Below are 72,089 nucleotides of genomic sequence, written 5' to 3' on the forward strand. Positions count from 1 at the left end.
TCCAGAAAAATGGAGAAGGGTGTTTCGAGATCCGCTGACACCCCCCTCCCTCCTCTAAAAAAAAATTCGAACATTATTTATTTCAGAAACATATTGACTCAACACAAGGAGGAAATAAACAAAACGCTAATTGAAGACATTTGTAATTAAAATTTAAATGCATGTGCATTTTTAAATTACAAATGTTTATATCATACATGAAATTACTAAGTCTAGTTGAATTTTAAAGATTCAACACAGTTTCAATATTAAAGAATGTAAGTTTATAATAGATTGTAATCTTATTTCTATTAGGCCTTGTAACATAATGTATGAATCTGTTATGTAGAATAACATCGGAGATGTTCCTGCTTGTACACAAAATTTAATGATTGGCCGGTGCTCTATTTTTTAGCGTTTGTCATCCCTTTTCGGCGATATACATGTACATGTAACGGTCAAAAATTCTTCAATTTCACTGAAACTTTCACAAACTGACTTTCGAAAGTTATTGTGATGTCGTATAAAATATCGTGCATTTTTATGGTACATTTGCGTAAAATGCGCTGAAAAGGAAAATGCGTAAAAAATCAAAAAAAAATCACGTGCATGAAGATATCTTTTCGTAATAATTAAGCTGTATATTTTACGGTGCATCTAACAAAACCAAATCTTTACATATTTCTTAGAAAATACGTCGTTTAAATCTGAAAAGCTTCGCTGGTATCGTGCGAATAGTCCGCTCACAATCGAACTTGTCCGCGAACTTTTCTTACAACCCTCTTATAATAAATGTATTAGTGCCAATTAACTTCCAACAATGATTTTAGGTGTTTTATACTTCCCGGTACTTTTCTGGCGTGGGTCTAGTTTGAGGGGGGTACCCCTAATGAAAAAAAGTTATATAGTAAATTTACCATAAAAGTGACTGAGAACACCGCCCACCTTCCCGGCAAACACAAATTTTCTCTCAGAAGTCCGCCCCCTCTTCCCGAGGAAAAATGTTTGGATTCGCACATGCATTGCATTGCGTCGAAAGTTAAATGATGGCGAGTGTCGTGAAATTATTTACCCAACTAGATAATACATGTAGGATCTCAAGTGATAGTTACCTGTGTTTCTATGAAAGCCAGCATCTTTATTTCATTCTGTCTCTATAAAATGGGACAATTTAATAATTCTAGCCCTTCAAAACTGACATGATTTGTATTTAACATGTTACCCACAATGAATTTCACATATTAACTTACTTAAATATAACAATCCAAGTAAGAAATATTGGACATATATAAATAATTTTTAAAAGTCACAATCGAATATCATACCTCTATCTTTGCTACAGCTTCTTTGTATAAGGTCAGGTCTCTTTTTGCGAGGCTTGCTTTTTAATCCAACGATACGAGTATACCAGTTTTACACTGGATGTGGTTATAGATACTAAAAATACATCATGTCTGCATGATATTTACTTTTTGGGAGTTGATTTTAATCAACTCTCCTATGCAAATACTCTGGCAAACCGAAACTGAAACAGTGTTTGGGCTTAAGCACAAATCATCACCGCTGACAAGAGTTAGTTCTTGAAAATAATCGATAAATTCGATGTAATGTACGCTGAAGCATTTTTTTAAAGGAAACTTATTTATAAATATCTTGAAATTAGTCGGAGTTTGAATAGTACGAACAATTTAGAAGTTTTTTGCAATCGTATGTATTCCTACGCCAGAGTTCAATATAGTCTCGTTCAACAACGGCTGTCTCCGTACATGTCCGACAAGCAGAGAGTCTATTCAGTTAGAGGTCGCATCATCAAGTTATCACGTGACCTGGTATCTCTTACTTGTCGGAGATTAACGGAGACAGCCGAGCATCTGGTTGAACGAGACTAGAGTGCATTATTGGTTAATTGGATTCATACAATTTTTGAAATATTCCAAGTATACCGATACATAGTTTGATGAAATCAATTCTATTTTGAAATATTACACAACATGATTCAATTAAAAGGTTTTCTCGAAATTCCTGTCGAAAAAGTCCGAGAATTCATACTATAAAAATGTGCGTAATTCAAATACAGATTATAAACTACTGGCCAAGCAAAATATATCGTTGATTTTAAGAAAAATAATAATCGATAAAATCAACTTCCGTCAGTACTTCAGTACTTTGATTATCTTATATTATCATGAGATATCTACCATCAATTCCACATGGACTTTTCCCAAAATTTCTGTGGGCCGTTTTTTCTGTATCAGTTTGATAGAATTAATATATTAAAAATGTTTCTTAAAGGAACGCATTGATCAGGACATGGATATGTAGATATATTTAATTTGTTCAACACTTAATTTATTAAGTGTGTATTATTTAGATATCAACAAATCGTGATCATTGTTAATGTTTGCGTTTATCTTAGTACCTCAGCCTAGTTATCTTTGATGCCAGCAAAGAGCCCACTCCGAATTTCACCCTTAAACAAAATAATTAACTCAATAGAAATACAACTAAAAGTTGATTAGGAAATTTTCGTATTCTTTACGTAGAAAAATATAAGTACATCGTCCAAATTTCATTTTGAATATCAGTTGATTAGTCTTTATAAACCTCTTCATATCATGTACTGGTGAGCTCAATCTCCCAAATTCGGCATCTGATCTATGCCCTCAACCTTGGAAGAAAAAGAAAAGTTAACTATGAAATTCAACAGCATTTTGTCAAAGTAAATGTAGTGTCAGAAAAATTTGAACACACGTATCAATAGTGTAAGGAATGCTTAAGGTAGAATGACACATCATCACAAAATGGCTTACCTTTGATCGAAACGACATTTCGTTTTATTAAAAAGGTTTTCATCGGCGGTATCATGTAACTTACTCCATAGCCGAGTGGAGAAAGTGTCGGTCCTATGACCTGTACATCTCGAGGTCGTATCCCGAAGCTTAGAAATTCCTTTTTTATCCCAAACTGTAAAAGATCTGTTGCGAACAACAACAATTGAGTTGTCCTATAGGAGAGATGGATTTCCCGGGAAAAATCACTTTTGATAATCAAAGTTTTTTTGTTATTTTCTATCGTACATATTTCTAAATTTTTCGAATTTGCATTTTGAACCTGTCATATTGCTCTTGCAATTTTATTATTAATCTTCAAAGTTGGCCAAAACAGCATTCTCTTACTTAAATTGTAAATTTCTGCATGTTTTTGGTCTAGATATCCTTCAAGGCCAGCCTGTCCCTAAACATCTTATACAATTTAATAAGTTTTGTTGTAAATAAACGCATAATATTAAAGTACATGTATCGTATTATAGAAAGTAAACTGAAAATATTAAGATTTGAAGATAAAAAATTAAAGTAAAAAAGGCATCCATTACTCATACTGCTCGGACAACGACTGTTAAACTTTTTTCAATCACTATACCTTATTGAGAGCTAGAACCCAAGAGTTTACTGTGTATGGCCTATAATCAAGAAGTGGAACGGAAATCGCTATTTGTTTAGTCAGAAATCAATACCGGCATCATAGGTCAATTCGATTGAAATAGACAATTATTTGACATAAATGTACATGTAAATTACATGTATGTACAGTTTATTTATCATTACATGTATATTTTTCATAATTAAATAATGTACTGTAAATTTGAGAGACTTTTTCCAGGTGTGTTATTCCACTTTTATTAGAAATCCTGTGTTTTGTGTTGCTTTGATGCAATATGTCGTCTTCCGTACAGAGTGGATAAAAGTTAAAAAGGTTTTAAATTACTGGACGAATTACTATGATATGTTTAAAATTGTTGCTTTGTGGAAACCGCGGGATAGCGTTGTTCTATTTCCTTTCATATTAAGGAATATGTATTGACAACTATTGGCGCGAATCCAGAAGCAAAAGGGGTTGAAGTTGAGGGGAAATTTAAAAATGGTGGCATGCTAGCAAGAAGTACATCAAGTCACAGTCTTGAGTCCCCGTAAGTGAGAGAGAATTGTACGTATTATGCGTGATTTGCGATGTTGGAAGTACATTGTACATGTAGGCTTTGTTGTAACTTAAACGCGTATTGAAAAAAATATATAAGTGTCAGCTAAAGGCTTGCAGAATTATTTTCATAGGATTGTGGGCGGTTGCTTATAGACCCTAAGCCAGAAGATCCAGGGGGCGAAACCTTCTGAAGCTTCTTAATAACAATTATAGTTTTATTTTATAAAAAATAATTCTTATAAACTACTACGTTGTGTTAAAAAATATCATGCTAGTGTAGCAGTCTCATATTTTATGATTTAATTACAAGTACATGTATATTACATATGCATCATTTCATTTTGATATTTTCATGATTTTTTTGAATGCATATATATTGGATTCTATAATTATTCTATTGATCTTAAAATACATTAGTGTGCATTCATTCATGACAACTTAATTTGTAGAAAGGTCCAGAGTTGCCTTTAGGGCAGTAATTATATTTTGGTCAAAGTTAAGTTGTGTCTTTTAATCTCATTGGTGTTTTTGTTTGTTTCTTGTTTGTCTATTGGTTGGTCGATTTCCCTCCAAAAGTTCTTTGGGTTTTAGTTTAATCTTTGTCAAGAGTTTGAAGAGAGCGGACTGTAATAAAGGTGTACAGACGTTTTTGACAAATTACATCTCTTCTTGGTAAGTTAATCTAATATTACTAATATTAATATCATTTATAATATTTCTACTAAATGTCAGATCAGTATTTAATCATGTTTATAATTCTTTTGCACTTTCTCTGATTGAATGAATAGTGAGAGAGAGACTTTTGAAATAATAAGTTAAAGTTAAAATAGTTATAACAACTGAAGTCTCCCTAGATGTGTTTTAATTAAAACTACTTTTATGATAGTGTAATAGTTGTATAATTAATTACAGAATGCACATATACCTTGCAACCATTGAGTCGTATTGAACTTGGTTCAACTTGTACATGGGGCCTTTTCCCATAGAATGGTATGTGTATGTTCATATGCTTAGAATATCAGATTAATGTATTATATGCATTACATAATTATAGCAATGGTTTTATAACGGAAATGTAAATGCATGTAAATTGATGTAAAGGAGATACTATGTAAATTGTAGTTTACTTATATGACTTATCTCCCTTTATAAAGTTAAATTACTTCAATATATTGATTGTACATCAATAAGTAATTACTTGAAGTTCATGTGTTTTATGCCGTATATTCATACTTGTTATATTGTTTTTACAGGGTCAAATCAAATCTATTTATATAACTGGTGTTAATAAAAGCCCGTTATTCGAACCCTAACAGGAGTGTTGATTTCTTCTTTACATCAACGGATAAACCTGTTACACTAGTGATTGGCTCGTCTCCAAAATCTAGTAAAGCTCTAATCCATCTCTTTACGATCTGCAAGAAGACAGTGCTGCCCTTAATTAGTCTAACATATGAATTATAGTAATCATATCGGTTTCATTTGCAATTATATTGAAATGAGAGAAAGAGGGGGTCGATGAAAAGATTTTATAGTCTTAAAAGTCAACTTGAAGATTAATCGTACAAAAATTAGCATTCATTTTAGATGCTATCCAAAGTATAGAAAAAGCAAACATTCGGACTCATTCAGCTAAATCTTAAGTAAAGAAAAGGTTCCCAAAGTTTCTTAAGTCCTCAAATTTTCTTAATTTTGCCGAAGAGTAGCAAGTATAATTTATGAAATGTTAAGGCAGTTTTGTTAAAATGATGATTATGATTTGTACATAAGAAAAATTACATTATCACGTTACTGTATGTGTGCTCCTATGCTAGCATTTTTTTATTTTAGAAATAAAATACAATCACAACCTTAATTTATAATGTCTAACTAATCGATCCATTAGATAAGGCATGCATGTGTGGCATGACCATGATCGTAATTTGTAATAAATAAATATCTGTTCATGAAAACTTTTGTGATTTACACATACAGCAGATAAAAAAATATTTAAAATAAGTTTTCGTTTATATCTAACGGTGTGTACAAGTACATGTATGTACAATTTTGAAAATATTTATTCATTTACTCATTTACTTTTTATTTATTTTTTTTTATCTATGTTTTTATCTATTTTTTATCATCTATAATTATTTACTTATTAATTGTTTGGTCTTTACATTCATTCTAATACTGTCTATGTAAGATCTAGATCTGTGTCATAAAAATTGCAGTGATTTTTAATTATCTTTTTAAAAATTTGGAGAGAGGAAGAAAGAGATGATTGAGGAGGTGGCGAAAAGTAAAATAAACTTTTTTTTAATAATTACTAAAGTAGTACTAGCCATAATTTAATAGTTCTAAATTAAATTCAAAGCCATATTAATTCATTCACTATTGGAGAGATTCTACACTACATGTATAATTTACACGGTTTCCTTCGTGCATACAATGAACTGAATAAACACCGATTCGGAAATTAATATGTTGAGCATCCAATAGGCCCATTAAACATTAATCATGTTATCATTGCAGATATGAGAAATATTGAACGATAACATGATCTACAGCAAGAATACTCTCTCTCTCTCTCTCTCTCTCATTTTTTTGGGGGTGATTTCAAATGGAAATACCCAAATAACCTAAGTACTCCTCCATCCATTAGATCCGCCACTGTATATATAGTACTCTGAAAAAATAATTGGAACGTTCAATATAAAGTAACAGTCTGAGGGCAACCTCTTTCTCCACTGTCCAAGTTTATTTTTCTTCGAACTTTTGTATATCATTATCTCTTGACTGACAAAAATTTGAATTTTTTCCGGGCTTAATAGATAAATACAATTTTGTTTGATATAATTTGTTTCTTTTTTTTTTTTTTGGCGGATGGGGGTGTTGTTTGGTCAATAGTTTGGGTATAAAGGTTCTCTAGAACTATATGTCTGTTCGGAATGGTTCATTCCAACGTTCTTGGCTTTGGTCTTACTCTTTCATTTCCGGACACTTAGGGAAGTTCAATCATGTCGAGGAGGGCAAACGAGGGTTCTCTTTTTGTAGGCAGACTCAGCAAGTCAACTAGAGTTCGGGATCTAGAAGATATATTTGAACCGTATGGACGAATGACAAGATGTGAAATTAAATATGGTAAATAAAAGATGTGTTCTTTGTTTCCACAATTTACAATTACAGTTTACTGTCTCAAAAATTGGGTCACGGTGTAAATATGGCGCCCAGAGAGGTCTGCGTGGTTGTTTTAATCGAACGTGTTTACCTTGTTATTTCAAATGCTTTTTGGGGTCTTTCATAATTTTTGTTGAATATGTATACTGAATTTTAGACAATATATTATCCATATTATTTTCGGTAAACGTGTGGCACATATGAGAAATTCAAGAACAGTAACTCTTGTACGTGTAATAACACCGACTGGTACATTGTACTAATATACACGTTGTTGTGAACTAGGTCTACCGAGTTTTAAGTCAAATAAAGGCTGTGAATATTATGAAGAAATCTGATGAGCACAAATTATAGTGACGTGTTATAAGCTCTATCACGCTGTAAATAACGGCATAATAAATTAATTTGTTTTAGTATTACATGTATTTAACAGGTTGGAACCAATCACCCTGATAGGCTATAACAGCCTGGTTTGAGATATAATATCCCAAATGAGATATAAAAATGCAAAAACTGAAAATTTTTAGTTTGGTAATTTTTTATGTAAATTTGCATTTGATTTATATCAAATGCAACAACTTTTGGAATACAAGTTCTCCTTTAAATCTTTAGTTTATAAGATTGGTTCCCAAGAAGTTTTGGATATACTGAGGGAATAATTTCTGTAATAGTTTAGTTAGTAAGTTACAGAAAATGTTAAAATTTATCTATTCTAATGCGGATTTACCATATTTTGAGAAAAATAAAAATTTCTATTTTTTGCACTTAAAAACTTGTATCCCATTTGGGATATTATATCCCAAACAGGCTATTATATCCTATTTGAGCGAATGGTCCAAACCTGTATAATTCTACATCTACTAAGTATGATTCCCTCAATTTGCTATGGAAATTGTTTGTAATTCACAGTTCACTAGAAACAGACAGGACTGAAATCTACATGATCCAGTTCTGACCAGTTTATTTATTGGTCGAAACCTTCAGGACCTAAGAAAAACATTCATTATTATGTTAAACTCAAATTATCATATAAGACGATTTGGCTATTTATTTTGTCTAGCACACAATTTACATTAACAATAATTTAGTTACTTTTATTTACTTTTTACAAGCAATTCATTAATTAAAATGAAGATGTAAATATAAACAATATTTATATTCTCTTTTTTATTCATGATTCATGTGGGTTATTGTCGCTGCCTTCATATCACACATCAATCACCAAAGATAGTATTGTTGAAATGTATATACACCACAAAAAAAAATTCTGTATTAAATACCACATCACTAATGAAGAATTAAATTTCCAACTTATTTAATCTCAATTTTTTTTGTAGGTGCTGAGATGGGTAAGTACCATTGTAAACAGGATTTACAACATGTTTTTAAATCATATTGAATTATTAATGATAAATACTTTAAAAGATATATTATGTAAATGGTGACAAATATGCAGTATTTTTTACTGAAACACAATGTGTGATTTTCTTTTAATTCAAATTTTTTTCTTGTTGTAGCTTATGCATTTATTGACTATGAAGATCACAGAGATGCTGAGGTAAGGAAGAATAGGATAAAATATCTTCTCAGATACATTTCCAACCCCTTAAACGGTTCCAATTTATTACTTAACTGATATGAAATATGATATGTTTCTTATTTTACTGGTTAAGGTTAGAGATATGAAATTACTTTTTCACATTAAAATGTTACTTTAAATTTTCTTGGTTATGTAAAAAGTTTTTTTTCTCAGTTAAGATCAAGACACTGGAAAGATATAAGTAACTGTAATTGAACAAGAGTAATATTGTTATTTTGTAGTGTGCATTTGTCCTTATTTAAGTGAAATGAAACAATTAGCCTTTGGGAATTTAAAAGTGTTTACCCCTCAGTCTTGAAACCACAATTAAAATTTGTTAAAATGTTTAGGCAATCAAAATTGTTGATTGTTTAACATAAGAAGTCCATGATATGCAGAGAGTTACCAATAGAGGAATTGTTTATATCAAGCACAGACATACAAAATTAGATTACAAATGAAATGGCAGTTAAGTGTTGTTAATGCGTATACATTGGGAGCACTGCATATGGTGTTGAAATATGATCCTATGTACATCTTGCAGCAAAAGCCGCCATGCCCAATCCAAACCATTCCACCATCTTCGTGACCCCAATCCAAACCCAGGTGGCCACGAATCCATTCCCTTCCATCCATGAGTCCAATCATCAAATCTCTGTAAAAACAAAAGCCAAATTCTGAATATTCTGAAACACAAATAGCTGCTGTCATGTGCTTCGACTTTCTCTTGCTGTCGACCATGACTGCTACCCTCCAGGGTCCATATTTTGACACACGGCCGCCATTGTTAGCCAATCCAATCCATGTTGCCAATATAACCTTTGCCATTGTAACCAAACTTTACCACAACTGACTACAGATTTCAATGGTATTAAAGGGTATACAGTTCAAAGTTAATGAGATTCATCTGCTTTATTTGTTTTTGTAATGTTATGGTCTTTATATATGTGTACTTTAGTATCATGAACTGCAAGTGGGTACATATTTGACTTTTCATATTTATTTTTATTTTATTTGTTCGTTTTTCTTTAGTACATTTGTTTTTGTCCTTATCTGTGTTTTAGTATTTATGCGTTATAACAATTTCAAATCACATAGAAAAATTATCTTTTACTAATGATTGCTCCCTAGTTGTACTTTGATTTTACATAAAGTATTAATTTCTTCTCTTTTCTTTATTAGGATGCAGTCCGCTATGAGAATGGCAGAGAAATATGTGGCTCTAGTATCATAGTGGAGAGGGCAAAAGGGGCACCCAGGCGCTCACTTGCTTCAAGAGGGGTCAGTAGTTAATTCTCTTTGATCATATATAGATATACATGTATATAGACTTGGTATATGCATTGTTTGTATTCAAATAGAGTTTAATCAGTGGATTTTTGTTTACGTTCAATTCATGATGGTGTGTTGTGCAGGGTTCTGGCTATGATGACTACAGATCTGGGCGGGGCTCCAGGGATTACCCTGACAGGTATGACAGGCGCAGCAGTGGTGGTCCTCGTGGTGGCCGCTACAGATCGCCCTCTCCCTCACGACGAAGGTCAGTGTACATTACCTCTTACTCCAAGCTGAATGCTATTACCTAAGACTTACTTTCCAAAAAAATTGATCATATATCAAAACCGACTTTTTAACAGTCAAGGTAAACAAAAAGTATGTCTTTAAAATAAACTGTTGACCTCTATATTATTTGTAACTTTTTTTCTCTTCTTTTGTATGTTAATGCTAGATCTAGATCACGCTCACGTGATAGAAGAAGGCGAAGTCGTAGCCGCTCCCATAGTAGCAGGAGAAGAAGGAGATCCAGTTCCATCAGTCCGCGTAGGTCCAGCAAGAGGTCGCGATCAAGGTCACCAAGCAAGTCCAGAAGTAGGTCAAGGTCACCACAAAGTAAATCAAGGAGTCGATCTCCCCCAAGAAACGGGCAGCTAAATGATGATAAATCTCCGTCACGGAGCCCTGTTGATGATTGAATCAAAACTCTTTAAATGTCTGACATTGTGATTTTCAGTTATGCATTTCATGCAGATTTAACCATTGATGGTATGTTTCAGAGCTGTAGCCAAACTGTTTTATACAACATTTTTTCATGATTTTTTTATTTTTGTTGACATTTGAGCAGAAAGATTGTCTTGAGACAAGTTAAAGTGATGGTATTTGAGTATTTTATTAGTTTAACGATCGGTAATGTTTCTACTAGGGTTTTTTTATGGGAGGGGGAAGACAGGGATTGCGATGTTGAATTTCATTTGATTTTAGTTACATTAAAAAATACTATTACTTTTGAAATGTTCTCACTTAGAATTAAAACATACGTAATCAAATGACATGTATATTTGAAGAAAAAAAAACGGTTGAATATAAAAGAACATGATTATTTCAGTTAGTCAAAGATTGTTTTTACTTCATTATGTAGGTATATATGTGTCTTGTTTTGTTTACCAACATGTTGTGCATTGTAAAGTTATTAATGAGATATGAAAAGTATTACTTTTAATGATGGTTGTACATTTGTGCCCACCAACCTTCTCAAATCGAAATAAAATGCAAATTTTCAATGTGTGTTATGTTTAAGGTTAACGAAATAGTTTCAAGATTGCTTTGGTGCCATCACAAGAGGCAAGGTAGATGACGAGAAGGATATTTGATGCAAGTTCTGGACACAGGACCATTCTGTATATTTAATTCTCCCCAAATATATGTTTAAAATAAAGGAAAATAATTTCCTGTTTTGTTTATCAACCCTCTCCCCGCAAATGGCAAAACGATTGATACTAGAGTTATAGGATATGCAGCCCACTTATCTCGGTTTTCAATAATCCGAAGTATTCTTTTCTTGAATTTGAGAACCTTTGAAAGCTGTTTATGTAAAGAAAACAAATTTCTTTTCTAAATAACTTGGATATTTAAATGACGAAATTGAATTACGTGTACTTTTGATCAATCTAGCATAATCTGTAAAGGTTTTATACCACCATCAAACGACCATCTTGGCTTCTTTTTATCCGTAGTATCGATGGTGGACCATTATTGAAATAAGAAAAATTTTATGCCCCCCGTACGGGTGACCTTTTATATTGTAGTACGCCAGTCCTGGTTTTTATAAGCGCATATCTTCTTGCACTGCTGCATGGCATTTAGTGAACTTTTGTATGAATTTAGGATACAATGTGTAATTTTTCTTGGAATTTCAGTAGTAAGCGCAACTCCTCTTAGCCGCTGCATGGAATTGCTTAAAACTTTACAGGGATTTAGGACACAATGTGTAGATGAGCATATACCGGTATTATTTTTTGCCCTTTCGACTTCAGAATGCAGGCCCAATGTTGAATATTGTAATGGAACAGTTTGTAAGAGCAAACTTATCTGACCGCTGCACGAAATTTACAATGAAACTTTGTAGGTATTTAGGACACACAGTGTAGATGTGCAAATACCAGGAAATTTCGTTATTATTTTTTTTTCGGAATGTTGGCCCTTTTGAATTTAGAATTTTGATAACGTTTTCAAATACAAGCATTATGTGTAGCATAGTATAAGTACAAGTAATGGTGGAGCGTGAAGTATGGGCTTGCTCACTTTTTCTTTCATTCAATCGGCATTTCATATAGTACAATGTAAATGTTATTTCGTCGTGCTAATCGTTGTTTCTAATCGACTAAACGTTTACTTCTTCATAGCTAAAATATTTTCCAAATAGCTAATAGTTATCCCGAGTGTCCACACATTTCAAGTAAATCATTCTCGCGATGATAAGTGGCTTGTGTTGGCATTGGCATTGCGGGCACTCATATACGGTATGACTTTGTAGATGTGTGTGTATCAAGTGTTGTATGACTGTTAAACCCCAAAAATGTGAAGTAAATTTACCCAGTTACTCGTTTTGATCGTGTTTCACTTATTTATAACTAGTATAGCATTTTATAATAGGCCTACGTTATTTACGACTGCAGCCTCGTGTCAGGGAAAAATATACAATGCAAATAAGTAAGATGGCAGAGCTAGATATATCTGGGTAAACCAATAAAAATGGTAATTATCCACTGCTCATGCCGCGTCTGATCTAGAAGGAGGGTCGTGGGACCGGGGGGGGGGGGGGGGGGGGGGGCTTACCAAGGAAAAAACGGACCCAAATCCAAGGGTACTTTTTCTCCAAGAGAATATAGTTAAATGAATATTGGCCCCCTCCAGCCCCCATCTCCGAATCCCCATGCGACAAACGAAATTATCCGGCTTCGGTTGTGTCCCGCGGAATAGTAATCAGACACTTGGTGAAAAAGTTACGGAGTATTGAGCAAATGTATAGACAAATTAAAACCTTATTATTATTTCCCAATAATCAATGTACTTGTAGGTATAGAAAACATAATTAATCAAGTGTGTGGAACGGATTAAGCTGTCACCATAGTATCAAAAAATCATGTGTCTCAAAACGCCCAGGCCCCAAAAACGTCTCGCACCGCATAGCTTGACTCTATCGCCAGCGGAAATGGCCGAGTAGTTACGATTGGATTGGAACGAGCCTATACGAAACCGAAAGTTGGGAATCCGGAACAAATATTTTTTTGACCAAAATGTTTGTGCCAGTAGAGATTGGCGAGACGTGTCCACTAAATGAGACAGAATGGATGAAAAGGAAAGCGCTGTTCAATTGTACAGATACAAGTGGCAATCCTCCAAAGGAATATCACTGTCTTACAAACAACTTGGAAGTTCCAGGGGAAGTGTGCATGGGTTCCGGATGGGTTCAACCGAGTAGGTACTATTAGAGACATAAATAACATGTTATTTATGTCTCTGGTACTATTTAGGGATTTTTTTCTTAAATTTGTTTTAGAAATAGATACTCTCGCTTTATCTTGTTGCAACTGACAATATTTATCAACTCAGTGACTCATCATTACAATTGAGTTGTAACGTTAGATTAAGCAGGTTGGGACCACTCTCCCAAATGGGATATAATAGCCCGTTTGGGATATAATAGCCCAAATGGGATATAAATTTTAAGTGCAAAAAAATATTTTTTTTTATTTTAAAATTTTTGAAATAATTCCGCATTAATGTGAATAAAATGCAACAACTTTTGGTTAAGAAGTTTTTCTATATTTCTATAGTTTGTAAGATTGATCCCCAAGAAGTTTTGGATAAACTGAGGGATAAATCTCAGTAATAGTACAGCTACAGAAAAAGTTGTTTACCAAAAGTTGTTGTATTTCATCTATTCTAATGCGGATTTATATCAAAAATTTCAAAATCAATTTTTTTAATTTTTTGCACTTAAAATTTATATCCCATTTGGGCTATTATATCCCAAACGGGCTATTATATCCCATTTGGGAGAGTGGTCCCAACCTGTTAAGAGGAGTAATTGAGTTGATAAAAGTGAAACTGAAAATGTGCAATGGTTTGCCTATTAACTGCTCAGTTCCATACAAAAAAATACCTTAAATTCCTATCATCTAGCTGCAGGACTGTAGCTCCCGGTCTGAAAAAATTCGGATGGACAACCTGGGAGCTACAGTGCCTCCCATAGTAAAAAACTGCAATTTACTGCGCATAAAAAAATGCGCTAGGTTTGGAATGATTGATCTCATTTACGATCACATTGTGTACAAAAACTTAATCCAAAAAAATTCCTCGGACATTTTACTAAAGATTTTGTCACATCACTTGCCTCTGATATTCTTTTAAACAACATCCCCAGCCCTGTAAATTAAGTGGTGCAAGTTTGTTTACATTTAAAAATGGCGACTCTCGATCACGACGTAAATTAAGATACTTCATTTTCTGAGGTCGGTTATCATGTTTAAGAGAAAGTCTGAGGCAAGTAAAGTAACGATATCAGTAGTAAATTTGCTGAAGAATTTAATGGTTCTAATTATTTTTACAGAGTTTGTGTGAAAATAAGGTTAATAAGTCCAAAACTAGTGCAATTTTTTGTGCGCCGTAAATTGCAGTGTTTTACTATGGGAGGCACTGTAGCTCCCAGGTCGTCCATCCGAATTTTTTCAGACCGGGAGCTACAGTCCTGCAGCTACCTACCATCATGATCATCTTGATCTATATTCAGTCCCAGGCCGCGGCCAGGTCTTGGTAGCATTCATGTCCAATACATATTTCATTTTCGATATCGTCGACATTGCGATGCATACAATATTGTTACGATACCGATTTTACATTGTCAACATTGCCAATATTTCTTTGCCGTTTACATCGTCGACATTGTCGACATCGCAACGTTGACGATGTTGAACCTATATCGAGTTTTCATCGTCAACATTGCCGATATTTCTTTGCTGTTAACATCGTCGACATTGTCGACATCGAAATTTCGACGATGTTGAACCAATATCGAATTTACATTGTCTACATCGCGAGTAGAAATATACAATGTAAGACATATAAAATATCACCATGTTGGTCATCATTGCGATACTGACAATGTCGACGATGTAAACAGGATATAAGAGGTACGATGTAGACACGATATCTACACGATGTCGAGCAACATTGCGATGTCGACGGTGTAAACAGGTTATAAGAGGTACGATGTAGACACGAAGTCTACACGTTGTTGATCAACACTGCAATGTCGACGGTGTAAACAGAAAAGGAGGCACACGATGTATACACGGTATCGACTCGATGTCGATCAACATTGCGATATCGACTATGTAAACAGGATATAAGAGGTACGATGTAAACACGATGTCGACCCGATATCGATCAACATTGCGATGTCGATGATGTAAACAGGAAACAAGACACTCGATGTGGACACAATGTCGACTCGATGTTGGTTAACATTGCGATATCGAAAGTGTACACAGAATATGAATGGTACGCTGCAAATGCAAATTTAATAATTATACTAATATGATATTAACACAATGTCTACTCGATATTGGCCAACATTGCAATGTCGTCAATATTGATAAAACATTGTGCATTGGACATACCTCCTCGATAGAGATTCCTTCTTCAACATGCTCAAGGGTTTGTTTTAAGAGCAAGCACTCCAAGCAGCCCTACTAAACAGATCGAGAGCTCTTTTATGTAGAATCGACAATTTATGTACTTGAAAATTGCGAGTTATGAGGAACAAATTTATGTACTTGAAAATTGCGAGTTATGAGGACCAAATTTTAATCATATCATATCTATACTCTGTCCTGAGTTTTTGATTCCACCACTTTTTGCTTGATATTTCGATAATCATATATGCCTTTGTGCTCAAACTACGTTCATCCACTAATAAGAAAAATGTCCAGATTATCTAACAGTAACCTAATTCCGCAAATTTGCAAACAAATGAAAATATTCTCATTTTTGCTCTATATTTTGCATTGGGAAGTATAGAGCGCAGGTCTGCTCAAGTGCGATTTTAACATATGTTTTTCTTCAAATAGTTATATATATTATACTAAAAAATGGTACTTGAGCAAGCCTGAGCTTGATGTTTCCCAGTCGAAAAACCATTGGAAAACACCCATATTTTGCTACAAAACGTCAATTTATCAAAATAATGCAATCATCATGACGTCATTTCTACATTATGAGGTCACTGCTGTGATAACCTTTAACACCTTTATTTCCAATATGATTTTAACTATCTTTTCACTTATTTTTTAAGCTCTTTCTAAAACTTTGATTTTGGGGGGCAAAAAATGCATAAAACCGCACATAGGCCATTGTTTTGGTTCCTGTGAACTTTTATGAGTGAAAAATGATAACTGTTTAATGAGGATGTCTTTGATATATTCCCTTTTATCGATTTCAACTGTTAAATTCTTTCAAAGGTATGTGTATTTTTATCAAAATCATCAAAAAGTGATTGAAGCAATAACTTGGGACAAACTATAGTTCTTTAAATGTAATAATACACAACTGTCTTGAAAAAATTAATACATGTATACAGAGAACATGAACAGTCATGTTTTCTTCAGTTAGGCCACACCAATATAATTTCTTGTTTGTCGGACCCCGCACTCTCGTTTTTTAATAAAACTACACAAATGATATACCGGTAATTAATAATAATTTAAATTTACAATTTCAGGAAATTCTGCACTGTTTTATTTTCTATTTCCGCTTTTATTTTTCGCATTTTAAATAGTCTTATTAAATTAATTTATCAGAAACAAGTAGAAGAAATATAATCGTCTGCACAAATTTATTAATGTACGGCCTAAAAATTTTGGCTACAAGTCATTTAGAAATAGAAATGTTTTTTAATTGTTCGCACACTCGTATCTTTTTTCACTGGCCTTACGTGTTGATAATAAAGTATAATACCCCTGGTATCAACAGATAAAACTTCTAGTTTCATGAATAAACATCTGAACATTTAAAAAAAAAAATCCTGTTATTTAATTCTATAGATAAGGCAATATCATCATAAAGTAGAACTTTACAATGTACAATGTCAATTCTTGCTGAAAAATATCAACAAAGGCAAGCTTTTGCCTCAGCTCTCATAGACAATGTATTAATCTTCATGTGTGTTATGTTTAATTCCAGACTACTGTCCAGTATTTAACCTAAACGCTAAAGGGTTTGATGCAGTACCTTGTGATCCGCAGAGAGGAATATGTTCATCTCAACAATTCCAATCTAGAGACGTGTTCAAATGTAAGGAAAGCATGATTTTTTGTTGTTTTGTTATGTTTTTAGCTTACCTTAGCCAAAGGATCAAGTAAGCTTTCCTGATCAAAGTTTATCTGTTGTCTATCATCGTTGTCTTGTTGTGGTAAACTTTTCACATTATTCAATTTTCTTCACCAAATCCATCAGACCAATTTTAACCAAACTTGGCACAAAGCATTATTTGGTGAAGGGGATTTACGTTTGTTCAAATGAATGCATGAAGGGCCATACCCTCTTTAAAGTGGAGATAAAATTTGTTGGTATTTTTCAAAAATCTCTTGGCCAGAAAAGCTGAAACTTGTGTAGAAGCATCCTCAGGTAGTGTAGAAACAAGTTTATTCAGATCCTTATCCCCTGGGGTATGCTTGGGCCACAATGATGGTGGGGGGGGTTGGTCAAATTTTTACATTCATGTAGAAGTATATAGAGAAATATGCTTTAAAATCTTCTCAATAACTATTTGGCCAGAAAATCTAAAACTTGTATGGAAGCATCCTCAGGTAGTGTAGATTCATGTTTGTTTAGTTCCCTATCCCTGAGGGTAAGGTGGGGCCACGGTGGGGGTTGGGGTGGAGGAGGGGGGGGGGGGGGGGGTTAGTCGACTTTTTGATATTCAATTTTGTTTAAACCAGGCTCTCTAGAAGGGGGTAGATGTTTTTATTTCTTATTCTCAAAAACTGATATGAAACTGAAACAACAAAAGTAGCTAAATGTTTAACTTAAGAATATGTGGAGAAAAAATTGGAAATTCTTTATAAACAAGGTATACTCTACTAAGTTGTCTATTTATTTTACTGGTGTATTTGATACTCATAAGACAACCTAAAGCTTTTTGTTCAATTATGGTAGCTGCAGGTCTGTAGCTCCTTATCTAAACAAAATTTAGATGGATGACCTTAGAGCTAAAGTTCCCTATGTATTAAAAAGGTTGCAATATACAGCACACTAAAAATTGAACTAGTATTGGAATGATTAACCTTATTTACACACAACATGCACAAATTCAGTTGAAATAATTATTACCATTAAATTCTTCAGACAATTTACCACACATGACATATTGTCACTTTACTTGCTTCTAATATTCTTTTAAACACCATCACCAGCCCCATAAAGTAAGGTAATGTTGTGTTTTTGAATTTAACATACTTCATTTTCCAAAGTCAGTGTGTTTTAGAGAAAGTCTGAGGCAAGTAAAAAGACGACTTCATTCAGTCATATTCAGACTGGGAGCTACAAACCTGCAGCTACAGTTTTGGCTATTTTTACTCAGATGAGGGATGTGGCCTAGGTACATGCAATTTCATACCCTTAATTTTAACGCTACCCTTTTATTCACATGTCTATTTCTACCTACTTCATCTCCCGCATCCAACTTCAATTCAAATAAAATTCTACCATGTTTCTATGAAATTTGTTTTTCTTTTGCAGCCATCCTGTAAGTCATTATAGATAAAATCTCTTGATGGTTTGAAATTATAGGGCATGACTTGAATCTAGAGCTACAAACAATTTTTTGGTACTTATTTTTTATGAAATATATCAAGATTAAACAAGATGCCAAGGAACCACATTTCTCTATCTCCCTGAAAAGAACTCTTTCTCACTGTGCATCATGTTCATTTTAAACTCTTCCATGCTTGGATCAATGGTTACCTGAAAAGTTACGAACTGTTGTCAGTGAGAGAAATCACCAGGCGAACGTGTGAATGATGTAAAGTCATCCTACATAAAACATTTGTGTGAGGCCTCAGGCTACTAGGCTTTTTGTAAGATATATAGTCAAAGCCACAATACTGACTGCTGCATACATGTCCCATTAAAACATGGGGCATGATTAAGACACGCAGAATTTCATTGATGTGAATTTCTGATGAAGTTTGAACTGTTTGATTATATTCAATCATAAAATGTTTATCTTTTCCCACCTTTAGATCCAGGCTGTCTGAACTTCACAAGACAACCACCAGAGTAAGTTTTTTTTCTCATAATTTTTTCCAGTGATACATGTACAATAAAATCAAGAGTGGTAATAAATACCAACAAAATGTATACTTCAAATAAAGAAAACATTCAGTAGCAGTAAAAATTCAAATTCAAATACAGGTATATTAGTATCGAATGTATATTTACAGTGTTTTAATTTACACCAGAGGATTGTTGATTTTTTATGTTATCCAGAAATAAAATTTATACCATAAGACACTTTTTTCATTCATTCAAAATGTGATTTTGGTAAAAGGTGTTCAGTGACCTTGAACCTTGCATACAGATCAAAGGCCAAGGTCATAGCAATCTTCTTTGTGAAATCCTTATTCAGGCCATTTAATTATAATATCCCTTTGGCCTGAACTGGCTCAAATATCACCCAATAGTTCCTTTGTGATAAGTGTGCAGTGACCATGTCAAAACTCAATGCAAGGTCACAACAGACTCCTGTTTAAGACTTGTAAGTCCTAGTCTGGACCACTTTGGTCCAATTTGACTTACTGTAGATTCCTAATTAAATGCGAGAAATTAATATCTGTGTAAAATTGCAAAAAGCAGCCCTCGCGGATTTTGAAATCTCGCTTTTATTTTTAAGACAGTTTTGTACTTTAGGAAATTATAACAAATAATTTGTGCCTGCGATTTTGTATTCTTACGATTGGATACAAAACAGTGGTATCGCGGAATAAAGTACTCACGTAATATAAGGAATTTACGGTATACTTACCAAATGACTGCATGTAGGTACATGTAGTAACTGTGCAGTAACCTTAAGCCACAAAACAGGACATAGCAATACCATTTGAATTTTTAAAAAATAATTTGTTTATGGTTTCTTTGAATACAGCGTTGTTCATAATGGTGGCATGAAGCTTGGGCCCAACTTCCTACCAATGATTGCGGGGGCAGGGGTCGCTGTGGCTACCTTAGTGGTCATCGGCATTTGTTGTGTCTGGTACTGTAGAAGGAGAAGTGGAGGATCAGGTACGCTTGTTAAGTTTGACCTGCTATTTATTACTTGATACTGTTGTTGGATAGGAAAACGGAAGCCCATGACCTTGTTCAGATATGGTACATGTATCATTGTGTACAAGTACGGTAAATGACGTTGTTTTGATTTTTACATCTTATAGACATGGTTAGCATCTTTTTTTTTTTAATAATTCAGTCGGTCATTTAATGATATCAAGGGATAAAAGCCACCCTGATAAAAGAAATTAAAGTAAAATGAAATCTACTGTTTGTTTTGATTATTACTTGCTCTAATGAATATATATAAAATACATGGTTACTGTCTTGAAATATAAGCTATACCGGTATTTGGGCGAGGGAAAGAAAACATGACAGAGGGCAAGGCTTACCAAGCCCTCTTCATGTTTTTCACCCGAACCCAAATATCACTTATATTTCAAGACAGTTATCATGTATTTAATACATATTCACAAGTCTGTTCAAGAAGTGTTTACTTTCTTATCCTCAAAAGTACAAGATGGCCGCACATCCCCCTTGAAAGCAAGAGGTTATATTGGGGGCATTGACCGAATATAGCTTTGGTTTATTTGGTTACTTTTTTTTGGTCAATGCAAAGGGTAGCTGCAGGATAAATAATCAAAGTCAGTTAATTTGCATGTTTAAATTCAACAACTATTGAAAAGATAAGCAGTATCTACTTTCATAATTCCTATTGAATTTGTCAAATAATCAGATGATCAAATGAATATTCAGTTCTATAATCAATAAGTGAACTCTAGTTATTTACATTTTCTCCAGAGTCATTTAACTGTAGAATTTTGATTGTAGAATTGCTGAAAATTATAGAAATATAAGTAAGAAGGAATCTTTCTTTGAACATTATGAGGTGATCATATACAATCAGACTTTAATTGATTTGATCACCCGGACCCTATTTGATCACCTTAAAATGCTCAAAGAATGTTTCCTTATTCCTTAAATTAAAGTTACTTTCAATGCCCCTGAAATTGAGAGGTGGATTTTGGTTTAGGGTGATAGTATTATATTTGTTTATCTAATACATGTGTATCTTTTTAATTATATCACTGTGTTTAAAAAAATCTTTTTGAAAATTTGTTTCAAAACTTGTTGTGGTTCTTGGAAGTCAAAGAGAACTATGTACCGGTAATTGTTTCTTGGTGGTTTTAAGTTGTTATTATGAAAGATGCAAATTAAAGTGTACTGGACCAGCATTGTGAGCAGTATGTTTACTTAATGATAATCTGTTTTCAGGGAAAAATAAAAAGGATGACATAGAGATGAGACAACCATTAGTAAAGAAATTTCCTGAAGGTAAAAAATGTAAATCTGGCCCATTTACTTATAGAACTAAAACCATAACAATGCATTGTTTTATTATGAAGTACAAAAATGTTTGCATTTAGTTTTGAAAATAGAAGAACTGTAACTAACTTGCATTATTCTTTTATTTTTGCTTCAATTTTTATATGTAAAAAGAAAAAAATGTATTTGTAAGTTCTTGAATATTCAGTTAGGGTTTTTCTTTTGATATGATGATACAAAATGATTTTTTTTTCAAACAGAACTTCTCAGAACTTGTCATTATTTGACAGCCAATGTCTTCTACCCAACCAAAGTCTACACAAAATGCATAGGTTTGTTTGAGGTGCATGGCATTTTGACATTTGTCGGTCCCCATGGATCCGGGAAGACTACTAGTGCAGTCAATCTCCTTAGCAAGAAGGAAGGAACACAAATCAATGGCAAAAAATGTGTGGTTGAAATCTGCGAGTCAGTTGAAGAAGTTGGGAGTAAAATGGTTGAAGGTTGTGTTACTTTTGTGCTACTGGATGATGTTTTAGATCAGTATGCCTATCAACCAGCACTGCTTAAGTCTCATAAAGAAAAATTCACAGATTTGAAAAAATTTATAGATGAAGGCAAGCTTCGATTGATATGCACTGTAACAGATACAACGTGGAAAAATTGTGCAAAAGAGATTGGTGACTGCCCACTGTTCCATAAAGACTTTGTAGTTGAGTTAACAGAAAAGGCACTAGATAAGCAAGAAAAATTAGAAATACTGAAAAAACATATTGCCTACAACAAGTTTAATGTCACTCAGAAGAAGAAGGAAGAGAATTTGAAAACAATAGACAAGCGACATGCAAATAATTCTTTAATTACTATCCATGAAAAGACACTGCAAAACTGGGCAAAGAAAGCTAAAGCAAAAGGAGGGATTGGCATTCCACTTCTCTTTGATATGATGTGTGTAAACAAACATTTGTTTGCATGTGCAGACACTCTTCTATCTGACAGCTTGGAAAATGTCTTGAAAATGCGAATTGATTTTGATGCTAAATCTTCAACAGGTTCCGACAGCAAGGATTATGTCTGTTTACTGCTTTTTGCAGCCTTTTTTGGCGGAAAAATTTCATTGGAAGATTTTAGAAAAAAAGGTGATAAAAGAAAGGAGGAAGTATATGTTAGTATTTGCAGTAAGAAAGGTTGTAGTATAAAAGAAGAGAATAAAATTGGAGAATTGTTGAGGTCAGATGAATTGAGCGGGTATTTTTACCCTCTGGGAGATGCCAATGTATTTCATCACAAAGTTTTGACTCCTTTGCTTTTATCGATTATTGCTAAAGAAGACGAGGTCTTAGTTTTGAAACATGCCGAACTTGATGTTCTTTTTAAGGTTCTTCAACCTCAGAAATCAAAGTATCCATTCGCAGTAACAGTAAGCGAGAAGGCATTATTGTCAGATCTAATTCCAAGAATTTTGGAAGCTCCCGAAGTCATTGGTAAATGGAAACGGCACGTGGTCATGCAATCAGAAAAACTGAAAAAGCAATTGGAAAATCCACCGTCCTCGGATGGAGAGAAGAAGAAATGAAGAGGAAATGCATTGCAGTTTTGATTCACTCTGAAAGTACATCTATATCATGTAACAAAAGTTTTATTAGGACAGAGAAGAATTCTTTATTTTTTGTTTTTGAAATGTGATCAAACCTGGTATATAATCATGCTAATGACAAGCTTAGAAAATAATCAGTGTTTTTCTGTGTATTCTCAAGACTTTGCCACTCTTATTCAGAGTTTAAACGAATCGTGATTTTTTTTTTGGTTGTTTTTTGAAACCATGTCCTGGATTCATGTTCGAATAAAGAATGACAGCATAAAAAATGCGCGAGAAATGCCATGTACTTTGAATTGTTTAGAGGCAGCAAGTGCAAGTACTCATAAACTCGATTTTGGTGATGTGGGAAAGTTTTTTTTTTACAGATAAGGTTTGACCCAAAAGGAACCGTTATCTTACTGCCAAGAAGAACTGCATACTTGCATGTTGTTGTACATGTACATGTGAAGTGGAACCCAATTATATAGATGGACATGTCATATAATTTAATACATAATTTTTTATACGTTATGTTTTTACGCTTGTGTGAATTAAAAAAAATATATGTATAAACATTGATTTGAGCTGAAGTAACATTATTCCGACTTTTTTATAATCTGACAATATCAGGAGGAAATATGGAGAAGAAATACATTATTGCAGCGAACATTATTCTGTTTTTATCATTATTACACATGTATCATAACTCAGAAGTAGAGGTTTTCCAAAAAAAAAAAGTTGATTAGCTAATTGAATATCAATTGTAAGTGTCACTTACATCAAAGTTCTATGGAGAAACAATATCGGATTAGAATAGACTTATTAATGAACCAGATCTGGTTACAATGATCAGGTTTGACATTCTTGGGAATGATTAATGGATAGACGACTTCTTAATTGTGATTTTTTGTTTGCTTGACGAATATGTCAATGACATCGTTAAAATTTGATAAACCATCGTGGACTAGAAAATATCTCATGAGTGTCTTTGTAAACTCTTAATCGAGTTGAGTATCAGCTTACCTTTAGATGTTGTTAGTAATTGGTGTTTGTTTGTGAATAGGATTGTAATTTTGTGGTATTGTGATCTGAATTATTACATACAGGTACATGTATTACATTTTATCGTCAATGTTTATGTTGACACTGGACAAAAACCATTTTTGTGCAATAACCAATTGTTGTGTCTGAAACAATCAATTTATACATTTATTCTTACCGTTCTTTTTTGGGGTGTACCTGCATGCTATGTCGTAAAATGTTGATAATGTTCGCTGCAAAGGAAGCATTTCTTACACGTTTTAGTAAAGACTATCGCTTTGATTATCCATCAAGTCAATGACTTGTTTTCCTTTACAATGGATTGAATAACACTACCCCTCCCCCAAAAGAGTATTTTATTCCCCTGTTCGCTGTTCAAACAGCATTATTCGATTATTCCAAACTTTTCATTGATTTGGCACTGTATTTGAGGGATGATGATATTATAAATGTAAAACAATATGATAAATCAATGATTATTCTTTAATTGTTTCATGAAATAACATTAAAATTAGAAATAATATAATTATGTTAGAAGCACCCTACTAAGACCACGTATTTCAAATTTCACAAAACTCGGTTAATCGTATGATATCCATGACGATAAAGCTTGTCAGACATGTTACATGTTATAACTTTGTTAAACACCTGTGTACTATATACATGTAGTTACCAATGCTTCTTTGAGCCGAGGATCCATTGAAATCTCATGCAAATAAACATAAGTAAGCATGTTGAAATGTTGCACAAATATTGAGAAGAGTCGTATTTATATTCCTAATACTCCTAAATGTAAACACAGTTACCAACTTGTGTTACACGTAATATTATCAAGTGCCATATATATATAGAGAGAGAAACCTTGTATAGATATCTAACCATGGACTTTGTGTCATTTTATTAACATATTTTAGAAATGTATATTAGCTAAATACATGACTTATAAGTTAATGTCAGGTAATGTTCGCTCCTCATTGCTAAATATGTACAATTCAAAGTGTCTTAAATCTTGAATGTGTTTATTTGTTGTGGATTTTTTATATTCTGAATATTTTAATTAAACGCATTCCAATTTCACATGCATTTATTATCGTATTTTTTTTAATAATTATAGTTGATGATATCCTTAACTCATCTTTGAATGTTAATCTTTAAATAAAAACAAACAACGTATTTGAGACATTTGACTAATGATTCATGCAAAGAGAAGAGCCATATACATATTTTTGTGATATAATTTTTTAACTATGCTAAATGTTAACCTAGTTCTTCTTAATTTAAGTGTAAATTTGTATAACAATAACAGATTATTTGGCACATTTGTGTAATGAATCTTGTTAAGAGAAGAACTCTTAAATACGATAATTTTGTCAAACCCTTTTACATTGTAAATTCAGAAGGTAGAACTAAGTAGCTTTGCACAGAAAATTATATTGAAATTTTTCTATAAAATATACTAGTTTTTTATTACATTAATTTGTTTTATGTTGGGCAGTATCAAGAATTTTTTGTACTATTTTTTTAATTTTCAAATTACTGTTATATTTTGATTAAGACGTTATAGGCAAATAACCTCTGTGTTGTATTCTAAATGCAAGTGTTAACCACTATGAAATAGCAAGTCTGCTATTTGACTATATGTTGCTTACATAGAAATAAAAATGTTGTATTAAACATACTCGTTTATGTTGGAATTATTCAGAAACAATCTATCGAACAGTGGTTAAATTACTAGAAATGAACAGGATATGCAGGAAATTTTTAAGGTTGTGATTAAGTGGTGTACAAAATGTGGGTAACTCCAGCTTATAATATGTTTCAGTTTACAAATATCTTGGTATTTTATTCAACGGAAACAGAGATTTCAAAAGTAAGAAAATTTATTCAAATCAGAAAGGCGATCGTTAATATCAATAATTCATCAATTGAAAGATATGAGCTTTTCCTCTCTTGAAAAACTGTTTAACAGCTGCGTTGTACCAGTCCTCGATAACTGTAGTGGGGTGTGGGGTTCTCAGAATTTCTACTCTTTTCACTCATTGGACAAGTTCAGGATCACGCTATACGGTATTTCCTTATTGTTATACTTTCATGTTAAATACTGAAATCTGATTGGTTAAGACGCAGTTAATAATATTTTCTATTACCCTCAGCGTTAGCAACGCACTTAGCAACGGGTAACATTAAAAAATGTTACATGCGCGAAAATTATGCGCGTACGGTTCGCTGTAGAATTCACGTTATTCCTATATAAAAGCAGTAACATTTTCTTAAAAATTAAGACATTCAGTATAACAAAATAAATAGTGCCTGTTTGGGAGGATAACAGTTGAAATTGACACCCCTCGAAAACCATTGTCAACCTCCGCTTCGCGTCGGTTGACAATGGTTTTCTCGGGGTGTCAATTTCAACTGTTACCCTCCCAAACAGGCACTATTTATATATTACAGAATAGCACCGTTATTAGCTTTTCGAGGAGAATGTGGACTGGCTCCTGCCAGTTCTCGACACAAAACAAATATGATTCGTCTCTGGAATAGGTTAAAAAAAATTTAATACCAACAGATTTATAAAGAGTCTTTATTTGGGATGAAAATTTTAATAACGAGAGAACATAAATACCGGTTAATGAAATAACACTTCACCACTGAAAACTATGTGCTACTGGACATTCCAAAAACATGAAATCCACTCTGGCGCAAATTAGATGTGGGATCCCCCTCCGTGTTGAAACTGGGTGGTTTCGTGGCCTCGACGATAGAATTTGCATCTCTTGTGCCTTAAACGAAATTGAAACTGAAGAACACTTTCTTTTAAAATGCTCATTATATAACGACTTACGCAACTCTCTTTTAAAAACCACTTTAGGCTCCGAAAATTTTAATGACAACGATTATTTAGAACACTACTGTGTAATTTTCCCCGACAATGTGCTCAATTCATATTTAAAGCTTTCAGGTTAAGACAAACAAAATTTTCACACTGACTTTTATATTTAGAGGTCCGGTGGGCTGGGTGTGACAATAATATGTTACATTTCAATGTGTATATGTTTAATTGAAACACGTTACTATAATAAATAATTTACTTACTTACCAAGTCCCATTTATTTATGTAACATCAGAACCATTATTTTAAAATAATTGATCAGGGAGATCTTTTTTTTGTGTTCAGTTAGTCGATTCAATGGCACCTACATTTTTACGTAATAAAAATTACACCTACCTAATAAGTATATATGTAGGTAAGGTGTACATAAAAAATTATATTTTCCATAAAAAGAATTTAGAAGATGGCACGTTATGCAGATGGTTGCGAATTCATGGAATAAAAGCAATCTTTGTAATTGGTATTTTATTAATCTAACAATAACCTAGACAATCGAAAAAAGACACCCCCCCCCCCAGGCACGTAGTATCGTTTTTGAAAGTGGGGGGGGGGGGGGGCCAGACTCATCCAAAAAATCTTGACAAGCAAAAAAAAAAAAAAAAAAAAAAAAAAGGAAAATGTTGTTTCCCAAAATCTTCAAAATCCTAATCCGGGGGGGGGGGGGGGGGGGGGGGGGGGGGGGGGGCTGACTGGCTTACTCTATAACTTCAATTTCACTACTCATTTCCTTATTTTCATATCAATTTTTTACATACTCCCAAAAAAGTGTGGGGGGGGGGCAACTCAATGATAATTCCATTTTTTATATGTAAATTTTAAAAAATTTGTTGCTGCGAGAAAAAGTGGGGGAGGGGGGGGGGGCAGGCCCCCCCCCCCCCATGCTTCGTGCCTGCCCCCCCCCCCCCCCCCCCCCTTCAAAAAAAAAGAATGTACATATCAGTATTTGAGGACAAGTCCTTTAATTTTGAACATTTAGAGAAAGATGCTTGAAGTTTTTAATGAAGATGTCTGACAATGATATGTTTAATTTATTAAATCATACAAATAGAGCTCTTGATGCATATCCTACAGTTTGTCATTGAACATTTGCTCAGCAAATGGTGTCAGGCATCATTGGTTTATTTAGGGAAGAGATTTATGAACTCACGTTATATGATGTTAATAATAACATATAATCTATTTGAGTAATGTTATTTCAAAATCATATTTCTCTCCCCCCCCCCCCACCCCCAAAGAAAAACTGCAAGCTTAGATAACAAAAAAGCAAACTGTGGTGTTTGTATGATTATAATTATTACTAAAGGTCAATTGGGCCGGAGTAGTTAATTCATCAACAGTTTTTTTTCTTTCGAGAATTTGTTTATTGTTCAATAATAAAAAACACAACATCAAGTTATAAAGTCATTAAAAGATCACAGGCGTTTTTAAACAATGTACATTTGTAGAGGCAGTTTTAAATAGTCCGAAAATAAAGAAAGTGTACTAGCATCACATATTTTATCAAGTGGGTGTTCCAGCACCGAATCACAGGAAGTAAATATACAAAAATATTGCAAATTCTTAATTTACTTTAAAAACTGTGTACCAAAAGTTCTCGTGCCATTGAATTTCGGGAGTTTCGCCAAGAACTCTCTCTCTCTCTCTCTCTCTCTCTCTCTCTCTCTCTCTCTCACACACCAAGCTTAAGTAGATACATGTATTTTGTGTATAATGTTCATAGTAATAGCATTTGAATAATGTAAATCAATTATTTAAACACAGTCTATGTTATAAGAAGAATCACAGCATTTGCAAAAATATCGATAATATAATAAAAATAAAAAGAGGCACCTTGTATATGATTCAATAGATGAGTCGTAATGCAATTGTTCCAATAATCTATTTTTGTCATGTTTATATCTTAAGTTTGTTTAGTTTAATACCCAAATCGGCCAGTACATACCGGTATTGTACTCGAGTATATATTGACAACGGCGGTATAACTAATACTGCATATGCACTTATCCATCGTCTTCTTCTTCCTCGTCCTCATCAGATGACTCAGCTGGTTTCTCCCCGAACATATCTTCCCCTTCGTCCTCAATACTAGGCATGTCGCTGGACATAAGCTTTAAGATGACGATTTCTGGGATATCATGCAGCCCGAAAGTGATCACGCGGCCGCTGTTAACAACGTGACAACAGGTTATTTTGGTGTCAGGTGAGAAAACTGCAAGTAAAACACCTCTTTCAATATCCCACACAGAGATGTCGCCTGCGAAAACTACAGCACGAGTGTCATTATCGACGATAAAAATTTTGCTTAATTCATTAAATTCCAAACCATCGATGTTTTTGATTTTCCGAAGAGAAGGAGTTTTTTGTGGTTCCCATATGTGTATTTCTTTGTTTCCTTTTCCGATGATAACTTTCGAAGCATCTTCACTGATACCGAGAGCCATCACGTTGCTTTCATTCTTTAGTCGTTTCTTCACCACGCCTTCAAAGCAATCCCACAAGGTAACATAACTAGTTCTCTGCTCCTCGTCATAATTTGCCTGTACAAGGTAGTTCCCGGTGTGTGTTAGAGAGGCTACAAGCAAAGATAGCATAGACGTGTCACTCTCAAGAGTGGTCATATGCGTGTGATTTTCGATGTCAAACACACACATGAAATGTGCAAAGAAAGATGCAACGGCGATATTCTGATCTCCACTGAGAAGGTACCTATCAATGCCACTGCTGCTGATCTCCTTCTTCAATTCTTCCACTCGTTGTCGCTCAATGTCAACAGCGGCATCTCTACGACGTTGTTTTGCAGACAAAGATTCTACACGGCGCTCCCATGGTGTCAGTTTGGCTGTATGACAGCGATCTTTTGCAAGCGACATTACGTCAGTTTCAGCTATCTTCTTTTCCAGATCCTTTAACATTGGTCGTATACGATGTTCCACTTGGCCGTTTTTTAAGTTCCAGATAACAAAGTGTGACCGGTTTTCAGAGAGTCCCAGCAGCATTTCATCCTTTAGCATGACGTACTCATGAGAAGGACATGGCGTTATAAAGCATTTCTTGATTTTCTTCACGAACTTTTTCTGAAGCAGGTCATAAATTAGGACGGTCTGAAAGACAGGGCGAGCGTTATCCTTGGCGTTTGCAATGCCTTTGTCAGTTAGAACAACTACTTTTGTGTCCCTCACCACAACAATATCGGATGAATCGGACAGACTACGTTCAATTCTGACCGCCGATTTCAGTTGTTTTGCTCTTGCTATGTTCCACACGCTGACGGGACCATTATTAAATTGGCGGGCCACTGCATATCGGGGGTTTTTAGTCATGGACATGATTTGATAAACACCAGACTGTTTCTTCAGTCTAGGCATTGACTGGTTAATTTTGCCTGTGAGATTCCATATGTTGAGCGTTTTATCGTTTCTACCTGCAGTAAGACAGTATTTGAAGTCTGCACATGCGCCTAGCACTGAAGCTCCAGCGTGACGAGCCAAATGTTTATGGTCTTCTGTTTCTATATTCCACACTGCTATGTCTGACGTGTTTGTTTCTTCGCTGGCACAAATAGCAATTGCATGTGATCCAATATAGTTAATGTGAAGGTCCTTGATTTTATCATGTATGCAACCTCGAACACTTCGTAAATACTTTCCTCTCTTCAAATCAAAAAGTTCCAGTTGGTATATTTCATGAAGTTGCATGTAATGCTGTCTGCAAGCCACGATGTAATAATCTCGGGATATACCTAGACTTATCACAGCTGAAGAATGGTCATTGCACTTCAGTGATAGAACCTGTTTTCCGTTCCGAACGTTGTTGACAAGCGCACAGTTGGCTCCCCTCGAGGCATGCAGGATCCGTTCATCAAACGAAAAGGGTGCAATCAGAGCGGAATTGTCTTTGTACACTCTGTGGTTTTCTGTGTGAGCCTCACTAATCATCGGATAGCCCGCTTTGTTCAAGTTCCATGTTCGCAAAGTATTGTTCCCATCAAATAAGGCACATAGATACTTCCCTTCTCCTGCCATACCAATCACGGGCGGATCAGGGTACTTATCTACGCGTAACACGCGCTCTGAAAACCGAAGATTCCAGACCTGAATGACGTTTTCCTCCACGGTAATAACGAAAGCAACGTTATATCCAACACGTATTCTTGTGATGTTTGTGCCCACGTCATGAATGGTTTTCATCACTTTCCCAGTCCTCAGGTCCCACATTTTCATCGTGTTATCTTTAGAGGCAGTAAAGGCTTTTCCACCATCTGATGTAACTTCGACTGCTGTAATTGGATCCGTGTGCCCAGAGAGCAAATCGAATAAAATTCCTCCGGGTTCTGTCAGGCATCGAATGGATGGAATCAAAGCAGGAAGTGATGGTTCGTGAGCCTGTTTAAGTAAAGCGTGGATGTATGGATATCTTGGGGGGTCCCCGGGTGCTCTTGGTATGTCGTTAGCAATGATAGTCGCCAAACGCCCAACAATTTGAGATGCTAGCTGTCGTGGATCTTTTGATAGTGCCTTCGCTGAAAGTTGAATAACATCTGACATCATCTTCAGTTCAGAATCGGTTGGTTCTACCGATAATCCTGTTTGGTACTCTTCTACAAGAGACCGCAGTGATGTCCCACAGAGCTTTGCATGAATCCATTCAAAATGGCAGAGAGATTCTGATTTGTACAGAGCTATTTGCTGTGAATTGAGAAGATGGTATGGCAATTCGTTCACCTTTCTCACATTGTAACTTCTATCAGATCCATCATGATTATTTTCGCATGGTTCGTAGTAAAATGGCTGCTTTGATACATAACGGAGGACTCCTTTCTCGCTACCCGTACACGGCTTTGGTTTCGACGCCCACACTCCCTGAAAATATTCAGCCATGACTTTGTGGTATGAAGGTGCTTTATCTCGGTTTTGAAGATACCGGTCATCTGCCGCTTGGTGAAACTGGGAATGCGCCCAAACATAGGTGATTACGCCATACGTTAGTGTTGGCGTAAGAAGATCGGATAAGTCTTCAAGTAGTCTAATCCATAAGACGCTTGGACAACGCCGCTTTGATGGTCTATAATTAGCCATTACATCATCCATCACTGCCTCATCTAGTGAAAGAATATCCTCCATTTCAATGGAAGCAATTCCTTCACGAGAAGCTGTAATGTACCCTAGCGCACGTCTCACTAATGGTTCACCATGTTTCGACTCAAGTTTTCCAAATTTTAATGCAGCCAATTTTGTAATTGTTTCTGAAAGCTTGCAGTTTTCAATCTCCGTGAAGGATGACCATGATTTTGATTCCATGAATGCTAATTTGAGATAAAGAGGTAATGAGCATTTGTTGTAAGCTTTTATGATGACGTCAAATTGATGTTGCGTTAATTCACGATTGTCATGTTGCAACCAGTACTTAAGTATCGACTCTGCGTCTTCTTGTGGCATATTGGGAATCGCTAATGTGATATCTTTGTTTGATCCGTAGACTTTCATAAGGCCTGGAAAACTTTCAAATTGTTCTTCAGGGTTTGTTGTTATTATCATTTTGACGTTGTGTGGGAGTTCTTTTGGAAGCCAAGACATTTTGTGTCCTTCATGTTCGTCTGAAAGAAGAAATAGAGACGATGCAAAAACAGGTACATATCATAACACGAATGTTGAAACTTCTTAACGTGTCTACCAGAAAAAACTTATCATGAACGTTTTTTCTTTCATGAACTTCACAAATGAAGAAAACTGTGACATTTCTGTTCTTTCATTGACATTATTGGATATCAATGTTTCCTAATTTAGTACAAGTTTCGAGGACGATACGTAATTTCGTTGGTGATATGCCTTTCAATTAATAAACTATGCTGACACATATCTAATTTTTTTAAATTGACTCAATGACAAAATCAACGATTTTAAAATAATCATTGGTGTTCATCGAATATATACATATACATGTATATGGAATCAAATATATACAAATCCAAGGAAGATACATACCAGAAAGTTGGTCTACAGCGTCAAATATTAAAACTAACGGATCTGCTGTTGACGCATGGCCAAGTCTTTGGGCAAAGTCATTCACGAGTCCTTTGAATTCCTAGAATATTTAAAAAAAACCATGTTTACCTTTCAACCCTCTTTTCTGCATTAAAAAGGCTTATTATACATTGATTAATAATTTGTTGTTTGTTACCATTGGAACCTCCTCTGTTTTGCTTCCAAATATATGAGACATCTGTAAACATACACTACGCAATAATGTTCGGACGTTTCTCGAGGCTGTTGTACGACCTACTGTCCTTATGATCACGTGGGATTTAATCCTAAAACCAAAAATAATAGACATAATTACATTGTAGATACAATCTTTCATATTCGGGTTTTTGTGAACTATCAATAAATAAACTTACCCTTTGAACCATTTTTGAGTTTCGAGAGCTACTTTACAAGCAAGCGCCGTTTTACCACAGCCAGCTTTGCCATGTAAAATTAGAGGCAGACGACACTTTGACCGGATATACGATTTCACTGTTTGTAACAGTTCCCGTCTGCCTTGGAAATGCCGTCCTCTGTAAAAACAAAGAAGAGATATAGAAATAGTATCATAAAAATAAAATGGAAAATACACCTTAAAACAATTTAGTACCAAATACACAATTTTAGAGAGTCTGCATATGATATACCTTTCCTGACAAAGGGACACATGCTGTGAAATTTCCTGGTACAGTTTAGAAGTTGGGTCTATCTGCTGCACGTGTTCTGTGATGTGACAAGAAAACTCCCTTTTCAGCACCTCTAGTACTTGTTTGGACATCCGGTCTAGATAGAGGTGATGAGCACGGTTCTGTGCTGGCTGAACGCCTCCTTTGCTCCACTCGATCTCGTGGTTTAAGATGTGGTTATTATCCACCTATACAATGTAACATACATTAAAGATTCAATATACTAGTAGTTATACACCAAATTATTTTCAAATCAATATTGTCAGTTGAAGCATCAATATGATGTCTATTTTTATTCTTGAAAATTGTTCATACTTTTTCCGGAATGATTTCCGTTTTCAGTTTTTGCATGTAAGATGTCTGAGGCTCGGACAACGTTTTGTCCTGTGTGGAACTTAAATCTGCGTAGTCGGCCATTGTCGAGTCTCCAAGATTACTTAGCAAGTCCGTAATGTTTCTATTGACAACAATGACGTCTTCCGTGACGTCGTCATTATTCAAGAGACATTGATCAAGTTCTTGTTCAAGGGCTGTAAAAGAAAATGAAACAAATTTGTTATCGAATTTGATAAAGGCATATTTATCTTTGATATTGATAAAGTACGAAAATATACGCCTGATGTAACTTACAAGACGAAAAATAATTCTTTCTAGATTGTTCATCTTTGATGGCCAAATCCGCGAATTGATCCAAAAGTTTGCGTAGTTTTTGAACTGTTTCGTTCCACATAATTCGACCTGATTCTCGTGTTCGTGCGTCCCCTCGGCTGTATTCCTTGATCACTGAGCTAAAATGACACATCAAAAAATGAAACTTCTGTTTCAAGAGTGGTTTTGACAATAAATCGATCGCGACATATCATATTCACACAAGAAAAAACTTTGTTCTTAACATATAAGCGGAAGCATTTTAGCTGACTAAGACGAAAATATACTTTCGGTCAAGTAATCTTAATCTTACACTCAAATCTTAACCTTGTGTAGAAGGAAATTTTAAACACACCACCTTATGTTTTGGAGTCTGTACACTGGCGGTAGACAATTCTCGTCCAGTTTATACCACTGACTAAGGAGATGAGGGCTTGGCATTGTTTCTTCTTTTACTTTCAGCGCTTTGATAATTTGTTGCTCCCTTTTGACCATGTCTGCCAAATTCCTGAACATATTAAGAGACTCCTTTCCCGTAGTTTCTTCCAGCTTAATGTTTAGATCCTGTGTTTTGAGGTGGTCCTTTTTTGTTACCTCCATAATCTGGCCTTCGGTGAGACCCTGTTGAATCTTCTTGTCGCGATCCTGTGACGCTGACTCGATTTCAGCGATTCTTTTTCTCATTTTGTCAACTTTCTGTTTCCATTCATGCAAGGACTGTTCGTGTATTGCGTGAAAATCGTCTACGGGAATCACAGACGGAAGAATGTAGGACCCATACTTGTTTCCAAGAACGACCTACCATCAACAAACGTTAACAACGATAAGACGAGGACAATATAAATAACAGAAAAGTGTCTTTTACTAATTAACAATTCTCAATTGTCAATGAGTCCATAGTCATGGACTCATTGACAATTAAGAACTGTTAATTAGTAAAAGACAAACGTTTTTTTATTTTTATTGTACTTGTGACGAGTGTCAAATGGCAAAGGTACTTTTATCATAGGAAGAATGTATAGAACGAATATATTTATAAACTGACCAATACGATCCCACCACTAGGTGACGTCTGACATTTCCGGAGGTAGTTAAGACACATGGACGGAAGGCTATGATCCTCTGTACTGTCGTCCCTAAGTCCCCAGTGTAGGTCGTGTATCTGGAGTTCAAACCCATGTTCTCGACAGTGCGTGCGCAGCTCCGGATATACTTTCTCTATAAAGGTGGATCTTTCTGCCTCAGTGTCTAAACAACAAAAAACCATTTGTTAATGATATAACAAAAAAAGTTATGCTTTTGTTTAATATTCTGAATTTATACATACAGTAAATCAAAGCTATGACGAAGCCCCAAGGAAAAGCTATATAAATAAGTTGTAATATAACCATATTTCGTTATATTCGATCTGATAAGATTTTGATATACAACAATATAATAATATTTTTATTAATATCAAATTATATACATTTGAGTGAGCTATAACCCTGTTTTACTTTTAGATAATATACGGCAACAAAAAAATATTACACAATACATAATTATGTGAACATGTAAAATTGTTTTCTTTATTCTTGTATAGGCCAATCATGAATACTTGCCCGTGAAGCCAGCACTGACATATAGGGACACCGATTTACTCTCAGCTACACATGGAGGGTGAACGTCTCCTTTTAAGATGTCCGCCATGTTATCCGAATTCTCCCGCGCTTTGTGCCTTGTGATGGGTCTGAAAACAACGGGAGTCTGAACTGGGGAAACCTGCAATTCCCTGAAATTTTCGTTAACGTCCGGTTCTTCATTTGCAGCCACTTTTGATAACGTCATTAGCTCCTCATCACTTTCGTCTCCATCCGATAAATGTCCGTTCGTTGTTTCGTCACTACCGTTAGCCACTTGGTCTTTGATTTCGGGTAATACTTGTTTAGCGGGAAAATCTCCATTCATTTCCCCGTCTTCCTGAGATTCGACTTGTTCTTTTTCACACTCGTCACTACTCAACAATTTTGATTTTCTAAATTGGTTTCTATACGGTATTTTTTCTCCTAATTCTGAGTATTTTGTAAATATGTTTTTGTCTTCCTTTTCGTTCTGTTGAAAATTGAAAAAAAAGTTATCAAATCAGTATGGGCAAAGCATGCGTTCAAAACTGCGTTTTTTCGGTATGCTTTTAATGCTTCTATCAGACCATTAAAATAACTGGTAATCTTTAAAAGTAGTAATGTATCTTGTCCAATGTTTAACCCAAAATATTTCCATTTTGAATACTAGAAAATTGCATAATAGTATTCTTTTAAATTGGCTGTTTTATTTATTATTTTCTCATCAATTTAAATACCTACCATTTTTCCGTTGGTCTTTGTCACTGATTCCTCTGTTTTCTTTTCTTCATCAGATTCGGCGTCAGTGCTTTGGTATTTGTCGTCAAGGCGTTTGTTCAACTTCCTCTGAATAAGTTAGTCTTAATGAGTATCATTATGCATGTATCACCTGCTTCATATTAATTAGAACATGTCACTGTGAAAAAAAAAACATTTACCACTTTTTATTAAATATGATACATGCTAAAGAGTTAACTCGCGTTGTACTTACCCTCAAGTGAGTTACCACTTTACGGTCAATTTCAAAACTGACCCTCTTGTACTTTTTCTGCCAATGACTTTCTCCGGCCTAGAAAGAATGACAAGTTTATCAGTATGTCATACTTAGGAACTTCAAGGTTTGGAAAGTGTTAATTTTTTTTATAACATTTTTTATAATGTCAAATGCAATAAACATGCGATTTGTTCATTCAGAAAATAAAAAATAAACTTAATGATCAAAACGTTGAAGGATTGCAGTAGATTTTTTTTAATAAGAACAGATAAATTTGTTGTACCTCGTCCGGGTTTTGGAGGGACACAAACCCCCGGGGTGTCCGGTGGAACGTGGGCTCCCTCTCCATGGGAAGAGGCGGGAGAGCGTTGGCGCGTTTCCTTCCTTCATCTGCGGCCTGGAAAAAATGTACAGTCAAAGAAATGTTTCTTTATTTCAGATGGTTTTATTTTTCTTTGGATGATATTATCATTATGCATATGAATATGAATGGGCCAACGAACCTGACAAAGCCATGCGATATATTTGCATGCTGAATTAAGTGTGTGATGGGACCTATAGGGTTATTGAATTATACTTTATATAAATTCTGAGTTGCAGTGAATCATAACGAAGAAAAACAAAACTGTTTTATAGCGAGGAAATTAATGTGTTGTCATTGAATCCTGGAGATATTAACCAGTGTATAGTAAAATGGAATTCTATACCCACTGTATCAATAGTATTGTTTACAAATACATCAGTCTGTATTGGATTGGCAAACATTCCCGAGCAGAAAAAGCAATTAGAAATATATCGTACAGGCAACATCCAAATAAATATAATATGTACCAAGAATTACTGACTGACCATTAGAGAGACGCTTTCTGTTTGACAATAGCTTGTGTACTTAGGAGGCCCTCTATGAGAGAACAATCGACTCGCGGGGTTCAATCAGCATCCATTACCAAGATTTGTCAATAGAAAAACTATTCTTGTGATTTGTTACATTGATTTCATAAAACCAATGCATACAATAAAATTATAGATTCATACCGATTCTAAATCTCAGGAGCTTTAGAGAAGAGTTGCTTTGTAATAAGTAATGCCACTTCTTCCAGATATAAATAACAACATGCCAAAGAATTAATTTGCAAATATTAAATATATGCATAGTCAGACAATTTTTTCTGTCAATTCCCCAACTGACCCTAAATTCTTTTACTTAACTATGAAATATCAGACCAGATAAACAGCAATATTCACCAAAGATATAGTGAAGTGTTCTTCACTGAAATGTGTTGTATTTACATACAAACACAATTCACTGTGAAGGTGCTTGAACATTGTTGTTTTGATTTAGGCACTCTTAAAAGCAAGCAAACAGTATTGACACAAATCAAGCAGACGACTCAGATTTCACACGTGATCTTCGGAACTTTACTGATGAGCCAATGGATGACGTCTTGACCCGGAATCATAAACTTTCTCTTTTTTAAGGGTATAAACTTTTAAATTGAATGACAGATTTATGAGTTTGATGATTTTGTCTTTTGTTGTTTTTATCTGTGGTTTAAACACGAGTTTGGGCTTATCGAGATCAAAATAAATACCTCAATCACATATTCTTAGTATTGTCGTCATGAGAAGGGGACACTTACTGATAAAAACCAAACATATTCTTACACTTAAAGTTAAACTAATAGTGAAGACCCGCGGACAACAATGCTGTGCCCTCCAGAGTCCCTTTAAAGATATTCTGAGGGAGTATTAAGTCCGCTTGCGTTTGCAGAATGGCATTTACCTGTTATTGAAAGTTTTAAAGAATGGGAAAATGGTTTTTCTACACCAAAGCATCTCTTGAAAATCTAATCAAGCGTGGTGGGTAATTACAATTTGGGAATATTTTGTTCAGGTCTTTGACACCATCCTTGTTTATAATAAATTGGAACACCGAGCCTTAGTAACATGTACCAAATAAGGAACTTCAAAGTTTGTACTCATAAAACAACATTTGACCGATAAGAAAACCTACAAGGATTAATTAGTGTATAAAATTAAAAGAAAATAAATAAAAGTAACTAATGTAGGTATTAAATTCAATTAAATACAAATTTGATCGACAGACGAGCGATGCTCTAAAGGCCAATGGATTTATTTGTTTCGAGGAAAAATCAGCGATACATGTATATAAAACGGTTTGAAAATAAATTTTATACAATTATATATACAAGTATCGAAAGCGTAATTTTGGTGTATTCTTCTGTATTTTTATCGTTTTCTTCTATGACGATAAAAATTCGGTTGCTAATAACTAGCGTTTTAGATTTATTAAATTGCAAATGAAAATTAAACATTGATGGACACTACATATTAAAAAGATGTAGATTATAAATCGTTCTTACGACTTCTGATTTGTCCGCTTAACACTAGTATCTAAATGATCATGTTACACGTAAAGTACTGTCAGATAAAATGAGGAAAAGATCATTTGAAACAAAAACAACAAGAAAGATGAAATATAACGATCCTATTTATCTATTAGATCTCTTTGATTTTCAATGAGTAGTGATTTTATTACGATTATTTATCAGCTCCCAGAAAAATGGAAATATCAAATTGTGAAAGTGTATCGAACTTGTCTGAAAGCAAACTTTTCCGGGTTTTTAATGTGTATACGATGAACGTTGTTTCTTGACTACATTATAACGATGACCGGTGAAATGTTTAAGTAGGGTAGCTAGGATTGGGACTCGTGTGTCATTCGAGGCTCTGTGTGCTAATATTGATTTCTGCGGTGAAGCTAATTTCGGGATGAGAAATTGATCTACTCCCGTAAATTATAAACCAAACATTGAGCCTCTACTGAAATTTTTGGTAAATGTTTTTATCACGAATCGATGGGTTTGCTCTTTGAAATCGAGAATGTTGTTAAAGTACTTGTTCTTCAAATCACGTGTATCTGGTATGCAAATTGTAAATCACTGGGGTTGTTTTTTTTTATTTTTGGAAAGTATTGAAAATTTATTTTGCTTTATTCTACAAAGTAAGTCCCAAAATCAAAAATGCTAAACTTTTATTTTATTACTTAGGACTTATTCTCCCATTAATGATCAAATAAATGTAATGACTATGACAAACTATCGTATGTAATTTTGAAAGCAGTTTATCTTCCCGTATTCCGACTCTCATTCGAATAAATTGCTTTAATATTTCCCCAAGTCATTAGGTTGATAGGTTGATTGTCTGTAAAGATTCAACATTTTTGTAGAATACCCATTTTAAATTATTCATGCTCTAATACAAATTTCTAATACCGCCGAAGACTTGCATGCACAAGCTAGGACTGACTTCACTGGGTCTGGAATTAACGTACACGTACTACCGGAGTGTGAAATTGCAACTTCGAGGTGGGCTTTTTAAAATGCAATTTTAAAAATAGGAAAATAAAATATAACGATTTCGGAACAGAACATCAAAGATTTTGCTCGTAAATTAAAGAATATGTGTTTTGGAATTTTCGAAAGAAAAACCTTTACCCATATTTATAATTGAATATGATGTAATTGCTCATTTACTCAACATGGAAAAAATGAATCATAATTGCAACCGTTGCTAGCATAAATATATATTAAGCATTTGATCTCCACAAAGTGAACTTTAACTTTAGAATATCATTTTCATGTAATTGCTTATTTGCTAGCTTTAAGGGATAGGGATGGTAATTATATCGACGGGGTCTTAGACAGTTTGAATAATCGAAGGAGGCGTATATGTTTTTAAGGGGATAATCCCTTCTTTGTCTGTTAAAAGAGAACCTTCCTATTCCTTTTAAAAGGAAAGTGTGACTTTTTTAAAAAAGATTTCTTTATATTGCATGCCAAGCCATCTATTTTTATACCGTTGATGGAACGCATTAAGCCTTATTTAGTCTGTCGTACATGCAAAGACTTGTATTCAAATAAATATTCCTATTTTTAAGAAAAGATTGACCCATTCAAATAATAGAAATGATTATTTTCATAGAACTGAAAACCTCATCAAGAACACTCTTAAATGGAACACGAATGTGAAACGTGTTCATTTAGGCTTACATTTCACTTCTCTTTTTCTTTTAGTCAAATAATAAAATGAACATTGAAATACGCTGCCACTCCAATTCGAGCAAAACAAAATATTTTGAAAATGTATAGAAAGTTTCAACAGAAGGCTTTTTAATGGCCAGCTACTTTTGGATATATTGCACAATCCTAAATATACATGTCATTCGAAGAGAACAATGTTAATAAACGCAGCACTCTTTCATTAGCGGACTTGAAATTTGTCATTAATCGACTGAAATATTTTCATATTTAGAGATAATCATGAAAAAGATCTTAATCTACTTGTTCCATTACGACTATTCTCTCTTTCTCTCTCTCTCTCTCTCTCTCTCTCTCTCTCGGATTTTTTTTGGGAGGGGGGGGGGGGTTCAAAGGAAAATATTAATGAATCGAGAGAAGTTACCTTAATAAGTGAAGATATCCTAGTATTCACATTTTGCAGTTGAACTCCATCAATACTTTTCAAACGCACTGCGCGTCTGTTTTTAGGCATTGAAAACGGGTGAAAACGGCGGTTTTCCTTCACTCCAAAAACAGCAGTTGGCATAGCCAAAATCTTAGTGTCGTATTACAGATTAAAAATATTTATCCGATTTTCAGTCAGAGTATGTATATTCCATCACAAAGTTCATCAAATTTTTAGAAATCTGAGAGATAAACTGTCGTTGATATTTAAATCCATTATCTAGCTCTCTCAGTTTTGACTTCATTTGACGATTGCTAAGTAATTTCCTAAAACGATCTTTAAGCCGCGGAGGGGAAAACGTTTTAAAGGGACATCTATATAGCGAAAACGGATATATAGACAAGGACTAATACAGGAGGATTATTGAAGACAGAAGGTGATCGGACGGTTCTAAATTATTCAACAAACAGCGGACTTTAAACTTTTAACAACGACAGACTCACCCCGGAGACGTTAATGAAATAAAACTCTCACAAAAAACTTTCGGAATTAAAATCATTGCCACAATAGGCGGCAAATATTTGTTTGGTACATGGAACATAGTGTTTTTATAAAGGCTTTTGTGGGCATTTTCTTTTTCTTTTTTTTTTTCCACTGTAGGGTTTCAGACGATTACCCTGTTGTGGTATTTGCACTTTCCAGTATATATACTGTGTGGTTAAACACCTACATATCCGCCACGTTTCACCGATTTTAACCTCTTCTTTCCGAAATTCGATTTTAATTACAGTTTGGACCTGTTTTAATTCACGGTTGCTAAGAGTTTCATGAATAATTATCAAGCGTTCGGAACAGGGAAGGATTTGGTATGGTCAAGGTTTAAGATCAGATGTAATTATATCTTTTAGAAATTATTGCAAATAGCCAATTATATATTAACCAGGTATGCATTTATTGAATGTATAATATGTTATTTAAAATTTTCGTAGTTAAAACTAAATGGTATTTGAAAAAAAAAATAAAGTGTTAATTTTGAAATAGTTATTAGAATAGAAAAAATGTTGCATCAATTTAATATCTAAGATCGCTTTGAAAAATTGCCATATTTAGATCACAAAATTACGAAATCAACTATGAAACTATGAAATCCAAACTGTCACTCGAGTCGCGGATTATCGCAATGTAGCCTGAACCACTGCACTCCACTTTATAGGAAAGAGAATCCACATGAAAAAAACTCTTTTAAAATGACGATGTCGAGTTTTTAATAAGAAATACAGATATTAAATACATTCATTTACATTGTACAACTAATTCTTTCAGATTATATTTTCAGCTATATTTTCAGATATATTTATCAGATATATTCCAATATTTAAAAATTAATTTATTCCTAAATTAATGGTTGACACCAATAAAAACTGAAACGGCCACTCTGTAAAGTTAGAAATATAGCACGTACTCTCCAAAGGACAAAGGTTCTAAATCAACTCCTCAAAGTAGTTTTACAACATTAATTTACTTTCTATAAATCATTAATAGTTTAGCCTTTTTAACCACATTGCACTTTATGTAATAGACACGATCGAGAAAGGTGCATGGTACCAAAACAAAATAAAAATGCTTTTTAAAGATTAATATTCTTATCGCAAAATATGTTAAGCATATGTAACCCAGTAATCAGATACACTAATATTTTCTGTGTTTTCGTCCTTGAGTTTATAGCAACCCTTTATCCTCAACTAAAAAGTTTACAGTCTGCTTCGCATAATATTTAAATCTTCATATACAATGATATATATTCAGAAACAGGCAATGTAGTGGGTACTTTAGTGGTTTAAAGAGGTACAACGATATTTGCAATCATGTAGAAGAGATGCAATTACAATTTTTTTAAAAATAAACCAACTAGGATAGGAATGCAGTTTCTCTTTTATGAATCGTTATATACAGTTGGGATAATTGCAAATTTTAACAAAAACATTACGGAATCACTCCTGTTTAATGCATTTGATATGAAAGCTGTTTGTGAAATGGGCTTTAAATTGTGGTAAATGCAACAAAGAATGCAAATCTTGACACAGACTTTATTGGAAATTTCGAATTTACTTTTATTCATATCGCCTCTCATCGATGCGTGTAATAAATTTGCCAAGCCTCGTGTCCTCTAAAACCTACAACAACTTCATTCCATTTCTAAACATGTTAAAAGTGCATAAATACCCCAAGGTAGTACCTCATTTTTTTTCATTAATTTGACATTTCCTATCTGAATAACGGCATTAACGGATCCTTGATGAATTTTATTTGTCTATTGACAGGTCTTGTACTTGTATTACGAGAATGTAAATTATTTTTTGATCTGAAAGAATCACGAAAAATTGAGCCATCTTATATTGATATTTATCTAATAATCTATATATTATCATTCTTTTGGATAGAAATGTAGAACGATATTTTTGGTAAGTAAATCTTATCGGTGGGTATGAAAAGTTTTTTTTAAAAAAATGATAAAATTTAAAAAAAAGGGGGGGGGGGGGTAGGGGGGGGGTATATCACTTCTTTTAGCAAGGTACAGCAGATGAAAACAATCATTTTAATTTTTATAAATTATTTGGACACAGAATTATAATATTATTGATTTGTTTTTATTTTACTCTACCACCCTCCAAATTGAACGCACTTTTTAATTAACAGCGATGACTTACCTTTATCAAGAGTTTGACTCTCTTGTCAATATCCTTAGAAATACGTACTCCATCGCGAGATTCCTTAACACGCAAACTCGGAGTTTGCTGCAGCGATCTGGAACTCCGGCTCCGCGATTCTGACGCTGGACTTCTCAGCAAATCGACTTTATTCGGATGGAGTTTGTGAACGACATCCATTGGTATCTTACAAGTATTCAGGCATGTTCACTTCTGATTAAATCCCGTATCGTTCATGAATTTAAATACAAGAATCGCCCCAGTTATTAAAGCATCAATTTTCTTCCAAAATATTTTTACCCATTAGGTCAATGCGTGTTAAATGAGTAGACATACACATATTCAAGTATAAAAGAAATCGAGACTATTTAAACATTTCTCCATGTTCACTTTTCGCCAGCATTCATTAGAACCCTCTAATGCCTGGTGCTTAAAGACTCTGAATAGCCTCAATACCGTTTATTTAGACATTTGAAAATTTATGTTTTTTCCACCAAACAAAAGCGCGAATAGACTGATTGTAGTTTAGTGACCGCACCTATGGCGCTGGTGTTTAGAAAGTAATAGATTTTTGGCTTGAATTTTAATTAACCATTTTTATTCGGGGTGAATTTTTTTGAACGAAAATTATCGCAATAATTCATAGTCATGTGTCGCTATTTAAAGCAACATTAAATACGTGCAGCGACTTTGATGAAACTTTAACTGTTTATTTCAATGGAAACTTTAAAGCTCGAGAACAAAAAGGTCTTTTATTTTATTTGGGCCACTTGAAACTTTCTTGTTTTAAATGTTAAATTTGAGATCGTAAATCAGAATAGTTCAAAAGATCTCAACTCTAAATGTATTCTGTTACTAGATGATCAAAAGCATATGAATGAGGGGATTTCGACAATATGTTATGTTAATTCAAAAACTGCTAAAATTAGTAAAAATACTTGCACATAAAATACTCAGTTTATGAGTGATTTATTTACTTTAAGTACAGATGAAAAGTTTTAAAGAGGCATAACCCCTACTTCAACGATCATAGTTCTAGGACCAGATTTCAACAACGATCGATATAGACTATAATATAAAAATATAAAGAAAATGTACGCTTAATGCTGCAGAATAATAAATACGATAGATAACGATGACCGTAAAATCTTTTATCATTGTTAAATACATGTATATACTGTCTACAAAAGTTCATGCAGCGTTAATACGTTAAAAGAAGGAAAGGAAAACATTTAGAAAACAACATCTTAAGCTGAGAAGACAGAATCATGCAACAGAGAAATGACAGCTTTTTCTGACAGTCCAATAGCCCTAATGGAAAACAATTAGTTATCCGAGTGAACAACAGAAGACAGGAAATAACTCTGGGAGGACAGTGATAGCTTTATCCCGAATAAAATACAATATGTCCTCTGTTAGAAATGGTTTAAGTATATGACAATCTGTCCAAAAGTATAACAGTATGTCAATATTTGTGAAAGGATTTCAGTATGCAAATCTGTAAGGGAGAATTTAAGTATGCCCATCTTTAAGAAGGACTTTATAAAGTCCATTTTTTCCAAAAGGAGAAAAGAAAAGATATATGCCCATGCATTAAGACGTGATTTTCCGAGCCTGCCGGAAAGGCCCGAGAAGCTGCGATTGTGGATAGGAATGACAGGAAAATAGATATGGTAGAGAGGCGATGATTAACCTGGATTTTGCCTCTCTGAACTCCATGCGTGTTTACAACCTAAAGTTAAACATTTAAACGAGGACGTTATATATACATGTATTTAAGATTTTTAAATTAAATGATCGGTAAAACTTTAATTACAGAGATAAAAGTGATAAACACCTGACTGTTAATTATCCAGTTTAACATATTTACTGAAGTAGAATTTGATAACTTTGTGTTGAAAATCGTGTCTTAGATCTCGGAGTTTAGAAGATATAAACATGTGCAATGAAAGAGACAGAGTCGTGTTAATAGAGTACTAAAACTGACAGCAGGGTGTATTATAATTAAATGTGTATTGGGGTGTAGAAAAATCAACCTAGAAGTTCTTTCGTGGAAATTTACAATGTATGAAATTAAAATATTTTCAACGAAATGTATTCTTCACCCAGAATGAGTGCATAAAAATAAAGAGAAAACCCCGTGAATGTAATAATAAATGTTGTAACTGCATTTTATTTTTATTCAAATCAGAACTTTAATACTCTCATAGTCTAAATAAGTTACTAATTGGCAATAGTGAGTCATAAAATTCCGAAAACTTGCAACTGTATAAATTCAAACTTTAAAACTTTACTAGGCTTGTATGCATTAGATTGATGTTGGTTTACAAGGGAGTGAATCTTTAATTGCAGATATTAAAAGTCTGCACATCGCCTTTGGTTATTCAAATCAAAAGAAATTTTTGAAGTTTACAAAGTACGAAATCATTCTGATTAAGTCCCCGAGTATATAGATGAAACCGTACACCAGTCGTAGTGGGAAGATTCGGGTGGGGTTTTAAACCTCATGATTCTAAACAAAACACCATTGTTTTACTTATTACAAACAGTGAAATACATGTAAATACATCCAACACATGATTCAGTTTCCGCTAGAACTCTCACAGTAATCCGATAGCACATTTACCTGTTTAACTCAGTGAACACAGGCAAAAAAAAAATTATCCCATAACTTAAAGTTGTTTTTATGCTTTTGAAAAATACTGGGATCTTCAATGTACAGTACTGTATGTGAAATACGGTTCCTGGTAGAGGGGTATTTTGTTTTTAGTCTTGCGCAGCCAAGTGACCAGTAGAGCATTTATCACTACTGTCCCGACTTCACACCAAATTCTACACCGAAGAGAAAACATACAAACAAGAGAGTTTGTATGAGCATACACGTAACATGTGACTAATTTTTAAAGAAAGGATTAGAATGTACAATATTATAGCAGAAGAAAATACAAGAGCCCAGGGGCCACATCGCTCACCTGAGCAACAACAGCCTAACAAGTACTCTGATGAAATTAACATTACAGTATCAAAATCAAAATATCTTGACAACTAAGTACAGTAGATCTTGCTCAAAATTTTTTTTAAAAATCTACCGATTTTTATCCACATATTTTTATGGTAAGCCCTTTTGCTGTTGTTCCTGTAAGAAGATTTTTCTCTATTCCTTTATAACCCCCTTCTCTGCTTTTTGGACTAAAAACTTTCCTAGAATATTTTTCAAGATTTTTTCTATATTTTCCTATGTAAAAATTTACCATCCCCCGATTGTGGCTCCGCCTTACCCCCGGGGACCATGATTTATACAAACTTGAATCCACACTATTTGAGGATGCCTCCACACAAGTTTGAGCTTTTCTGGCCTAATAGTTTTTGAGAAGAAGATTTTTAAAGGTTTTCTCTATGTATTCTTAAGTAAAAATTCACCCCCCCCCCCCAATTGTGCCCAAACCCTAACCCTGGGGACCATGATTTAAGCAAAATTAAATCTACACTATCTGAGGATGCTTCCACTCCAATTTGAGCTTTTCTGGCCTAATAGGTTTTGAAAAGATTTCAAAAGATTTTTTCTCTATATATTACTGTACAATGGTAAAGCTCATCCCCCATTGTGGCCCCATCCTACCCCAGGGAACCATGATTTAAATAAACTTGAATCTACACTGCCTGAGGATGCTTCAACTCCAATTTGAGCTTTTCTGGCCTTATCGTTTTTGAGAAGAAGAATTTTTAAAGATTTTCTCTACATATTCCTATATAAATTTCATCCCCCATTGTGGCCTCAGCCTACCCCCGGGGACCATAATTTAAACAAATTTGAATCTAAACTATCTGAAAGTGCTTCCACTCTAATTTGAGCTTTTCTGGCCCACACATTTCGATGTTGAACTGTGAACCCTTTCGGGGCCCTAGTATTGGTCTGGGGGTCATGGTTTTATCATAAATCTTCACTATATAGATGTTTCTATGCTTTAGTGTAAATGTTGGCATTTCTGGTGCAGTGTATCTTGAGAAGAAGATTTTTTTAGACAAACACTCTATCTCTATTGCTTCGTGATAACTTATCTCCCTTTTAAAAAGGGTTTTGCCCTTTATGTCAACAATTTATAATTCACTTCCCATAAGAATACTTTGTACCAAATTATATTCAATTTGGCCTAGTGGTTCTAAATAAGTAGTCAAAAACGTGACAAGTTTACAGACAGACGGACAACAGGTGATCAGAAAAACTCACTTGAACCTTAGGTTTAGGTGAACTAAAAACAACACGTTATTTAAAACAATGCCATCAATGCCGAGTACAATTGACATATATACGAGAAAACATGCCCTTTTGCTATTTTTTTCAAACACCAGGTGCTTTGTCCAGTTGAACTCTAATGCTCTTTTGCAGGACCTTTAAAAACGCCACACACAAAGTAACCATTAAAACCAATTGTATCAAAATCTCCATCGACCTTGTAAAACAACCTTTGTATCACAAAAAAATCTGATCGCGTCCATCTCGTGTATATATGAATGTCTCGTATATATGCATATGTTGTGTACCTTACATTGCAAGTATACATAGGTCGAAAAGGGCGCGTCTGATCTCATGCACATTCTGTCTGTGTCTACAGTCAAAGAGAATTAATCTTTAAAACTTTTCAGAAAAAAAAATATTTTTAAAATAAACGTTGAAGATTTAAAAGTATTGACATTTTTTATCGCTGTTTTCGCGTAACAAACATATGCGTATATACATGTATATCCATGCTTGTACTTTGAACAGGTAGAATCTGTATAGATCTGCATGTAGAACAACAAAAGGAACGGTAACTCATCTTTTACCTCGGAAACAATGCAGCAACGCAACTATTTAAAATCATACTATCCATTTACTAGAATAGACAAAATTACCTCCACTGACATACCGGCATATTTTTAATTCCTATATTACAGTTCGCATTCTTTTAGCAAGATTTGAAAAGACTGAACGAAGTAAAGTCATCATTGAGACATATTACCTTTCCCTCTCCTGTCCAATCCACAGGTACATAGGTTGTTATCCAAACCTTGGATCGAGCAGTAATAAAATCAGGGAAAACAGTCGACATTTTCTTTAATCCTTGAAAATTAGTTCAAAACTCGTATAATGAAATCAACGTCTATACGTAGTGAAAATCGGTTTGTGAATCTTGTTGATTGCTTTTATATCCTCGGGTTTTTATGCATTTCAACAGTTTCTTGCTACTTCATTTAGCAACAAAGTTTAGTCCAAGTAATCTGATCTAGAAACGACAATGCATCGTCTACATTGATATTTGTTTTACGACTGGGCTTCAGCCAGCAACATCGAGAGCTCTATGAGACAACGAGCCCTGGACTAGTTATCTTTTGAAGATGTCCTTCGAATTACGATGGGTCATTATCATAAGTACTTTGTCGATAGTGGCCCACTCGATAACTTTATGGCAAAGGAACAGTTTAATGCTTCTTTAACGATTCTTCTCCGTTGCTTCCTTTTTGACATGCAATTTGTTAGACCCATCCATGACGCATGCGCAGCATCATCTTTAGAATTATGACAATAAATCCAGTGTCACATATAAACTGTGATTGCGAAAGTATACAGACTCATTGTATGGTTAAATTCCTGACACAATGAAGCCAATTAAAATAAGTCTCCTCTAAACAGCGGCAAAACAGCGGGGGAACATTAATTAAATTTCCATGCTATACCCGGTTACAAATTGTGTATCACTTGTCCGCAGTAACTCAATAAACAGGCGTCATCTTTTTTCATAAAGTTTAAAAGTTCATTAGTGTCGCCTCTAACGCTTTAACACTGAGTGAAGTGAATATTCAGCTTTCAAATCATAAATAAAATCAATATGGCGCTTTTACTTCTGAAGTCATGATAGATTTGCATGTAATCGCGTAAAATCGTTAAATCGAATTTTTAAGTGCATTTAAAACTCGAAATCTTTCAAATTTTGTGACTCATGCAATAGACCAACGTTACCAAGTGATTAACAATTTTATGAAAGTATCGTAAATGTTCGTAAAGGGATTGTTTCTTTATAAAGGGAACAAATCGCTGTGTAAAAACCTGTTAACATGTTGCATTGTAAATGTGTGAACGAGATATTTCACAATGCAGAATTTGTTAAATTAAAGCAGTGGTTCACATTATTAAAGGTCAAATTGGGGACAGAGCCACGAACCGTCAACCATTCTTCAAATTTTCAAAGAATTTTTTTCAAAAATCCTGTTTTTGGATATCAATAAGCAAGTTCTCATATCATCCAACTCTCTCTCTCTCTCTCTCTCTCTCTCTCTCTCTCTCTCTCTCTCTCTCTCTCTCTCTCTCTCTCTCAAAATTCAGAGATAAATCAATAATGTTCTCAACGTCTGTTAAAACTTCACAGAATGTTTGACTATTTTATTTTGTTTTATTATACTTTCATGTTAAATACTGAAATCTGATTGGTTAAGACGCAGTTGATAATCCGTTCTATTACCCTCAGCGTTAGCAACACCCTTGGCAACGGGTAACACAACGAATTGTTACATGCGCGTGAATTATGCGCTTACGGTTCGCCATAAAATTCACGTCATTTCTATATAAAAACAGAAAGTTTTCTTTGTACTTAAGACATTCAGTATAATAAAATAAATAGTGCCTGTTTGGGAAGGTAACAGTTGAAATTAACACCCCTCGAAAACCATTGTTTTTCTCGGGGTGTCAATTTCATCTCTTACCCTCCCAAACAGGCACTATCTATATGCTATAACATTTACCGTGTCAATGATAATTGTATTTTGTTCTATAACATTTATCGTATATGTAAAATCATCTTCAGTATATATTATAACTTCAAGCACTTTTATGATGCAATTCGTACATATATATTGAATTCAGGTAAATGTAGGTGAACGAAATCTAAATGAGCGTTAATAAATTCAGCTATCTGCATCCCGTTAACTACATGTATAGGTGAAGTGTCAGACGAAATTAGGTTACGCATCACAAATTATCTGAATATCTGACTTGTTTTTATTTTGGATCAATCTACCGAGAAAAACGAGTGTGTTTCACATGTACTATTACTGTATGACGAGTAATTGGAATCAATTTGAAGATTCCTCGCTTTAAAGGGTGTATGGACCGTCAATTTGTTAGAAAAACCGGCATGTAATAATGACAGCAGTCATTTTTAGACAGATTGTCATATCGTAAGTTTTGTGTTTAGACCCATCCAGTAAATTCAACATTTAAAATATGACACAGCATCGTCGGAACCCACGGGTTTTCTATCCGCTACACTGATGTATGACAAAGATAATGAATGAATAGGTACTGCGTTTTCCAATTTCACCAAAATAACTTTACATCTGTGGGTCAATCAAAGTGCAACACCCGTATGTATGAATTCGAATTCAAGGCCCTATCACTAAATGGAATTTGTTAAAGTTTTCATTTATTGTTATTATAGCAACTAAAATAGATACAATGTTTCTGCATTATTGAAATTTTGAATTCATTTTTTAAAGTGCTTTACTAATTCATTATCTCTTAGAATCGATGACTATTTCAAGATCACCAAAAGAATAGCAGCATTGAAAACAACAGACTGAGAACATACCCTATAATTGGTTCTTTATTTATGTTACTCTATAATCACTGATTAACATTTTTTAGTACTTTCACTTGTTCCAAATGAATAGATAGCCCTGATTGCTGAAAATATTTACAAGAGCAGACTTTAATCACCGCTCCTGCACATATATAGGGACTCAACGTTATGCAGGCAGAGATAACCGCACACCTACGCAACTCAACAGGTACCAACGTTAATGCAAGCAGAGGTAACGCAAGCAGGGATGACCTCACACTTGCGCCAACAGCTCAACCTAACGCAGGGAATGCCGCACACTTGCGCTAGAAAGGCCAGAACACCAGCAGGGATGACCATACACTAGTGCTCCGCCGCAACCACCACCAATACAAGCAGGTATGACCGCACACTTGTATTAATGCAATACAGGGCAGAAATGACCGCACATTCTGTATCGTTGGTTAGAATAACACGAAGATTAGAAAGAGCAGGGATGTCAACACCCTCAATCTCTCCGTACCTGTTCAAGTTTAACCCCAAACAGTCGCTCTTTGCAATGCTATAGACACTGTCGCTATATATGTGACCAGCCTAAAATAATTCATAGTATCTAAAAATTGGAAATCAAAAATAAACAAACTAATCCAGCCTAACCCAAAACTACTTATGCAGAACAACTTATATACATTGAATATTTATTATTGTATAAAAATAATCATCACAATAATTGGTTAACAGTGGATGCATTAATTAAAATAATCAAGAATCAATAAATCAAGGGCAATGACCCAAAACAGTAATACAAAAAGATTCTAATGAAAAAATAGCTGCCTGCTTCAATTTTATAGTCATATCACATGTTGAGTATTGCAGTTCTCAAAAAGATCCTTTACAATTGTTTATATATGGGATATTTAGCTACATCAAACTCTGAACCTTCTTAGGAGGCCGAAGAATTGTCCTGGAGCCAAAGTCTTAACAATTATAAAGAATCATCTTGCTGATTAGTTTCTGAGAAGAAGATTTTTAAAGATTTACTCTTTATTCCTATGTAAAACTTTAACACACCCCCCATGTGGCCTCACCCTACCCCCAGGGGTCATGATTTTCACAACTTTGAATCTACACTACCTGAGGATACTTCCACACAAGTTTCAGCTTTCCTGGCTGATTAGTTTCTGAGAAGAAGATTTTTAAAGATTTACTCTATATATTCCTATGTAAAACTTTAACACCCCCCCCCCAATGTGGCCTCACCCTACCCCCAGGGATCATGATTTTCACAACTTTGAATCTACACTACCTGAGGATGCTTCCACACAAGTTTCAGCTTTCCTGGCTGTTTAGTTTCTGAGAAGAAGATTTTTAAAGATTTACTCTATATATTCCTATGTAAAACTTCGACCCCCCATTGTGGCCCCAACCTAACCCCAGGGATCATGATTTTCACAACTTTGAATCTACACTACCTGAGGATGCTTCCACACAAGTTTCAGCTTTCCTGGCTGATTAGTTTCTGAGAAGAAGATTTTTAAAGATTTATTCTATATATTCCTATGTAAAACTTCGACCCCCCATTGTGGCCCCACCCTACACCCGGGGGTCATGATTTTCACAACTTTGAATCTACACTACCTGAGGATGCTTCCACACAAGTTTCAGCTTTCCTGGGTGATTAGTTTCTGAGAAGAAGATTTTTAAAGATGTACTCTATATATTCCTATGTAAAACTTCAACCCCCCATTGTGGCCCCACCCTACACCCGGGGGTCATGAATTTCACAACTTTGAATTTACACTACCTGAGGATGCTTCCACACAAGTTTCAGCTTTCCTGGCTTTCTGGTTCTTGAGAAGAAGATTTTTGAAAATTTCTCGAAATTTTTCATTAATTTCTAATTATCTCCCCTTGAAAACGGGTGTGACCCTTAATTTTCACAACTTTGAATCCCCTTTGCCTAAAGATGATTTGTGCCAAGTTTGGTTGAAATTGGCCTAGTAGTTCTTGAGAAGATGTTGAAAATGTGAAAAGTTTACGGACAGACAGACAGACGGACGGACAGACGGACAGACGGACGACAGACAAAATGTGATCAGAATAGCTCACTTGAGCTTTCAGCTCAGGTGAGCTAAAAAAGAGTCAAAGAAAAATGTAGAAATACGCTGTAAACTTAAACAACTCTCTTTGGTGGTTCAAGCGGGATATGAAGGTATCGTAGCGATCATTGCCAGAATATTACATTTAGTGCATATGTTGATGATGATATGACCTTGACCTTGGTCATTGACAGATATCAGGGCCAAGACACAACCTTGGGTCATAGATAACTTTTAAACCAAGTATATGAGAACCTGTTTTCTGATGGTGGGACGTAAAGGTAAACTTCTGTTGCCCTTGGTACTCGAGGGATCAAGATGGAATCAGTTGAAGTTACTGTTACTGTAACCTAAATCCTCATTAGTGAGTTAGTAATATAAAGCAAATGTTATCGGACATAGTGATCCGATTTTAATCCCACCAGATTTTTTTTAAAGGAGTATATGTCCTTAAAGTTGAGAAAAAAGGTAAAACGTAAGCAAAAGTTCAATTAGTAAGACAATAATATGTCATCGTGATATTGTGGACAAAGAGAGTACAACCTAGACAAATGTTCCTTAGAACATGACCATGCACAATCATGTCTACAGACTGACAGACAGACACACGGACGGACAGAGGAAGCAGTGGACGGAGAAAGGTACCGACGGACGTTATGATCCCATAATCCCCCTCTTTCGAACTTGGTTTGCTGGTTTAAAATACAATGATTGAAGAATAAAAAATTAATAGACTACAATCATAGGTGGAAGGATTGGAAAGTTGTCTATGAATTATGTTCTTAAATATATTCTTGAGAAAAGAAAAAGTTTTAAACTACATGCTTTGATAACGTATCGCTTTTTGTGCGGGTTTAAATTTGGTAAAACAAAAGTAAGGTGGATGTCTCACGAGATGAATCAAAACAAATAACTGTTCAAATACCTTGGTAATCTAAGGCAACAAGAAAGATAACTCTTATCATTTCACCAACTTCGATAAACAATTTTATTTCTTATATTAAAACACCTCGACGAATAAAATCCAATAGTGTTGATGAGGCTTTAATGTAGACACACTTGTTCTACTCAGTTAACCTTTAAAAAGGCTTTAATATAATGCCTTTGCAGCAAAATAAAACAAAGTGAATATTTCACTACAACTACTCTGTAACAAGGGGAATATTGTTTACCTGTGAAATTAATTGTAAAGTGAGCTGGAGACATCGTACAAAATAACACATTTCGGTTTAAATTAACGAAATGTAAAGAGCAAAACAGCTTTGATTTCAGAAAGGATTGTTGCTAACGGTAAACTAGATTTAAATTTTATTTTCATTGTAAGAAAACATTATCACTTTCATCTCCGTATCGACAATGGATTCGTATATATCACATGGGTGGTAAGGAGACACATGTTGACACAAACCATTCACTGTCCATGCGAACGCCTGCTTTTGCTGATTTTTTATAATTTACATATTTTTGGAAGCCAAATAATATTTAAATACATATTATACCTATCGACATCGGACCCAAACAAAATAGTTTAGTTGACTTGCTTACCTCTACTTTAATTCAGTAAAAAAAAATTCAATCAGTTTTATTAATTAGCAATCAATAATTCAAATAATAATTATTTTTCCTTATAGAGACCTTGTTTCAATGATTTCAATTGTCCAAAAAGACCAGGCCACGGCTATTAAGCCCTTATAAGAAACAAGATAGGTCCAGAGGACTGAATCCTCTCTCTCTTCTCTCTCTCTCTCTCTCTCTCTCTCTCTCTCTCTCTCTCTCTCTCTCCTCTCCTCTCTCTCTCTCTCTCTCTCTCTCTCTCTCTCTCTCTCTACATATACATGTATATATGATGCACAAAAGTAAATTAATGAAAAAAAAACATTTTCAACAAGAAGTCCGTGGGCCTTGACGGTACGTAGGTACATACCTCGTTAGAAAATTCTTCTTTAAAAATAATTAAATGGCAGTTATGAAATAATTAAAAAAAAAACCTTTTAGTAGTTATTTTAGAAAAGTTACAATAGAATCAGTACTCTGTTTCTTCCCAAGAAATTTTAATAATTTTAATTAATTACTTACCTTAACCGATACCCTCATTCCAATCACAGTGTGAGATTTTGGTCCTAATGATAAAAACATGGCCTCCTTTTTATCCAAAGCAGACACCTCCCTCCGCAACCCCATCCCCTGGGGAATCACGTGACGAAGCTCCATCGTCTGCTCGCAAAAACGTCTTCTGCTGTCTGTCATCTTTAACAAATTTAAGTCTCGTCCTGTTGGTTGTTCAATAACATCTTGTAGCTCTAGCGAGGAAGTCGTAAGTAACTTTTTATCTATCCAATATACACCTCTCGGGACTTTTAAATACATACACGGAACACGGGTGTCAAAAGTAAGTCTTGGATTTCATAGGAATATGGAGAGATTGGCATCTGATTACAAATTTATTGGAGAAAATCAAAACAAAAGCGGCGTTCATTCGCCTCAGGAGATCCATTTGAATTGTATCGTATTGATGGTAAAGTCGAGATTACATCATTGAAATTTAAATGACAATTTCTGTCTACATGTTTCCATGAAGAAATAAACCAGATATTTTCTACACTGTACGTTCATTGTTTAAAAGGTCTATGTAGGTAAAATAGAATCAAAAGCATTAACAAGATACCAGACAATTCTTCATCTATACAATTAACGGTATTTTGGAAATTGAAAGTTTTTTATTTTCCATTTTTTTTGTTGGTTACGGTTACTTTGTTGTATTTTTTTTTAAATATTGTTTTGTTTTATTTGATATTAGGTTATTTTTATCGGATGAGGGTTTTCGGTATTGACTTAAATTCATTGCTTATGATATTCAAAATAAAAAGTAATCAAAGTAATAAGAATCCATTACTAATACAGGATAAAACTTCATGTAAATGCAATCAGTAATAAACCCAGGATATCAGACGCCTTCTAAATCAATAATTAACGTATATACATGGGATCGACTTCGTCGACATTTTAATTTGGATATTCATTGCTACGAAACCGGAACCCTCTATGAGAAATTAATCATTTCTTATTACAGAAAATAGATATCTGTCAAAACGTATTAACTTATCACTGTACCTTTTTATATCTACTGTAAGTCCGTGTGTAATATAAGCTGGATATTAAAGATTTATCAACACGAAATCATTCCTACACAATTTCATTACATCACAAGAGGCCCATTGGCCACACCATTCACCCGAGCAACAATAAGTTTAACTCTTATCTGATCAACTCAAAAATGTGTTACACCCCCTCCCCTTTCCCCCAACAGTAGCCTTTCTCTGATCCACTAAACCTTACCATTATCTCAACTTAAAAATCGTTCAAATTATTTTGCATCAACTTTACCGCCTATATATATATTTCTATGTAAAATTGAATATCACATCCCATACCTGTTGGCCTCCATGTACGAATTTTAATCAAAAATGTTGTTTCAGTTGCTCAATTGAGATGAAATAAAACAAAACTTGAGAACTAATTGCTACTACACAATGCTCTGAACTAAACTGACTTTCAAATTGTCTCTTATAGAAAATAAATGTACCCATTTACATGAATATTGATTATCAAAATGATTCTTTACTCAAATACAAGCCAAGTCATGCGTGTTAAGCTGCTGACACAAAGCATGTATAATTTAATTTTATATGTTCCATCTTCCTCAAGTACAAAGGATCATGAACAAAATAGTCATTTAGTTCTCCTTTTTCTATCACACAATCGATATCGCACGAAATTCGGCATAGTTTAGTATGGAGAGATATGTTCGGTAAAAAATATCGTGGTCAACTTCAAGTAGAGCAACGGTTACTTTATCTTGGATCTTTTACAATAAAATCAAGTTTCCTATTGAAATCAGTGTTGAAATTTCGTGGGGGGAGGGGGTCACCCCTTTCATTAAAGAAGAGAAAAGAAAAACAAATCAGGGTTAGGAATCATCTTATTAAATTCATATAATTATGACTTAATAAAACATTGAACAAAGAGGATGTTATGATTTTAAAATGAAGTTTTATTGATGACTTTTTCACAGGTCTGAAAGACGTTATTTAAAAGACCCCGAAAATATTTCAAACATTGTTTTACAACTTCTATAATTGTAGTCAATAGCTATAATACTGTACTGAAAACATAAAACTCTGCGCCAAATCTATTGATCTAGCTCGCAATATTTGAATCATAATTCAATGCCTTCCAAATGTGCAATTACCATGTTAAATGTAGTAAATAAAGGTTCATACAGAAAAAAGAAAGCAGTAATTGCAAAATGTTGATTTTTTTGTTTGCCAACAATGAGTTAAATCCATAAGGAAAGACATTAACATTCGTCAGACAATCATAAGACGTAAATGAAGTCGCAACATTATTTAATATCAAAATTAATGTTTTACAACTAAATGACATCGTGTGCTTGTTGGTTACCGTTCCTGAATTAATTAGCATTTTATTGTTGACACTTGCAGTAAAAGTGAAAATATTATACAACAAATTCTAACAATGCTCATCTTTTTTATGCACTTGGAAAAGAGGAAATCTTTTTTCAACTATATTAAAATTAATACAGTTGGAGCCTGCCAACCGAATTATGTCTAAATGGACTCCATTTTCTCCTTTGTATATTTGTAAAATTTTCACCCATTACTACGGACCCACATTGTGGGCCCTCCTTGACTTTTAATGATCATGGTTTGTACAAACTTTAACCTTTCAGGTATATATGAAAGCTTAAGGTAAAGTTATTATATTACTGAACAAGTGGTTCTAGAGATTAAAGGGGTTTTTTTTAGAATACACATATATCATCTTAGATTCTTTTATTCCCCCATTCTCTTTTCTTGAAAGCGGTACATGGGTCCTTCATTCCGCTATACCTGAAAACCGTTTGCCCAAGGTTTCCTTGTCTCAAATTTGGGTTCAAAATGATCATTTGAGGTTTCAGAGAAGATGACCATATAAAATATAAATACTTGGAGCAACAATGATGAAAGACACAGGAAAAATGATTGCCCTCAAACACTCACTATGTTCTTCAGCTCTGATAAGCTAAAAATATGTTTTCAACTCGATGTAACATAAACAATTTAATGTGATAAAAAGTTCTATATACATCAACTTTTATGTTTTTTCTTCATTTTCTTCTTTTTACCAGAGCCCTCTAGCATTGCTATTGCATCCTCTGTTTTTCTCTTCTTTTCTAGAGTAGCCCTGAAAACAAAAATTGACTCATTATTATATTTCATAGTTTGACTGTTGTGACATATTCACAACCACAACTCCGTTGATATTTTAAAACAAACACTGTAGATTTTAATGGAAAGATTTGCATTGGCGTGGCTGTCACAAAAACACAGTACCGGTAATTGATTCTCATTAACCAGAGCACTTAATACTCTCTTTATGCTCAATCTCTAAATGCCGATCATCTTTCAGGCTGACCTCAGTACACGAGAGCGTCTCCTTTCTGTTAATCATCTATTAGCACTTTCTATAACTTACCTCTTTAATGCTGATCATCTTGGAGTTTGTGCCAAGAACCTCCAATAACTTACCCCCTTTGTGCTACAGGTCTGAACTATCATAATCTAGATATTACCTTCTTGAAGTAAATCATCCTTGAGCCTGGTCAAAAAACTTTACCCAATGATGTTGATCATCTTTCAGCCTGCAGCTGGTTCAATAACTTACAAAACCTTGCTGCTCAATGCTTATTTTTCTAGAGTCTAAACTAACAAAACCTAAAGAACAACTTACCAATTTGTGCTAAAGTCTGAGCTGAACACATCATACAATTTACCCCTTGATGCTGATCATCTTTGAACCTGATCCTTAACCTTTAATGCTGATCATATTTAAACCTGATCCTATAACTTACTTTATAATGCTGATCATCTTTGAACCTAATCCTGAACCTCAAAGTTGATGCTGGTCATCTCTGAACCTGATCTTAAAACTTACCCCTTGATGCTGATCATATTTAAACCTCATCGTATAACTTACTCTATAATGCTGATTATCTCTGTTCCTGATCTTAAAACTTACCCCTTGATGCTGATCATCTTGGACCCAGAGCTGAGTGCCTGCTTCCACTCATGTTCCGATCCTTTCACTTCATACTGTGTCAGGTCCAAGTCTTTGAGAATGGCCAGCTCCTTCTTCTGAGTGGCTTCCACTTCTTTGGCTGCTGCATTCTGTAGAACAATAATTTCATGATTAAGTAAAAATCCTGCACTGTTTCATCTCTAAAAGACATTAAAAAATATATATCAAATATATCTATACCATGCAATCAAAAAACATGTATAATTTTGACACAAAATTCTCAAAAACTATTTATGCAAACAAGAAGAAGGTTTTGACAATTTACGGCAATAAAATCTATACGACACCGTACATCTGTGTATATAAATTCGATTTTATTCTTTGCATGTACTAGACAATAGATCTAGGGTTCGCAAATCCCGGCAATTTTTCCGGAAAGCTTAAGTTCTGTAGCTCAGCAGAATACTACAGTCATCTATGAAGCACATTATTTTTGCCTTCATGTTTCATTATTTATCGCAAATATAGCATGGATGTATACGCTACGGCCAATGTAGCATTGCGTTGAGTGACGACTCTTTCTAACCGGTATGTATTTCAATTGCGAGTCGCAACAAACTGGCACATTTATAAATTTATATTTACATCTACCATGTATGATAATGACTGAATTCATCGATGAAGCAAAATTGCTGTATGAAATGGCGAACCAGTTTAAATAGTGTGTTTTTGACAATTGTTTACATCATGAAAAAAAACAAGAAGCGATTATTGTGAGATCAATTATCGCAGTGATATAGTTTATGCAGTCCTGATACAGAGTTACATGTAAACGTCACAACTGGCAGTTGGTGCATAAATTATCAATACCGCGTAAGCAGACAGGGTAACGGCTCATTTAAAATAAAACACAATTTCATACATTATTTAAATGTATGTACAAAATAATTAGCAGATATAATGCTTAAAATATCTGATACGGTGAAAATTAATTCTCATACTGAAATCAACACATAGATAAAACATAGCCTGTAACACTGCATACCTAACAGAGTTATCGTTCCTTATCCGCTAGGGTCCCCATGAGAAATACTCTTCCGGCCAGGGCCGTAGCAATAGACCGTGGCTATTTATAGCCACCGTCTAAAAAGCCATTGTTTCTTTGATGGTTCATCTTACTTTAAATTGTGTTTGAGGTATTTCAGTGAATTTAAAGAGTGGTTGAGGTTGAATACAAGAAGTGAGACATTTCTTTTAAATACTGACCAGTTCATCTTCCATGGACTGTTCTGTGGGCTGCAGTGTGATTTCCTTTCTCTCTATCATGTCTTTTTCTACATCAGCTTCCATGACAGCATTCAGACACTTAACAATTAATATCACATAACAGTTAAAAATTAAAACAGAACACTAATGAACTTGAAGATAGACAAAATGACAATAATACATGTACATGTAAATTATTATTCAACAGAAACATGTATTTGCATGTACATGAAGCTGTATATAAATTATGATCCGAGGTTATATTGTTGTATGAAATACAATAACTGACATAGCCTCTAAGTTACCTGCTACTTTTTTAACTATTTCAGCAGAATCATCAAAAACAATTTATATGTCAACAGTGTATAAAATAAAAAGATAAACATTTATTGATTGTTATAAAAGGTAAAAAGTTTTCTCACGTCACTATAAATGCCTTTACCAAGTATAATTCTACATTTTCTTCAGCTGAAACCTATAAGACTTACATTTACAACTTTGCGGATGATTCTGTTAAAGAGACCCAGTAACTGGCTGGACGGGAGATCAAGCTCTTTCTCCAAATCCTCCACAGTTTTGTGTTGCAAACCTAGACCAAGAAGCATGGCCTGTGTATAAAATAAAAATAAAATAACATGTGACAATTCTAGGAAATTAGACAATTACATATAAATTCTTTCATTAATATCATAGTACATTGTAGTTCAAAAGGACTTTAAAGAGAGGTGCAAATCTTTATCTTTATACAAAGCAATATACATATGTATTAAAAAATATTTTAAAATTTCAACAACAAAAGGGCTTGCCATGTATGCCATAAATGTCAACAGAATAGCTTGTGAGTCAATGAGCTGACTTACACTCTGTACAATACTGAGCTGAATGTCCATCTGGTTGAGGAAGAAGAGCCGGCTGATTGACGGCAGCAGGTCCACTATCAGGTGATAGTCCACCATGTTCTGGGCATACAGCTCCAACCTCTTAACATCGTACCTAGTGAAGTAAGTCTCCATCTCCTGAACTGTTGGATCTACAATTATCCAGAAAAAACTAATGTTACCAGTTCAAATATAGCAAAAGTTTAGCTCTGAAAATGTTATGTAATTCTTTTAACATATATTTTAACTGTGGTATACTCAAATGTATTGTAAAAACATGCATACAGACATCTACATTCAAAATTTACAGGTTAATGTCTTCAAAGAAATATAAACATTCAAAGTTTTAATTGAGATCGAAAGCTAGATGTATTAATCCCATTTAATATTCATACCACTGGAAAAATTACCCTACATTTAAATGTACATTTGTTGATACATGATAGGTATTGTAAAATACTGTTACAGCTAAGTGCCAGGGTTGACCAATTTTGATTCATAACAGTAAATGTAATTCATCTTAAGGTTTCAGTAATAAAACATTTTTAAGACTGAGGGAAATGAAACTGTCTTCACTGTAAAAGTGAATTCATTACATCTAAAGTATATTTTCTGTAACCATGCATAATTGTAGTTGTCCATCTTTGTTAGCTGTTTCACTACCTACTTGTTTTTCTGGATTTAAATTGTTTCTGCTCCAGGATGCTAAGTGACATAGATGGAGTGAAATTCTTAAACTGGTATGCTAATAATGACACAAAACGCCTTCTAAAATCTGTAACCAAAAAATAAAAAAAATAGAATTTAAAAATTTCACAAAATTCAAATCAAAACAGATTCCTGAAATATTACCTTGATTACCTACAAATGGCAACATGTACATACCTTTCCAGAATGCATATAACCATGAATCCTCCTTCTTGTCCTGTCCATCCTCTGTATCTTCATCAGACAACAGGTGTAACATGATACAGGAGTGTTCACCTGTCAGGTCATTCTGTAATATGTAAGGTAAAACATTACAATAGGTGTGTTGTACAATTCAACAGAAAGTGTTCATCTGCTAATTAAAGTCAACCTGTAATCAGTCATGTAACAAGAACACAGCTCTTGAATAGATGTAAATTTTGAGAATTTCAATATTTACATTGTACATACATGTACATGTATAGTCAAATAGGTATAATAAGTCACTTACAGGTGTTTGCCTGAGGTACACAGGTGCAAAGCCATTTTTCTTCCAGAATCTGCAAAGACAGATTCTTGTTTAATTACATGTGTAAAAGTAATAATTAAGATTCTGTAAGCTATGATTGCCAGCAATAAGTTACCAATATAACTTACTGGTAATTGTCATAATACAATGAAAAAATTAAATGAATTTGTCTTTCATTCTGTACACAAATTTGAATTCAAGACTTAATAAGCATTGAAATAAAATATATATATTGAAGTATAGTTCACAAGGCAAAAAATAAAAAAAATGTAGGAATATTATTTTGAAAAGTAAGCATTTTGCTATTGGGTTTTTTTCTACGATTATTCATGTACTTACTTGAGTAAACCAGAAGTCAAGCCATAGGAGACGCCGAGATAGTTCAGCTTCTCCGGTTTCCTCTCACTCAGCTTCATCAGCAAGGGAGGTAAATTCTTCCTTGGGGTAAGTCTTTCCTCTAGTAAATCTACCTCCTGTTCAGTATAGCAGACATAAATATACAAAATCAAGTGAATCAACATCTATACATTTACAGTATTATTTATGACTTATAAACACTCGAACATCAATTTAGGTATCAAATACTATGGTTATCACAAAGTGGGTTGGAAGTCACAACTACTATTTATTTATGAATTTTAACTTCTACATATATATATATGTATATCCTGAACCTGGTTTATATGGATTTGATATACATTTTGCAAGGCAAATGTCAGAGACTCAAAATCTGGGTAATTTTGTGTTTTTATTGAACTTTTAAAAAACCCATATGAATAGAATTACTGGTATTAGAGGACAAAATGGGAAACAACAATATTTTTTAATACATGTTTAATATATGTACATACAAATTGGGCCTTGCATTTGCATCTGATAATTGCTTGACAAGAATTTTTCTTATCAGTGAAATATAAAGATATGTTTTTCTAAAAGCATGTTTGGTTAATATTAAGCTTGCAATACTGCAAGTGTCTTGTAAATTACCTGGTCATCTACCACATTGGTCTGAGGCTCCGAGTCCACTGTCTCTGACAGACTGACCACTTCACCTTTGTAATACTGCTTCAGCAAAGACAGAGCCCTGCTGCCATAGCCCATCTGTTCAATTTAGAAAAAAAGGCCAATCTTATTTATCAAATATTACATCATATCTACCTACCTACGTCAGCACGAAAAATCTTCAAAGAGGATTAATTTACATGTATCTGATTTTCATTTCAAAAGCAAATGTGTCTGGCTTGGCATGATGTCCGATATATTTATGGAAAATTTGAGTTATGAAACAATTGTTCTATGCACGCTAGGCGATAACAGACTTACAGACTGGTAATCAGGGTGTGTGGCAATCCTAACGACGCGGGCTCCTGACAGTCCTGGGAAATCATGGTCTTGAAACTGTTATTGACAAAAAAATTAATAAGTGTCTTGAGTATCAATACCATTTGTAAATGCCAACCAGTATGAAACCTTATTCATACCAGTATATTATCTGCTCCATGTTGTATACATAGACCTATACATTTATATGATGGAACAATAATCTAAATAAACATGTACCGGGTACACAAAGTTTTAGCACCTAATACATACCTGTTGGGAGATGGTCCAGGGAATCAAGTCACCAGATGCCCTCTTTCCCCTTGACAAACTGCTCATTATAGAGGCTTTAGAGATTTCTCCCTCCAAACACACCTACAAAAACAGGAAATCTTACTAAACCATGTCGGTCACAAAATAAAACAAAAGAATATAAATTAACATAAATCAACTGGGGACAAAAGACCAGCTTACCTGGAGTATACATAGAACCTCTGGGAGGGAGGTCTGATTGGGATCCACTGGACCAAGCAAAGCAAAGACATGGTGAGCAGGGGCATCAGACAACAACTGAAGGTCATTTGGAGTGTTCTGAAAGGTGAAATTTTTAACTCATAACATAGGTACATAACTAGGTACAGGAACAGGGGGAATAAAACTCCTTTTTATACACGATGCTTGCCAAAATTCCCTATAACTGTAACACATATTTTGGCAAGTGATCACAAGCACCAGCTCCGCTAAACAGACCTCATATTGCAAATGCATTGCATAAAACTCACTATATTGTAAGCACACGTATTGTATTAATCACAATGTATACACAAGGTATTGAAGTAGTGTTGAATATTCTGAGAGAATGCAGACCTTGTAGTGAGAAGACACATAGAGAGCCATCACTCTGTGGAGGAACGCCTCTGAGGCTTTATGATAGGAGAACAGTGTGTCTCTGTTTATGTAGTACAGGTCACAGGCCTCAGGGAGGGGGCAGCCAGAGGAAATTCTGGAGACGTTTGTTGCACCCAAACACAATAGGTCGTACAGCCAGCGCTCCACAGGATCTCCATTGGCATATCGTATAGATTCATTCAGCACCACTTCATGGAGAACTCGGCCTGAATATAAGAAAATAATTCAAAACTCAAAGGAATTTGTTAATGGTATACATAATAATCTGTAACACTAATTTAATTTGTTGATACTGTAATAATAACAATATTAAATCAAGATGTTTTTTTTAATCATCTATTCTATTCCATGTGAATGTATCTGACCTGACGTTGACAGGACTCCATCTGTTTTGTTGGTCATTGTGATTGTCTTCTGGACCTCTGAGGAGTTCCCACCAAATGTACTGGACTGCTGCCTCAGCTGTTGGACCAGCTTCAGGGAGAGGGAGCGCCCTGTGCCCTCATATCTACAAACAATGCAATAATGAAAATATACAGATGCTTTCAGAAAATAGATAATGTTGATTTAAGAGTTGTACAAAATAAAGTTGTACTTGGTTTTGGAATCTTACTCATTTATTCTGCATAGACTAGATGGACATAACTTGAAACGAATTATCTTAATCTGTGAGGTTCACACCTCAGGAATAAATCATTACTTATTTGTAAGAATCATGATAGTTTTGCTCACCCATTGATGGTGGAGGACATGAACACTAAATAGGGCCCAAGCAGACTCTTAACCAGTGGGAGAGGAATGGCAGCTGCCTCATCAATACACACCAGCTCAGCCTGACCAAGCTTGTGGGAATCGGTCGGATGGATGTACTGAGAGGGAGGGGAAAACATTTAAAGAACAATTCATTATCTGAATGTAATAGAAATCTTTCAGCCTCAGTTTTATTTGTGTTTCTCTGGCAAATAACCATTACAAAAGCATGATACATGTAAATAATTAAACCTAAGGACATGGATTTCTACATGGCAGTTTTATCTATTAACATGCTCATATGTTCTTAAGCTAGTAAAGCTACATGTTGCCCATAAAGTGTACCTTTATATGATATTGACAAATTCAAAGAATCTACCTGTATAGTTTGCCTGTGTTCTCTGAAGATGTTTACTCTCACAATGGCTTTGTTAAAATCTGGGTTGGTGGACTGAATTATCTCATAGTCCATGTGTTCCTGAACAGAAAAAGTTTAACGGTTATATTGACATGAATAAGAGTGTCTTGGATAAAAAAGATTTTTGTTTAATTCCTAAGATTAAAATATTTTTATTACACATACTTCATGTCGATATTCAAAATCTTGTTTTACGATTTACAGAATGATGAAATTACCTGGTATTCTAGAGCATCAAATCCTTTAAATATAAATTCAAATAATGTCTTCAAATTTTCTGGACTTGGTGCAGTCACAAAAATATTGGAGTATCTACAAAAATAAAAGAAATTGAACATTTAAGATTACAAAGCATTATCACCTTATACCTATTTCATTATAAGAGGTCTATAACATAATAAAGGTACTGTACCCAAATCCCACAGCTGTTGCCATGGCCAGTCCCAGAGCAGCTGACTTGCCCCGCCCCCTGGCAGCTGTCATGATCACAGTACTCCTCAATGTCTTCTCAGATATAGCCTCAATAAACTTCAAAAGGGCTTTACCCTGCATGGTTGAAAAGAGTTACACACCCATTTGATTACCAGTAAACAAATTAATTCTTTTTTTATTTTAATTTAAAAATAAATTGTTTTCATTGTCATGGTGCTTCAAAATGAACTTGCATGATCTATTATTTTCTATTACAAAATGTGAATACTATGTTAAGTTTCAAAAGACATTTACCGGTATGTAATTACACAAAAATATGTCATGGACTACTTTATGTGCTTCAACATCTATTCTTTATTCATCTTGCCTGTAGTTTGTATGATATCAATATGAAATGGGCACAATGATTTAGAACAATGGAAAATTTTTGAGATACAGTGTATATTAAAGTCAAAACATAGGTACTAAATTTTTAGCCCCCGATTCATAGATTGCTTGAACATAATGGAGCTTTTTTCTCTGACCTGGTCCAAGGTTCTGCAGCAGTTCACAATGGCTCCTACAGGCTGAGTGTCCTGTAGAGAGTCCTTCAGCTCCTTCAGCTCAACCTCCCTAGCAGGAACATCCTCCTGTAGTACACATGTATGTATGATTATATGTGTAAGTGATTTCAAAACATTAAATTTCCTTTTTACATAGAAACAGCATTGAATAACATTCAATAATCACCGCAAATTTGTTTATGTTATAAAATACTGAATTAAAAAAAACACAAATTACAGTTGAACTTTGATATCTGGAATACCGATATCTCAAAGGCAATGGATATGTCGAAGTGATTTGTAGGTCCCAACCGCCTATTTTTTAAGCAATTTACCTTCAATATCTCAAATACCAGGATATCTCGAAGTTTTTAAACAGTCAAATCTAGTTTGAGATACTGAAGTTTGACTGTATACATTTGTGCTATATCAACTGACAATTTTGATAGTATTAAAAATTAGAGATTCAATCTCAGTTCAAATTTTAGCATACTAAATCTGCTATAAAAGTATTCAAAATTCTGTTGCATAAAAATAAATTCAATTTATATTCCTACTGCATTCATGATTGTGGAGTTTACACAGTACATGTACATAAGATGGTCAAGGAATGAATAATAATACAAAATCTATACTTACAATAGACTTAGCAGGTACAGGTTGAATATTCAGCATGTGTGAAGAAACAGGTAAAATGTTGAACTGGTCATCAATAACCATGCAGTTCTTGCACGATGCCAGAGATAGCAAAAATCTACAATGTCAAACAAAATAAATATACAGATCTGGTTGTATAGCATTATTAAACTAATCTTATTTGTGTAGTCTAATGCTGACAAATGTTTACCATGTCCAATTCTTTAGTACAAAAAGCTGTGTACTGTACTTTTTTTTTATTTAAAACACTTAATTAATCTGCTTAAATTCATGCTTAATTAACTGAGCAATATGGTTGATGTACCTTTCATTAAATCTACCAACAACATCCTGATGAGCTTCTGTTCTGAATCTTGTGTGTACATCCTAAATGTTAAACAAGCAAATTATACTTTTTGACATTTTCATAGTATGAATACATTATATATGAAATTGTGTACATATACACTTTGAAGTTAATCAGATATTGTGTTACAATGCACACATTTTGTAAGAAAGGAAACATCTATAAACAGTAAAAAAATCTTAACTTGTGATAATAAAAACTTCTTTTCATGAAGTCATGAGGTTGTTTACATCATCATGTTTCTAAAATCATTATCTTACAGAAACTTTTACAATATTGCTTAACTTACCATGGTCATGGTGTACAGTTGTTTGAGGGAGGTCATTGTTTTCAGAAGAATAACAATCAGTCCCCCTCCCTCTACTGTCTCTATGGTTCGAGCTAGAAGGTTAGGGGTCAAGGCCTCAAAATCCTAAAAAATAAATTTATAATATATCAGAGAACTAAAGGATCTATGCATTCTTAATTCAAAGCTATTAAAATTCAAGTAAATACAATAATCAATGTCTTTTTTCTTTAAACTTTTATGCATGGTTACTGGTATTTCTCAGTACCTTAATTTTCCTTAAATAAAATAAAAGTACAAGTTTTTCAAGTACACAAGGGACCTTTCAAGGTAAAGTGAATTAAGAACTCTATTACCTGCAGTATGCACATGCCGAATGTCTGTCCTAGAATTTTGTGAGTTTCAGCATAGTAACAGTATCTGATGGATGTTGCAGCCACAAACAACTCAAACGGATCATCCTCTTTCATGTCAAGCTTTCCCCGTTTTATCTTCTTTTGCAGCTGCTTCATTCGTTTCTTCCGATGGCTGCAAAATATTTTAAGCTGCTCTTTAATTTTGTGTTCATGGAAAATTCTCATGAAAAATTCAACATTTTTTTTTACTGCTTTTCAGCTTTCACTTCATCATACGCAAAAAGTCTGGTAGAAAATTCAACATGAACTTTTTACATTGTGTGTTTTTTTCCAAATTTTAATATCAATTTATACCTGCTAAATCCCAGCTCTTTTTTGTAGCACCATAACACTGTAGGTCTGGCTTTGACTGTTGCTTTAGACAACATGTGATGTAAAATTACCACCTGTAATTTAAATATACACTCAGATTTAAATAAAGTCTAAACAAACATATACTCCATCTTTGATCATTTATTTTTGGCCTATCAAAATGTCATGTCTATGTGTGTTATGTACCTGGTCTTTGCCATGATCTCCAACCACAACCACCAGTGACCGATGCTTCTTAGCAACTCCATTTTCAACCAGAATCCTCAGACGGTTATCTATCTTTTTCCTTACCATATTTTTAAACTGGAGAGACACTTAAATTGCCTATGGGAAAAATCAAGATATGTAAAATAAGCATTCATGATTCGTGGTATATGTTGTAATATTGAGCAACACATAAATGTAAGAATATCATTTCTACTTTTATTAAAGAAAATATTTACATGTAAACCTAATTTTACTCTGTGAGAAAAACCTCTGTGAGTAACTTTTTTAGTTTTATAAAGTTTCAAGACTTCAACTAAAGTCCATCATAATTAATCCACCAAGTGACATGTACATTGTAGTCTACAAACATAAAGAGGGTAATTCATGCAATTTTAATCTTACACATCTTTTATTTGTCCCCAAGGCATTGGGATAGAAAGAAAATGATCAAATCATATAGAAACCAAATCAACTTGTTTATATTTTAAAAATACAGACTGGAACTTGATATTCTGTTTAGAATGACTGTTCTGGGAAGGTACTTACACTAAGATTATTGTAAAATGTAAATTGTGTCCTCAAGATCTGATTAACAGTGACCACGATCATCATTTGCTCAGTATCAACCATATATTGTACTGTACATGTAACCTTGTATAATGTATCTGGATATTGCTGTTCATAAATTGCCGTCAAATACCTACAGTGCTTCAATCAATATACTTACACATACCTTAAAATAAGTGGTTATTTGGGATTTTAGCATATCATTGCATCGAAGTAGTGCAAAATCAGCTCGTGGACGCAGTGTTTTGGTTCAACATGTGCTCGCGCGGTCATACTAAAACACGCCTGCCGACGCCTGCCGGGGAAAACACGCCTGCCGAGAGAAAACCGCACGCCTGCCGTTTACCTGATGGATTATTTTAATATTTTCTTTGATATTTTATTTAACTTAACTAAATTAAGTATCATAATAACAAAAAGTTGACTTTATATTGATTATTTAGCACAAAATTAGCAAAAATGTTCAATGTTGGTAAAGATAGATAACTCTTACGTAGAATCCATACGCCTGCCGAGGAAATCTAGACGCCTGCCGTTAATCTGATGGATTATTTTAATATTTTCTTTGATATTTTATTTCTTTTAACTAAATAGATGATAATAGAAATCAAAAGTTGATTTTATATTAATTAATTAACACAAAATAAGTAAAAATCGGGTAAGCTGATAGCTGTTACGAAGAAATCATACGCCTGCCAAGAAAATGTATACGCCTGCCGTTTAGTTGATGGATTATTTTAATAATTTCTTTGATATTTTAGTTTACTTGGCTTAATAAACGATAACAGAAATAAAAAGTTGACTTTAAATTCGTTAATTAACACAAAATTAGTAAAAATCGGTAAAATAGATAACTCTTACGCAGAATGCATACGCCTGCCGAGAAAATCTATACGCCTGCCGTTTATCTGATATATGATTTTTTTTCTTGGATATTTTATGTTTCCTAACTAAATACATGATCAAAGAAATAAAAGGTTATTTTGCATTCGCTGTTTAATGAAAATATTATTAAAAATGTTCAAAGTCTGTAAAGAAGACAAAGAGTTCTTACCCTGCTTACGCCTGCCGAGACACTGAGTTGTAATAAGCCTGCTGATTTAATCATTTATCCATGCCTTTTATTTTTATTTCTTGAAAAACTTCAGCTTTTTACATAGTTATAGTTTATGAGTGTTTTCATAACCTTATTTTTTGTTGCAATTAATTAAAGATATATTACAAACTCGAATCAGGGACATACATGTACTGTTAATTACATGTATATACATGTACATGACTTTTGTATGTCTCTGCTCGAATTTTAAGATTAAAGTTTTCGAAGAACCCTTAAAATATGCATGTATTTTACGTATAATCAAAATATTTTATGTTATACATTCTGAAATAAGAAGGAAAGTATACTGATGTGAATATATATATAATTAATGCGCTGTTATACTAAGTTCAGAAATACGTATGGAGTCAAACTGTAAATACTGTGTTGGGTGAACATGTAAATACAAATTTCAAGACAAG

The 72,089-nt window shown here is 34.1% G+C and overlaps 4 protein-coding genes across 8 annotated transcripts; 2 read left to right on the forward strand and 2 right to left on the reverse strand.

Annotated features, from left to right (window-relative positions):
- Positions 1–6,917: 6,917 nt before the first annotated feature.
- Positions 6,918–11,253, forward strand: LOC105342698 (probable splicing factor, arginine/serine-rich 6). 2 transcript variants are annotated; one of them, XM_011449723.4, is made up of 6 exons: positions 6,918–7,080; positions 8,454–8,465; positions 8,634–8,674; positions 9,878–9,976; positions 10,111–10,235; positions 10,425–11,253. In XM_011449723.4, exons 1-6 carry the CDS (start codon positions 6,957–6,959, stop codon positions 10,666–10,668), a joined length of 645 nt encoding a protein of 214 aa, XP_011448025.1. In that variant the 5' UTR covers positions 6,918–6,956; the 3' UTR covers positions 10,669–11,253. The 2 variants fall into 2 exon arrangements, with proteins under 2 accessions (XP_011448025.1, XP_065940597.1); XM_066084525.1 differs by lacking the exon at positions 8,454–8,465.
- Positions 11,254–13,212: 1,959 nt separating this feature from the next.
- On the forward strand, positions 13,213–25,923 carry LOC105342697 (uncharacterized). Its single transcript, XM_066084526.1, has 6 exons — positions 13,213–13,450; positions 17,216–17,326; positions 19,276–19,312; positions 20,178–20,314; positions 21,575–21,634; positions 21,886–25,923. The coding sequence occupies exons 1-6, from the start codon at positions 13,270–13,272 to the stop codon at positions 23,199–23,201; spliced, it is 1,842 nt and encodes a 613-aa protein (XP_065940598.1). The 5' UTR covers positions 13,213–13,269; the 3' UTR covers positions 23,202–25,923.
- Positions 25,924–28,487: 2,564 nt separating this feature from the next.
- Positions 28,488–56,265, reverse strand: LOC105342695 (uncharacterized). Of its 4 annotated transcripts, none has more exons than XM_011449717.4 (14): positions 56,048–56,265; positions 37,368–37,481; positions 37,082–37,159; positions 36,832–36,936; positions 36,091–36,580; positions 35,535–35,737; positions 34,848–35,287; positions 34,472–34,629; positions 34,157–34,371; positions 33,803–34,029; positions 33,530–33,688; positions 33,313–33,442; positions 33,117–33,216; positions 28,488–32,728 (listed from the first exon to the last, which is right to left on the reverse strand). In XM_011449717.4, the coding sequence occupies exons 1-14, from the start codon at positions 56,216–56,218 to the stop codon at positions 29,136–29,138; spliced, it is 6,183 nt and encodes a 2,060-aa protein (XP_011448019.3). In that variant the 5' UTR covers positions 56,219–56,265; the 3' UTR covers positions 28,488–29,135. The 4 variants fall into 4 exon arrangements, with proteins under 4 accessions (XP_011448019.3, XP_011448020.3, XP_011448022.3 ...); XM_011449718.4 differs by lacking the exon at positions 56,048–56,265 and adding an exon at positions 44,281–44,695; XM_011449720.4 differs by lacking the exon at positions 56,048–56,265 and adding an exon at positions 49,281–49,880 and having other exon boundaries at positions 28,489–32,728.
- A 2,811-nt stretch (positions 56,266–59,076) lies between these two features.
- Positions 59,077–70,829, reverse strand: LOC105342694 (RNA cytidine acetyltransferase). Its single transcript, XM_011449716.4, has 27 exons — positions 70,738–70,829; positions 69,984–70,121; positions 69,780–69,871; positions 69,426–69,597; positions 69,073–69,195; positions 68,742–68,803; positions 68,420–68,534; positions 67,763–67,867; positions 67,219–67,352; positions 67,025–67,118; positions 66,768–66,866; positions 66,371–66,507; positions 66,004–66,146; positions 65,597–65,844; positions 65,204–65,320; positions 65,003–65,104; positions 64,733–64,807; positions 64,397–64,510; positions 63,749–63,882; positions 63,392–63,440; positions 63,079–63,190; positions 62,861–62,968; positions 62,176–62,345; positions 61,804–61,923; positions 61,316–61,414; positions 60,050–60,198; positions 59,077–59,215 (listed from the first exon to the last, which is right to left on the reverse strand). The coding sequence occupies exons 2-27, from the start codon at positions 70,089–70,091 to the stop codon at positions 59,119–59,121; spliced, it is 3,078 nt and encodes a 1,025-aa protein (XP_011448018.3). The 5' UTR covers positions 70,092–70,121; positions 70,738–70,829; the 3' UTR covers positions 59,077–59,118.
- Positions 70,830–72,089: the final 1,260 nt, after the last annotated feature.

This window comes from Magallana gigas, chromosome 5 (assembly GCF_963853765.1).
Source record: "Magallana gigas chromosome 5, xbMagGiga1.1, whole genome shotgun sequence".
Lineage (NCBI taxonomy): Eukaryota > Metazoa > Mollusca > Bivalvia > Ostreida > Ostreidae > Magallana > Magallana gigas.

What these genes read in the sequence shown, in the direction of transcription:
- LOC105342698 (XM_011449723.4), top strand. Translation starts at nt 6,957, where the DNA reads ATGTCGAGGAGGGCAAACGAGGGTTCTCTTTTTGTAGGCAGACTCAGC. An exon ending in AAGATCACAGAGATGCTGAG is followed by an intron (nt 8,675 to 9,877) that starts GTAAGGAAGAAT and finishes TTTCTTTATTAG; the next exon opens with GATGCAGTCCGCTATGAGAA. An exon ending in CCCTCTCCCTCACGACGAAG is followed by an intron (nt 10,236 to 10,424) that starts GTCAGTGTACAT and finishes TGTTAATGCTAG; the next exon opens with ATCTAGATCACGCTCACGTG.
- LOC105342694 (XM_011449716.4), bottom strand. Translation starts at nt 70,091, where the DNA reads ATGGTAAGGAAAAAGATAGATAACCGTCTGAGGATTCTGGTTGAAAAT. An exon ending in CCAATGTGGTAGATGACCAG is followed by an intron (nt 63,883 to 64,396) that starts GTAATTTACAAG and finishes TATACTGAACAG; the next exon opens with GAGGTAGATTTACTAGAGGA. An exon ending in TCATCCGCAAAGTTGTAAAT is followed by an intron (nt 61,415 to 61,803) that starts GTAAGTCTTATA and finishes TTAATTGTTAAG; the next exon opens with TGTCTGAATGCTGTCATGGA.
- LOC105342697 (XM_066084526.1), top strand. Translation starts at nt 13,270, where the DNA reads ATGTTTGTGCCAGTAGAGATTGGCGAGACGTGTCCACTAAATGAGACA. An exon ending in ATCTAGAGACGTGTTCAAAT is followed by an intron (nt 17,327 to 19,275) that starts GTAAGGAAAGCA and finishes TCCCACCTTTAG; the next exon opens with ATCCAGGCTGTCTGAACTTC. An exon ending in AGTAAAGAAATTTCCTGAAG is followed by an intron (nt 21,635 to 21,885) that starts GTAAAAAATGTA and finishes TTTTTCAAACAG; the next exon opens with AACTTCTCAGAACTTGTCAT.
- LOC105342695 (XM_011449718.4), bottom strand. Translation starts at nt 44,460, where the DNA reads ATGGATGTCGTTCACAAACTCCATCCGAATAAAGTCGATTTGCTGAGA. An exon ending in ACTCAAAAATGGTTCAAAGG is followed by an intron (nt 33,443 to 33,529) that starts GTAAGTTTATTT and finishes TTTTGGTTTTAG; the next exon opens with GATTAAATCCCACGTGATCA. An exon ending in AAACAGAGGAGGTTCCAATG is followed by an intron (nt 33,217 to 33,312) that starts GTAACAAACAAC and finishes TAAATATTCTAG; the next exon opens with GAATTCAAAGGACTCGTGAA.